This window comes from Pinus tabuliformis, chromosome 2_2 (genome assembly GCF_031772625.1).
Source record: "Pinus tabuliformis cultivar Carrire ecotype Pingquan chromosome 2_2, CPIR1, whole genome shotgun sequence".
NCBI lineage: Eukaryota > Viridiplantae > Streptophyta > Pinopsida > Pinales > Pinaceae > Pinus > Pinus tabuliformis.
Genome location: NC_142300.1, coordinates 963525793 through 963597881, shown reverse-complemented (window position 1 = coordinate 963597881; position 72089 = coordinate 963525793).

Genomic DNA, 72089 nt, shown 5'->3' with positions numbered 1-72089 from the left:
GTTATCAACCACCATTATATCCATGACCAAAATCTTGTTTGGTATTTGGGTAAGGGAAACCACCAAGTCTTTGATGAGGCTGAGACATTTTACTCTCCTAGAATCAAATGAGTTAAGGTCTTGGTAAGGTTTGGTAATGTCTAGCCCCAACTCTACCATAATCAACTTGGGCATGAGGTTATGGGATGCCCTTGAATCTAACATGTTGTGAATGTTTAGGGAAATGTAGGAGGGAGGAATTTCTTCATCTTGTTCTTATACATGAGCTCCACAATCCACATGTGGATGGTCTTCTTGTAGGTTCATATTGTCATTGTGAGTGATATGTTTAGGTGGTACTGTGGTCTTCTGTATTAGCGGTTGGTAAGTCAGGTTTTGTGCTAATTTCAATAAAGGAACGAGGACTTTGATTTTGCATAGCTCTTGCTCAAGGCTAAAAAGAGGGACTAAGTTTTGATTTTCCTCCTTTGATGGTTGACTCTGTGGTGGAGGAGGAAAAGGATCCTTAGGCGATTATGGTTCTTGCACAGAAGTTGGGCTTTGGTATTGGGTATTCTTTCTCTTCTTTAGTGGGATTTCGTGCACTCTTGTTAAGGGCTCGAGAGGTGGGAGGATGTCAATTTGGTTTAGGTTTTGGTGAAGACACCACTAGCTTGTTTGGTTTATTCTATAGATTCATACCAATGGGTCTTCTTGACCTGGGGCATAGATCATAAGTCCTTCTGATCTCTTCCATAACAAAATCTATTATTTTATGGCATCGAGAGGGAGGGATTTTGTAGTCTGCATACCCTTCACAATCATATGGTATACGATTTTTAGGTGTCACAAGGGAGTGTGCGTAATCATTCTTGGTAATGTAGAAAGTGGGATTTTAATCTCCTACACAATTTATGTCTTTTTCCTAAGTCTACTCATCGGTATATTCTTCAATTTGCAGGTTGAGATCACTCCTTATGGGGGATTGTATAGGATTCTCCTTAGGTCTTTTATCCCTATTCATTTGAAGTAGATAGAATGGCTTATGGAAGAAAGGGGGATTATGAGGAGGTTGGTTAGGGGTCTTGTTCGACCCTTGAGCTTCGAGATTGGAAATCTTACTTGATAAGTTCTTGATTAATCGATTCATTTTTTATCTTTTCTTTGGATGAGTCCTTTTGATAGGTGGGATGGTTAGGTTCCTCTTTGATTGTATTCTTACCTTCCTCAGTTTCTTCCCCTATCTCTTTCTAGATCCCAATTTTCATCTATTGTATCCACCCTTCTTAATTTCCCTACTACAATTAGATTTTATTCTATCTCAACTACATTAGATTGCATGGAGGATAAGTTTTAGGGATTCCTCTCTTTAAGTATGAAAGAGAAGTCTGGCTTGAAAGAAGCTGCATAGTTCACCATGGAAGCAACAGGAGTAGGTTTGATTTCATTAAGTATTTGGTTGTAGATATGATTAAACCTCTTCATGAACTCTACAGTTTTGGATGACCTTTTGTTTAATGTCAAAAACTCTGTGAGATAATACTGAAAGACCTCCTTCATACCCCATTAGGCTCAAAATGTTCTTTCCAAATCATCTAAGGAGTGCAATGAGTTAACAGGAAGAGTGTGGAACCATTTATGTATGTCTCCTTCAATGTTTTGTATAAATAATCTCATGAAGATATCTTTGTCCTCGACCTTGAAGTTGTTGGTAAAATCTTGGAACATGTTGATGTGTTCTTCAATGGTACCCCTCTTTTCACCACTAAACTGGGGTAGTAGTTTTAAGTGATTTTCATGCATGTCATGTAGCACTCGAGAAAAATCTAATGGGGCATATCATGCTTCCACCCAAGCCAATGGTTGATTTGGTTGATTAGCCTAGTTATGAGGTTGATCTTGTCTGGCCATGATGTGTTGTAAGATCATGTCCCTAGCGGAAGACGAGATAGGGGTTCTAGTTTTCTCAGTTGTTTGTGGATTCAAATTTTGGGGTTTGTGCTTAGGACTGAGTGACTCAATATTCCCATACATTGCCTTTGAAGGTGCGGTGTTTGTATGACTAGCCCTAGAGCACGACAATTGAGCGATCATTGTTGTTGATGGAAGAGGGAGAGCTCTGGTTACTTGGGTTCTTGAGGGCTTGATGAATAAGGTTTTATATCATTGGGTCAAGGTGTAATTGAGATGATTACGGTTGGAAATAATAGGTACTAGGTCCTGATCGAGATCACTCAAGGTATGTATTCTTGATGAAGCCAGAGTATAATGGTGTGTAGTAGGGAGAAGATGTTAAAATGATAGAAGAGTGGTTAATACATAATATGGTAAGTGGAATATGTACAATGAAAATGTGTGATGTGTTTGGTCATTGTAGCCTAGTGGTGAGTAAGATGGATAGATGGGCATGGATGAATGGTGTTACAAGAAAAGTTTGAAAAGTTGAGTCACTGGGTGGACGACACAACTAGTAATTCCAGACTCTGTCCACCACAAAGGTTTGAAATAGATGTCGTCTTTCCCAGTGAATGAAATCAAATTGTCCTTGACAATGGCATCAAGAGATGTTGGCTCCCCCAAGTCACACTATGTTGTACTGTAATGAAGAGCCTAGGAAAATCTAAATGTGATCCTAACTGCTGTTAGCTTTATGGAAATATTTGACATTGGATCTTGTTTATGATCATCTTACAATTATGGATGTCTTTTCTACGTTCAAGAACCTTTGACTATGTTAGTTTGGTTCGTGTTCTTCAATTTAAATGATAGTTAAAGTAAGATGATTTTTTAAACAAGAAGATAAATTCATGTATTAATTGATTTTTGTAAATTTGATGTATAAATGACTCTGTAGTTCAGACCTGGATCAACTAATATAGAAAAATTATATTCCACATTCAAGATACATGCATTTCATTTTCGCCTTTAAGTGAAGAAAAGGAAATCACATGGAGACTTTCATCACATCCATTGAATCCAATCTTTATGTAGGCATAATATTCTCAATAGTCAAATGTAAGTGAGTAAGACAAAAAAATAAAAATTACAAATAATGCAGAAAATTATTCATTTCTCACATTCAATCTTTATTAAGTGTTCTTCATATCAACATGTCACATGCACTAAAAATCCTCTACATTTTATTCAAATGTTGACTGAAATTGTTGTTTGTTAGAAAATTGTTTGGGAATCAAGATTAGGAGAAAACACTGTACATTAATTTCTTTTACTGAGTTGCATTTCTGTTGATTTTGAGCAGGAGCATTCATAACCCTTGGGTTTGACATAAAATTTCTAAAATATAAAATATGGATGAATGATGGAGAATCAAGTTTCACCCAACTTAAAGGAGCAATTAAGAATTCATTTAAACCAAGTAAAACTGGGTGGATGACTAAGAAATTAAGAAATCAACTATTAGAAACACATAATCTTGAAATTTACCATTTTGTTTCAAAACCCTTGCAAGAAATATCAAGAAATTCAAGATACTCTTCAAACTAACTTGATATATCTTGAAAAACTAAAACAAACCATCATACTGATGCCAAAATTCATTTCAGCCTAGAATATTCATACAATTCTACACAATTCACTTAATAGATTAGCTTCACAGCTCAAAATTCCACGAAAACTACATAAAATTGTATTTCATTAGTAGAAAAATTCAAAACATAAGGTGGTATGGAACATACATGATAAGAAAAACAGACAACCCAAGAGTTACTTCATAATTCTTTCCCAAAATTGCTTCAAGACCTCCCAACAATTCACCAAAAAAATTGGCAGAGCCCTTTTACATTTCAAAATGAGGCCTATATATAGACATTCAAGAAGCTTGGCCCTACTATAAACCACTAGTGGTATTTGGAAAACCACTCAAAATTTGTTACAAAATTTCTAGTTTTATTGTAACTAACTTCTACTAGAAGTTTCTTGAAATATCTGCTAATTGTAGAGTGGGCCCCTGCAAATTTAGCTTTCATAGTTCTTCTCTATTGGTTGTTGACTGGGTAAGGTGCTACAATAAATGTGTTGCTGGTGATGTTGATGATGTCACTGATGGTGTTGATTATTACAATTGTTGCTTATGTGTTGTATGTGTAGGTGGCCTTGAACTTGAGCCTGCCTCCATTGGAGTTGATCGTGATAATGATGAAATTCCTTCTGGAGAGATAACTTGTAATCCCAAAAAGTTCTTCCATTTTTTTACCATGGGCACCTCATATGTCCAAGCCTCCAAAACAAGTTGATCCAAAATTGTTTGTTAGGTCCCTATAATACTAGTGTATGCCCTTATTGTTATTGTTAGTGTAGTCCCCTTATTGTTATTGTTTTTCCCATGTAGTCCCCATATTGTCATTATTGTTCCCCATAGAAGCCCACTATTTTTATTGATGTTCACTTACATTATTATTGTTATGCAGGCTCTGATTATATTGTGACCCCTTAGATTCATATATATAGAAAGAAGGTCTTGTAATTTGTATCATTAAATCATTATTCATTTATGTGATGTAAAAGAGGTTCCCCCCTCGAAGAGGCTAATTTTGAAGTCATTGATCTATCTCTTTTTTGATTTGGTTACATAACATTTGGTATCAGAGCCTTGGATTCTAGGGTTTTGCTATTGCAAACAGGTCATATTGGAATTTTCTCTATAAAGTTTTTTCTATGAAGGTTCAAAAGCTGAATTTTTACCACGTGGAGCCAAAATCCTTATGAACATCCTAGGAAAATTTCAGATCTTGGTTTTCTATATTTTCGGAGATATGGTCCGAAGAAGTTAGGGTTTTTGTAGGCTATAGGATTAAATCTCAAATAGATGACCTAGGGAAAATACTCATAACTTTCTCTCCGAGCATCGGATTTGAATTATTAAAACGTGACTAAAAGTACACAGACTCTAGTTTCTTTTGTATCGTTTTTAGGGCTGATGGTCAAAATAGGGACACATGGCACTCTGCACAATTTCTCTCTACTGAACGATTCCATAATTAGGTCATCATGGGAGATTGGGAATAACTTTATTTTGAAGAATCCAAATTTGGTCTGACTTTTGGCATTGGAAAGAAGACTCATAGGACTGCCAAAGGAACAAATTTCAAATCTTGGAGAGCTCAAATTACAGAGATACAATAGTTCCAATATCTATTTCCAAAAAAAAGCAAAAAATGTGTGTATAATTTTTTAATTTGCATAACTTTTTGTTTGAAAAATCATTATGAAGTGATTCAAGGGGCATAGTGAAGCAAAAAAATCATTGTTTGATTCCAAAATTACTCAAAACAAAAAAATGGACACACCTAGTAAGAAACCATAAAGCTATTCTATGATGCATGAAGAAGAGGAAGAAATGCAACATGATATATCAAATTTATGAAACCAAGTGCAACAAATTTCGCTCTCATAAGTAACAAAAAATGAATTGGAAGCCATGATGAATGTTAATATAGATGGTATAAAAATGGACATATGAGTTTTCAATGATGGTTTAAAAGCAGACATGGAAGCAATGATGAATGTAAATATAGAGAGGTTGAAGGGAGTTTGGAAAAGTTGATAGAAGAAAGTCTTCCCAGTAGTGACAAGGTAATCTAGGAAAATCATGATGAGGACAAAAGGAATATGAATTATTATTTTAGAGACTCCAATGTTGGTTTTAAGAACCACCACATCCCAAATATTGATATGGGGAAGTTTGATGGCAAGGATCCGGTAATATGGATACTACAGATGGAACAATATTTTGATTTCCATGATGTGAAACACACACAAAAGTTACCCATTGCAACTTTATATTTAGAACCCAATCAATTTGTATGGTATCAATGTCTTTATTCTCATAAATCACTTGTCACTTGGTCAATTTTTACATAGGAAATGATATCACATTATGAGGATACCAAGAGTAACACATTCTTTAGCCAATTGATAAATCTCAAACAAAAGGGTTCAATGACGGAGCACATTGAGGACTTCCAAAAATTGAATATCTCGGTAACTGATATTCCAGAGGAGCATAGGATTGATGTCTTCATAGGGAATTTTAAGGATAACATCCAACATGAGGTTCACCTTTGGGAACTTGATTGATTGGAGAAGGCATTCAGGGTGGCAAGAAAAGTTGAAAGAAAAATTATGGCAACAAGGAAGTCTATCGCTAACACTATAAAGATGGAAGTGTTGTTGCTACTAACCTTCCACAACCTACAAGGTTGACACCACAATAATTGGAAGAAAAAAGAGAAAAATGGCTTTGTTACAGTTTTAATAGAAAATAAACTAAAGGTCATAAGTATGTTGAGAATAAATTATTCTACATAGATTATGAAGAGGAGGAAGAAAAAGAACAAGAAACATCAAAAGAGGAGGATATACACCAAGAACCAACCCTAGAGAAAGAAGAAATGAATCCGACCATATCTTGTAATGCATTGGTAGGAATTACCACTCCTCAAACTCTCAAGATAGAAGAAAAATCAAGAAGAAAAAGGTAATAGCGCTGATTGATTCGGGTAGTATCCATAATTTTATTCATTGTAATATAACCAAGGAATTGAATTTCTTCCTATATCCAACACCAGAGTGTCAAGTGATGGTTGCAAATGGAGGAACTATAAATTTCTTTGGAAAGTGCTAGAATATCAAGCTAACCATGGGGGAATATGTATTGAATAGTACAATGGTTTCCATTCCAATGGGTGGTGTTGATGTTGTATTAGTAGTCCAATGATTACAATCTTTGGGTACGATAACTTTTAATTTTCAAGAACTTTTATTGAATTTTTTTAGGTAGGAAAGGCAGTTTAATTAAGGGGTATCACAGGGAAATCAGGAAAGATAATAAAATCTAATAGCATGACAAAGCTTATAAATAAAGAAAAATGGGGTGTAATGCACTATCATGCTCACTAGAGGTTCAAACATTGAAATAATATATTTCTCCAGATCTCCAAAAAGTCTTGGGCAATCATTCCAAGGTATTTGAGACTCCCAAAGGCCTCCTACCTATTCTGATCATGATCATGTTATTCATTTGGTTCCAAGAAGTGTTCCTCCAAACATCAGGCCTTACAGATATCCCTGTGCCCAAAAGACTGAAATTGAACGTATGGTTGTAGAAAGGCTAGAGGTTAGTATAATTCAACCTAGTCAAGGTTATTTCTTTGCTCCAGTAATATTGGTGCACAAGAAGGATGGACCATGGCACACATGTTCAGATTATAGGGAGCTCAACAAGCTCACTGTTAAAGATGAATTTCCCATTCCTATCATTGTGGAATTGTCTACATGGAGAAATTTACTTCACCAAGTTGGATCTTCGTTCAGGATATCATCAAGTTAGAATGAAGAATGAAGACATTCTGAAAATAGCATTTAGAACTCATGAGGATCATTATGAATTTTTGGTCATGCCTTTTGGCCTTACCAATGCACCTTCCACATTTCAAGGTTTGATGAATTCCATTTTCAAACACTTCCTTAGAAATTTTGTGTTAGTATTTTTTGATGATATACTAATCTACAACAAGTCTTGGAAGGATCATGTTCAACATGTTGACAGGGTGCTCAAACTATTGGAGGAGAAAAAATTATATGAAAAAACCTCCAAATGTTTCTTTGGAGTATAAGAGGTGGAATATATGGGTCATATTGTATCTCATGAGGGTGTTAAGGTAGACCCTAACAATTTTAAAGCCATTAAGGAATGGAAAATCCATACAACCATAAAGCATCTTCGAGGGATTATCAAGTCGATAGGGTATTATCCCAAGTTTGTTAATAATTATGGGAGAATAGAGACACCACTAAGAACATTACTGAAGAAAGATGCATTTTCTTGGACTCCAGAAGAAACTAAGGCCTTTTAACATCTTAAAGAGGCAATGTGCCAAGCACCAGACTTAGCTATTATAGACTTCACAAAACATTTATTATGGAATGTGATGCCTCAAGAAATAAAATTGGTGTTGTTTAAATGCAATAAGGAAGACACATTTCTTTTGAAAGTCATCCAATCAAAGGAAAGTATTTACACAAACCTATTTATGAGAAGGAAATGTTGGCAATACTACATGCAATAAAGAAATGGCAAACTTACCTAATGGGAAGACACTTCAAGGTAAAAACAAATCATGATAGTTTTAAATACTTTTTGGAACAAAGACTATCTTTAGAAGAACAACAAAAATGGGTCACAAAGATGTTGGGTTATGACTTTGAAATAATCTACGAAAAAGGAAAGCAAAATGTTGTTGTAGATGTACTCTCAAGAAAGGATGAGGATGTGGAAGCATTGCTTGGTTCCATTTCTATTATCCAACCATATTGGATAACCGAAGAAAGGGATGAATAGAAGAAATATGAAGAAGTGTGGACACTCATTCAAAAGTTGCAACAAAATCCCAGTGCATCCGATAAATTTAGCTAGAAAAATGATTTGTTATGGTACAAAGATCGCTTATATCTTTGTAAGAATTCCCAACTCAAACAAAATATTATTTTGGAATTGGACACCTCTCCCTTAGGAGGGCACTTAGGATTCTTAAAAACTTACCATAGGATCAAGAAGGATTTTTTTTGGGATGGCCTTAAATCTGATATTCAAAATTTTGTGGCAGAATGTTGTAGGAATTTACAGGGTAAGTTCCTCAGACAAAACACCAAAGGACACCGCTCACAAGCAGATCACAGATCAATACACCAACACTTTTGACGTGGTTAAAACCCTCAAAGAGGGAAACAATCCACGGCCTGAGCCAACGCGGCCACTTCAGGCAATTTATTAATAAAAGAATGAAAATTTACATATGCTTCTCTCATAGACAGATTACCCTACAAATGACCCTCCATGCTCTTTAAATAGAGATCATGGACCAATCAGGTGTTAAGCCACGGATCAAGTGTTGGTAATACCGAGGAGAGAATGAACCGTTGGATCACTACATATTGTGATCGTCGGATTGTAAGTTACAAAATGTACATAGTAAAGAAACACACTTTACCTAACTCTATACCTAAATCTATACTAGACCAAGTTGTACTTAACTATTTCCTATGTGTCGGAATATCCTAACATCCCCCCTTAAGAACAACTTGGGATAGGATTGAAGGATATACAAATATGATACAATAGGAGAAGGAAGGAGGCACTAGAGCCTATCCCCCCTTAGTGACAACTTCCTGAACTCCAACCATAAATCGAAGTTTAGTGAACTTCGCCTCTGTGAGAGCCTTTGTAAAGATGTTTGCAACTTGATCATCTGTTGAACAATATTGCACTTCAAGAACATGGTCGTGAATGAGCTTTCTGATGAAGTGCATGTGCAGTTCAATGTGTTTGCTGCACTGATGTTGGACTGGATCTTTGCATAGCTGAATGGAACTTTGATTATCACACCAAAGTGCAGTCGGATGCTGCTGCTGAAAGCCAAACTCTGACAGGATCTGACCAAGCCACAAGGCTTCCTTACTAGCTTCTACGGCACCACGATACTCTGCTTCTGCTGAAGAAAGAGAAATGGCACCTTGCTTCTTGCAAGCCCATGTAATAGGTCCTGAACCAAGAGTGAACACATAACCTACAGTAGACTTCCGATCATCAGGGTCACCAGCCCAATCGGAATCAGTGAAACCAACCAATAGAGGAGTTGCTTCGGCACTGTAATGAATCACAAAATGAATTGTACCTCGAACATAACGAAGTATTCTTTTAGCTGCTTTCCAATGATTTTCATGTGGGTTTTTCATAAACCGAGCAACAAGGCCAACGACAAAGGAAAGGTCAGGACGAGTATGGGTTAGATACAAAAGTTTTCCTACAAGTTGACGGTATAAGGTAGCATCAACTTCAGGAGAAGTACAAGTGACTGGAAGTTTGACTCCAGACTGAAAGGGAGAAGGGGCTGGCTTACAGTCTTCCATGTGAAAATGGCGTAGAATATCACATGCATACTTGGACTGAGAAAGGGAAATACCTTCCTTGGATCGCAAGACTTGAAGACCGAGAAAATAATGTAAGTGTCCTAAGTCTGTCATTTCAAACTTCCTTTTAAGGCTAGACTTCACATGGTTTATAAGGTTGGGATCACTACCAGTCAGGATAAGACCATCAACATAAATAACAAGAATGATAAGAGACTTGCCCACTTTCTTGGTGTAGACAGTATTGTCAGAATGACACCTAGAGAAGCCAGATTCTAAAAGAAAGTTATCCATTTTGGCATACCAAGCTCGAGGAGCTTGCTTGAGACCATAAAGGGATTTCTTAAGCTGACATACAAGGCTGGAGTCTGTTTGTATAAAGCCAATAGGTTGTTCCATATAGATTTCTTCATGCAAGTCCCCATGCAAGAAGGCGGATTTAACATCCATCTGATGGACTTCCCATTTGAAAGAAGCAGCAAGGGAAAGAACAAGGCGGATAGAGTTCATTTTGGCAACAGGGGAGAAGGTTTCAGTGTAGTCAATGCCTTCAACTTGTGAAAAACCCTTAGCAACAAGACAAGCTTTATGTTTATAAACTTTCCCATCTGGTCCATACTTGGTTCTGTAAACCCATTTGCATCTAACAAGTTTTCGTCCCTTTGGTAGAGGAACAAGATCCCATGTATCATTTGCCAATAATGAATGATATTCTTCATTCATAGCTGCTTCCCAATCTGGATGGCCTGAAGCTTCTGCAAAGGTGTCAGGATCATAATTCACTGAAGCTTGAGCTAGTAAAGAAGAGGCTCTCTCGAACTGAGAACGTGTACGTCGCTGATCTGTAGGATCACCGGAAAGATCACCTGCCGCATCCCGAGTAGCACGGACCCATTTTGGAAGCTGAGGAGCTGAAGGAGGATCCTGAGAAGGTGGGGGAGGATTTTAATCCTCGCTTTCATCATCTGAAGAAGAAATATTTTCAAAAGTAGAAGAGATAGGGAGAGGTGGCACATCCGCCGAACTAGGCTCGCAGGCCGATATATTTTCAGCAAACTTTACATCTCTTCTAATGATAACATTTTTGGACTTAAGTGGAATAAGTCTATATCCTTTGACATCTTCAGAATATCCAACAAAAATACATTTTTCACTCTTAGGTTCTATAGCTTTATGTTTCTCATCTGGAATATGGGCCCATGCTTCACTTCCAAAAACACGAAAGTGACATACATTTGGTTTGATTGAGCTCTGTGCTTCTTCTGGAGTGATATTCTTTAAAACCTTAGTAGGAGTGCGATTTATTATGTAATTTGCATAGTTAATTGCTTCTGCCCAATAATTAAGACTAAGTCCTTTAGATTGAAGCATACAATTAGCCATTTCCTTTAAGGTGCGATTCTTCCTTTCAGCTACACCATTTTGTTGTGGAGTATAGGGAACAGTATGTTGCATCTGAATTCCATTCTCAGTGCAAAAGTTGATGAATGTGTTTTTAACATATTCTCCGCCATTATCAGATATTAGCTTAAGAATTTGATGTCCAGATTGTTTTTCAACAAAGGCCTTAAAGGCCAAGAACATGTTAAATACTTCACTCTTGAGTTTTAAGAAGTATATCCAAGTGTGTCTGGAGAAATCATCAATGAAAGTTAAGAAATACTTGTAGCTAGAGAATGAAGCAACTGGAAGTGGACCACATAAATCACTATGCACGAGCTGTAAAGGGGCTGAGGCGTGCCAAGAGGCACGTTTTTCAAAACTGTCCCGATGATGTTTTCCGAGTACACATCCGGAAAAAACACCATCTCTGCAAGATACCATTGGAAGACTTGTCACCATATTTTCTTTACATAGATTATGAAGAGAGCGATAGTTTAAGTGACCAAATCACTCATGCCAAAGTTTGTTTGCTTCATCAGTATGAGCAAAAAATACTGAGGGAAGATTTGATGACCCAAAGTTGTGAAACTTATACAACCTTATAGAATCATCAGCAATGCCAGTAGCTAAAATCTGTCTAGGATCTCTTAGGTCCTTAATTACAACATCGTGAGGTGAAAATTCAACTATTTTACCTTCACCTGAATGGGTTATCTGATATACAGATAGAAGGTTGCAAGATAAGATTGGAACACATATTACATCATTAAACTGACCATTGTCTAGATGAACAGTTCCAATCCTTACAACACTAAGAGATCTATCATCACCAACATATATATTTTTGGTGTTACAATCATTTAAAGAAGAAAACATGGCTTTGTTTTTGGCCATGTGATAAGAAGCTCCAGAATCAATGAGCCACTCATGAGAATGAGAAGAAGAAGATACATTTAGTGCATAGCTAGACCAAGATGCTTGACAACCACATGCAGAAAGTGCCATTCCTGAAGATGAAGTTGAAGTTGAAGATTGCTCCAAATGGATGTTATGCTTCTTCATTGCTGCTTCTAAGGCTTCCATCTTCTTAAAGCATTTGGATTCTAAGTGGCCATATCGATTACAAAAGTTGCAATGTCTATTAGTCTTCTTCCCTTTGTTTTTATTTGTCTTATCATTTTGTTGAAATGATTTTTCATTTTGAGGCTGAAATTGCTTAGGACCCTTGTTTGGTTTAGGACCATTCTTTTTAGGATACAACTTCTTAGGATTCTTTGGATTTGGTTGCTGCTGGGTGGCTAATGCTTTCTTAGAAGAGTTTCCAAGATGAATAAGACCAAGGTGTAAGAGTTTTTCTTGTTCTCTTATTAAAGAATCACAAAAGGAATCAAAGGAAGGGGACTTGTAGGTTTGTCCTTGAGAAATGAAGGCTTCTCTTGTAGAATGGAAGGTGGAAACAAACACAGAATAGGCTAGTCCCAACTTAGTAAGAATGGAGTAGATAAGGCTACTATCTTCTTTCTTAACCTTAACACCTTCCAAGAGAAGTCTAAGGGTCTTGAACTTGGACAAAAAATCTTCAATGCAAGAAAAATTATTGGGGTCCAATGTAAGCAATTCATTTTCGAGTTGATGCCAGCATGGAAAATTTTAGGGGCTATTTTTCGCCCAGTGGGCTAATTTTCCATGATTTTTCCACAAAAAAGATTTGCCAATTTCCAATTTTATAAAAGATGATTCGCCCAAATTTTAGAATATAAAATTATTTTACCTTAAAAATCGCCAACATTATATAGAGACTATATATAAAATAATTATAAATTTGATTAATTTTACAAATATATCAATAAACATTTATAATTTGCATATTAGGGATTAGTGAGATTCGCCAATGTTTTAAACTTCAAGAAAATTTTCCATCCTTAAAATTTTCCTTGGTTGATGGGCTTTAAGTTCATTTTTAATTCCAAAGAATTTAGTAATCTGTTTCATTGCTTCATTAGGAGTATTAAGTTCCGCAATATGGAATCTAAGATCTAGAGAAATAGACATCCCTATCAACCCACGTGCTTGGTCTTGCCTATTTTCCCATTTAGCTGCATTGTCTTCATCTTTCGGTTTGGTCTCTTGGCCTGTGGCTATTCTGTAAAGACCTTTACTTCTAAGTAAATCCACAATGTAGGACCACCATTGGAAGTAGTTGGTGCTGTTAAGAATAACTTGGCATGGCCTTTCCATTAAAAAAAAAATGAAGCTATAGATGCTGAAACTAAGTGTTTCAATGGAAAAATATCAAAAAATTAGGCTATTTCAAAAAAAAAGGTTCTAAAAACGGCTTCCGGATGAAGAAGTTATGGCGTTTTGAAGAAAATTTGATGAAGTCGCCGACGAAGTGCGGGAATGAAAAATCCGCCCCCACAAAATGGAGACTTGAACCCAAGACCTCTACTCTCATAAATTAGCTTTGCACCAAGTGAGCTATACAAAAAGTGAGAGAGAGAGAGAGAGAGAGAGAGAGAGAGAGAGAGAGAGGGTTGATGCTTTGGGTTGCGTGCTTGCTTTGAGAAAGCTCTTTTTCCTTACAAAACAAAAAACACAAAACCCAACACGGACATACAAAAAAAACGAACCTTGCGGCTCGAAGTTAGCTTTAGCCGGAAACTAGATATTTTCAAAAACGAACCTTGCGGCTCAAAGTTAGCTTTAGCCGGAAACTAAATATTTTCCTCAATGTTTCTGATTTTCCGAGATCACACTAAGGCGCAGCGGAAAAGAGCATACGCATGAGAAAAATCCTTCCTTTCTGTTTCTGATTTGCCCAGATCGCACAGAGTCGCAGGGGAAAGAGCATACGCAGAAATGAAAGGTATAGATTCGGTAATAAAAAAGGCTAAATAAACCGAAATCGAAATAAAGAGAGAGAAAATGACTGTAAACTGCAAATAAACACTGTATACCTCCAGATCTTAAAAATGACGCAGCTAGGGCTACTGGAAACCTTTTCGCGTGAAACGAAAGGGGTTCCTCACTGGAACAGATGCTCCAAACACAACATAGCAGTCCTCTCGACCTGAAAGCAGTTAGAAATAGTAGATCTAGGAAACGGTTGTCGGATGCAGTTCTACCGGCTTCAGATTTGGATCACCAACGGACGGGGCCCTCAAATAGCTCTGATACCATGTAGGAATTTACAGGGTAAGTTCCTCAGATAGAACACCAAAGGACACCACTCACAAACAGATCACGGATCAATACACCAGTACTTTTGACGTGGTTAAAACCCTCAGAGAGGGAAACAGTCCACGGCCTGAGCCAACGCGGCCACTTCAGGCAATTTATTAATAAAAGAATGAAAATTTACATATGCTTCTCTCATAAACGGATTACCCTACAAATGACCCTCCATGCTCTTTAAATAGAGATCATGGAACAATCGGGTGTTAAGCCACAGATCAAGTGTTGGTAATACCGAGGAGAGAATGAACCGTCGGATCACTACATATCGTGACCGTCGGATTGTAAGTTACAAAATGTACATAGTAAAGAAACACACTTTAGCTAACTCTATACCTAACTCTATACTAGACCAAGTTGTACTTAACTATTTCCTATGTGTCGGAATATCCTAACAAATGTTTGGTTTGCCAACAAATAAAGTTGAGACAATTAAGACCCTGGGTTTGTTACAACCTTTATCCATTCCAAGTCAATGTTGGGAGGAAGTCTCAATGGATTTTATCACATGTTTATGCAAGTCTGAAGGAAAGAGTGTGATGATGGTGGTAGTTGATAGACTTACCCAGTGTGCACACTTTTGTGCATTATCTCATCCATTTATAGCCAATATAGTTGCTATTGAATTTATGGAAACAATTCAAAAGCTACATGGAAACCCAAAGATTATTGTAAGCGACATAGATCTTATTTTCACTCGAAATTTTTGGACGAAATTATTTTCTTGTTTGGGTACTCAATTAGCTCATGGCTCGTCTTATCATCCTTAATATAATGTGAAAATTGAGATAGTGAACAAATGTTTGGAATGATATATTCGTTTCTTTGTATCTGATAAACAAACACAATGGGTCAAGTGGTTACCTCTCTCTGAATGGTAGTATAACACTTTGTCGGGCGGATAAATCGTTCTTGTGGACAAGACCGATCTCCCTAGTATCTATGGATATCTAGCGACAAGCAAGACAAACAAATTCTATCTTTCTCTAAATATTGCGATTTGTAAATAAAATCCAAGAGATGTTTCAGACCCTACCTCAAGTCCAATGCCAGTTTGTGGAAGCCATGCTTCGTTCATCCAAATGAGCTCCCTTTTAAAGAACCCGCAAACACAAACAAGCACACATCAAATAACACCTGCATAGCCAATATAATAAACCATATCTGTCATGATGATCAAGGAATTCATGAAATAAACCATAGAAGACACTTTATTGAGAAAAATGAATCAGATTGTATTAATTTTAAACAAAGAAGAACTTTACAACCTTGGTGCCTTGATGCTGTACAAGCTCCTCCTAGGGTCTAGCAAGAATCTCCTCTACTTTGAAAAGCTTCACTCTCTTCCCAATGAAGCCAAAAGGTATGTAATCTCTCCTCTCAAGCTCAATTAGGAAGTCTAAATTCCAACAGTATTTACCCTCAAAAATATTCAGCTTTCAACCTCCTTAGCAACCAGCCCAATGCCTCATTTTATAGTGCAGAGGAAAGAAGTTACCAGGTCCACCTTCAAAGGGATAGAGTCCTCCTTCAAAGGGATAAGCTCCTCTCATCAAGGGGTTAGCTCCTTTAGTTATGGGATGCATGAACCACCTAGGAGCGAACTTGCCACCTCAAGATTCCTTCTAGAAGCGTCTAGAATTAATCCAAAGTGAGTTTTTAATAATAAACTTGCGCCTTTTTGACTTTTACAGGGGTACGCACCCATTCCTTTAGAGACAGAGCGGGTAGGTCTGTAGGTGACATGACCAAGAGGTGTGGGACCGCAGGTAATGCTAAGAGAAAGTGCAGAACCAGAGTTTTAGAGATTTTCAAGGACTTTCTCTCATTTTTAAGGCTTGACATGAAGAGCTGAGGTTTGAGACTTGCAAAGGAGGACAGTATGAGTGGTGATAGACTCACACCGACTGCAGAAAGTCATGGTGACAATATTTTGTGTAACACACTTCATTCCATACTTCATAAAAAATGACCCCATTTATGGCATTTTATGGATATCATCCACCGTCCGTCACACCATCTTTAAGAGAAAATTCTACGGTTCAAGCAATGGAGATCACATCAAGAATCAATAAGAAGCTCTCCAACTCTTAAAGGATTACCTCACTTTGGCACATAATCAAATGAAACAACAAGATCAACATCACAGCGAAATAAGTTTCGATGTAGGTTACTGGGTATTTAACGTCTACAACCATACAAACATATGTCCCTCAAGCAAGCTAAGAAGGATAATAAATCATCACCAAAGTACAATGGTCCTTATAAGGTGTTACAAAAGATTGGTACTATGGCATACAAATTGGATCTTCCTAAATCTTCCCGAGTGCACTCATTTTTCCACATTTCATGCTTAAAGAAGGTTATAGGTGGCAAGCTCCTAGTTCAAACAATATTGCCATAACTTGATGAGGAAGGAAAAATCATATTGGAACCTGAAGCAGTCACAGAAAAAAGAACCTGACAACTACAAAATTATTAAATTTCATAGGATCTCATCAAGTGGAAGAACTTACTCGCGGAAGATTCCACATTGGAGGATGAGAATTTTATATAGAAGCATCCAAAACTACTCAAGCGTTGAGGAAAACACTTTTTTTAAGGAGAGGGTCATGTTAGGTTGCTTTAATACTAGTGTAGCCCCTTATTGTGATTGTTAGTGTAGCCTCCTTATTGTTATTGTTGTGCCTATGTAGTCCCCATATTATTATTATTGTGCCCCATAGAAGCCCACTATTATTATTGTTGTGCACTTACATTATTATTGTTACGTAGGATTTGATTATATTTTGATCCCTTAGACTCCTATATAAAGAAATGAGGTATTTTCATTTGTATCATTCAAGAATTATTTATTTATGTGTTGTAAAGGAGGTGCCCCCTCGAAGAGGCTAATTTTTAAGTCATTGATCTATTTCTTTTGTGATTTGGTTACATAACATTGTTACTAGCCTGATGTCTACCTTTCCTAGTTCTTTGAACATATTCCTTAGCATGAACATTAGCTCAAACTGATGTTCATATAGGTCGATGATGTCTTTCCCTTGTAGTAGGAGATCTTCCTCTCTGAATTTCTTTTGGTCTTCCTTGAGGGAATTTAGGTTTTTCATCAAGAAATCCTTCTAGTATGAGTCATCATTTCTATTGAAAAGGTGAGGAAACTTCATATCATAAAGCACCTCACACTTCTCCTTGAATCTCTTAACTTCTTCCACCATGTATTCTGCTTTTTCTTCCACTAGCTCTATTAATCCCCGTTTCTTCTTTATTTGGTTACCCTTGTTTACCAAATAAGTTCTACTCATATTTTCTTTCTCAACCTCTATCTTGGTAATTTGATTAAAATATTTGACAATTCTATCTACTTTCTTTGGATTTTCCCTGAGAGCCCCCTTGAGCATTTTCATTTCCCTGCAAGCTGATCTGGTCATTTCTATTTTCTCCAGGATCAGTTCCAGGTGCACCCATTGCTTTTGTACTAAAGTATAATTTTATCCTAGATAGTCCTCCTCGCTACTTTGAAGGCTGACTTGGTAGGATGTTTCCTTCTTAAAATGTTCAATTCAAATTCAATCTTGTCGCCACTCTCTTGGGTCTGGTATAGTTCCATATTAACTCTATCTAGTTCCTACTCTTTGTCTTTCAATTCTATGTCTCAAGATGTTAGCAAGACCAGTAGTGGACTTACCTCCTCAGATATTGTCAAATATTCTACCTACCCTATCAAAATGTTTGGGGCTTGTTGTATGCTCTCATCCATCCTCTCCTTCATACTTTTTAATTGTGCTTCTAACAGTGCAAAACAATCTTGCAATTTCCTATTCTTCGTGAGGGCACAATGTAGTTTAAGCTTTAACTCATCGCTCTCCTTCTTTGTCACAACCAATTCTATTGTTTGCACAAAATGTGTGTCTAACATCTTGAGTTGTCCTTTTAGTGAAGCAATCTCCCTGTTCTCCTCCTCCAAAAACTCTTGATATTTTTTAAAATCTCAGGGATGAGTGGCTAAATGCACAATTTTGTCTTCCAGGTACTTCACCTTTTTCTTGTTACCCATGCCAATGCTCTTTCAATATTTTAATTGAGCGTTGGATTTAGTATACATATCTTGTAATTTTTGAGTTGTGGCATTTGTCCTATGCATCCACCAATGTATCAAGTGTGTGGCTTGCATATCCAGGTCTAGGAGATCAGTATATGGGACATTATATACCTGCAAGGATAGCTGGTGCACTTGGTAGTCTACTATGGGCATTTCATTTTTCACCTTGGTTCCAACACTGCCATTTTGAGAATCCCTCCTCTCCTTGGATGATTGTTTAAAAATTTATGTAAATTAGTCAATAATTGAGACTAGCCCCAACTCGGGCACTTTTCCTGACTCTGTGGATACATGCTCTGTCTTGGCAGAAGGAAACGTTTCCATCGTGAATGTTTGCTTTGAGGCATCATCCAGTTGGTTATTATACAATTCTAGAGCTTGAGACTTTGTATCTTGGTCATCCTCCTCTTCCCCTTCAGGGTCTCCATCTAGCCTAGTACTCTTTGATCTTTTGTATTCCTCCCTATCAAAATCCATGGGCTTAGCAACATTTTGTTTCTGCCCTGAGAGCTATCCTTATTAGCACATTCCTTGATCTGAGGATTTAGGTCATGTTTATGATTCTCTCGATCCTTATATTTTCTCAAATTATAAATGATTTTGTGTGGATCATACCTCCAATCCCTGACCTTGGGGAAATTGAAGCTTTCAAGGATTTGCTCCACTGTGCCCAAGGAATTTCTTGAGACCACACTGTAAGGTCCTACATTATGTGTGAGATGTGTTAGAGTCGGTCTGGTCAGCCCTCCGTCAGATATCAAAACTCTTTGTGCATTTCAATTTTAGGTGTCCCGCTCCATTCACTTAGCTACATTTCACTAGGGGCATGCCATGATCTGACGGAGAAAGTCATGCTAATCATTTTCCCTCATGTCTGGCTCATGCTGGCTCAGGTCTTTTGTCAACAATCACCAAAGTCCATGACAGTCAAGGTCTGGTCCTTTACAAGACAGAGTCATTTTCTATGTTTGGGTCTAGGAATTCATCAATTTGGTCTTTGAAACATGTCCAGTAAAGCCATGCAGGCCAGAGGGAGGCCCTTACACAACTATGGTTCAGAGAGCTTCATCGTCACGTGGATAGACTTCGACTCTTCTTCAAAACTCTGTTTTGAAGAAAAGTCAAACAAGGTCATTTATGTTATGCTTAGTGGAAAAACCTGTGAACCATTTATGAAACCAACGTTTCAGACTAGCTAGGTGAGTCCATCATCAGAGCAATGAGATCTGTATTTATGATAAAATTTTCTAAAAAAATCACCAGTTGACTTTTTAGATGCAGTTATGGTTTCCATGGCCAAATGCTCTGTCATACAGTCCCTGCAAAGATGTGCTGAAAATTTCATCATTTGAGCCAAAAGGTCAAAGGGAAAGTGAAAATCAGTGTGTTTAAAAAATCAGTGAAAAAGTGCAAAACACAACATTAGAAAAATGGGTTTTCAAGGAAGAAAAAATTAAACCCATCTCCTCCAAGGCTATAAATACATGTTTTGACCCAAATCAAAGGCATTGTGCTGCTACAAGACTTGGAGAAGACATTGCAAAGGCGTGAGTGTGAGATTGGAGCATTGGAAGTGAGTGGGAGCAGGTTTTAGAGGGTGCGGCGCACATACCCAGGAGCGCGGCGCACTAACCGAGCGCAGCGCACATGCAGCCAACCCGTAGTTGAAGATTTACACGGGTGCGACGCATACCCAATGCACGGTGCACTGGGAATTGCGCGAGGCGCACACAGTCCAGTGGCCGAGAAACAGTGCCAAACCACTCCAAATTTTGGTGAAGGCTATCAATTCAAGAGGTAGGCCTTATGACATCACCGGTTCATCAATTTTGTCAATGATATGGTGTTCATAAGATGTTTGAATGTCACCCAAAAGCATAAGGTCAACCATAAGAAAATCACTAATAAAACGATGGCTGGGGTTGCAAAATTGTGTTGTTAGTGCCATGGTTTCACTCCACTCACCTTTTTGCCCCCACCTCTCATTTTTCCCGTCTTCCCTTGATCATTTTTCCTAAAACCCCACCCTAAATCACTATCATAACCCTCTCCCTATTCCTCCACTATTTGGTCAACTCAAAGTCACCACAAGATCAGCTCATTGTGCAAGCCAAGTTGTGGGAGAGGGGTGCATAGTCTAAAGAGTTGAAGAGTCAAACAATTAGGAGAAAATTTGGGTGATTTCAGAGCGCGCGGCACACACACCAAGGAGTGCGACGCACTCATTGGGCGTGGCGCACACAGGGCCCGTACACTTTGTAAATCCAACACCGGCGCGGCGCATACCCAGCGCGCAGCGCACTGGGCATTGCGCGCGGCGCACAGAGATATAAAGCCCAGAAACCAATCAATTTTCCTAAAATTTTTTGGATGATCACCAAATTTGAAAGGTAGGCAACCTACCTCCATTCTTGCATTAAACTTGAAAGGAATAGCATGGTTGTAGGGGTATAAATCAAATGCAAACATTTTTATAAAGCCAACAAAAGAAGACACAAAGAAAACATAATCCTAGGGTGTATGCTACAGTGACAGTGCTACCAAAGTGTTTCAAACCCTACCCCATCAACACTATACCCAAACTACTCCCAAATCCCTGACAAATCTCTCCCTTTAAACCCATATTCCCCTTTCATCATTCCCCTCCTAATACTCCAGGCTGTTTTATTGTCCCTTTGGTGGTAGATTTTCAGAGCAACTACCAGCTTCATTGGAATCAAAGGGTAGCATAAAACTCAGGGTACAAACAACAGTAATGGCATCTGAAGTTTCATCAGAATATGAGGAGGAGACCCACAGTGACACAGCTTCGGGAGAAAGGGACCAAAGGAGACATCACCGGAGTGGCAGACATCTTAGAGATGAGCCAAACACCCTCACTGAGTTGCAGGCGTGCCCTCTTGCTATGTCTTGTTTCTAGCACTTAGCATGTTTTGAGTTTTGTCAGAGGGTGGAAAATGTCAGAGTTCATCATGAGTTGGCCCGTCTTTTTTTGCTTCACCTACATGGAGGACAGTCTATCTTGGCTGGGGTCACTTTCACATTGACACCCGAAACCATATCAGTGGCAACATGCATACCAAACATTGGAGAGCAGTGGCACAAGAAGAAGAAGGTAGAAAGGCATCATTATGAGCCTTACATCAAAGACAGCTTTTTGAGCCACCTCATGAGAGTTTTTCCATTCATATTTCTGAAAGATGAGTATGCCCCGCTCATGAAATTGATCATGAAATACTTCAGTTGTGAGGGGAGGTTTTCTCGCCTTTATGCATACCACATCAGGTTGCTCATACACTTTACCAGGGTTTGGATGATGAACCTCCCATTTTTCATCTGTGGGAACATAGAGAAGATGAGAAATTTCATGCAGCACAAGACCCCTCGACAACAACTTAACAATGTGTATCACTTTGCCCTTATCCAGATTTTGGTAGACCATCAGTTGGGATTGCAGGGTATTGATTCGAAGGACTTCATCTCCCGTGACTTCTTCAGCACTCCACATGTGGTTTCAGAGGCAAAGCATGAGGTAGGGGGCCCATCTCATCAGTATGAGTGACATGAGACTGCCACTATGCCAGTATACATCACCTATCAGAAAGGCAGTAGACCCTTATTTGCAGCAGCAAAGCGAGTGTTATCTCCACCCGGGGTGGAAGGGGCCTCGCTTTCGACATCAGCATCACAGGAGCAGGGTAAGGGTAAGGAGCCAGTGCAGGAGGAAGGGCCATCAGGTGAGCGAGAGACCAAGTTTGTTCTCCTCCAGGATGATGAGACAGATGCAGAACCAACAAATGAGGAGCTCACAGAGATCATCCAGGAGCAGCAGTCAGTGATTGAGTCCTTGTCCCTTGACTTGGAGAGGGCCAAGTGGAACATGAAATACCTGGAGCAGAGAAACAAACAGCTTGAGGACCAACAGACGATCATAGAGCTGCAAAATATTCGTGAGCATGCCAAGTTGCTCAAAGAAGAAGGGTTGCGCTCACATCTTTAGAGCAAGCAATCAATGAGGATCGGGAGGCCAACCTTGAGAGGGTCAACATGCATTTGGAGAGGCTGCTGGACAAAGCCGACTAGGACCTTGCTCTATTGAGACATATGGCTTTCCGTTACAGGGTGCGAAACATGAGTGCACAGGCCCGGATAAGGAACTTGAAGGCAAAATTAAGGAAAGTAACAAGAAGGGCAAAGAGGGCAAAAGAGCAAGATCGGCTTCGAATCTTGGCTGAGGCTTCCTTGGCCCATCATAGCACCCCATAGAGGTCCTCCAGCCCAAATTTCAAAAAATTTGGGGAAATTTTGGTCACTTGGTAATTTTTTGGGTAAAAAACAGGGATTTTCTCCCTGTGCGCCGCGCCACTGGCGCAACACTAAAATTATAGGGCTCCAATTGAGAAATGGCTTGCAGATTTGGATTCAGCATGGAAAATTATGACTACTAGTGTCTGGGCAAGATATTTGGGCAAGATCTGGGTCTCCTAAAGGTCAAAAAACACCCAAAAATGGCCTCTCTGCCACTTTTTTGACACACAGAAAGCAGTCTTGGGAGAATGGAGATTTGGAGGGGCAAATGAGCACCAAATTTAAAAATTCTAGTTGGGTTAGAAAGTAGATAGGACAGGCTTTCTAGAAAGCCCACTTGGGCACATTTTGGACACCTGAAAGTGCCCCAAAACAGGTCCCAAAGTAGCATGACGCACATAAAAAATGGCGCGGTGCACAGAGGAAAAAATTGCCAATTTGCTTCTGTTTCGCGAAATTTCGGTTCGCGACTTCTCCAAGTGGGCCCGCTCATATACACTTCGGTTTTTTGGCACCAAAGGCGGAATTTAAAGATTTTTTTCTCCAGATTGGCTTCTATCCAAGTGGCGAAGGAAGGCAAACGGTCACCCCAAGCCAAATGTCATGTTTGCAGCGCTACACCTGTAGCTGATGGTTGGCTCTCCATCTCCATTTTGTAATGATTTGAGTAACTCCCCAACCCTTGGGCGTTCTATCTCTTCCTCACACATTCTATATATTGTATGCAAGTTATTTGCAAAGGGTGGGTTGGCTTGTAACTTCTGGGAGACTGTGGGAAAGAAACTTTGTTTCTTCACTGTGTATTTTTGACAGAGAATTAATGAAAGGCAACGGCTCTGTTTCATGAGATTCTTGTGGTTGTGAGTGTACAAAATGTGTCTCTTATGTTTTCATATGTATTTCGTTATGTTTCATAATTCGATTCATGTTCATTTCCAGTGAAATTTTCTGAGTGAGATTAGGTAGAATTCAATTTTATTGCTTTGCCTGTGGGAAAATTTCATGTTCAATGTTATTCTTCTGCTGAAAAGGATTCATGTCACTATGCCCTTTTGACTTTCTTCAGCAATCTATTCATGCTGTGGTACCTCAAACTAAATTGTTACATTTTCCACCTACCTTGCCTCACGGAATAATCTGTGCCTTTGTATTAAATTATCTGTTCTTTTAGATATCATTTTTGGGATTCAACTGCGTTAAGTAAGTCATTCAAACGTATGACCATTTCCATGAGAGGTAGTTGTAACTGACTAATTTCTCATGATTTTTGAATAGTTCACTTAGCACTCATTGCATCGGGTGATGCTCACAGGGGTGAAGAAGTGGGATTGAAACTAGTGAAATGTGGAGAACGAATCACATAGCATCAATCATCACTTCCGGGGCTTGCACCCGGTAACCAGGACTTCCCAGGAGGTCACCCATCCCAGAACTCCTCTGGCTCAAGCGCGCTTAACTGTGGAGTTTTTCCCCACAATCAAGCCCACTTAACTTGCTACCCCATTTGAAAAACCTTAGCAAGTATTGTGCCTCATGAACCATTCAAGTAGAGATCCCTTGACTCTTTTTGAATTTAAGTATGGGGGATTTACGCAGTGCATTATATTAGATATCATTTTTGGGATTCAACTGCGTTAAGTAACTCCCCATAACATCCCAGAAGCTCGGTCATTCATAAAATTGTTTCCAGAATCCCTATTCACTTACTAGCCTAAGGTAAATATTGCATTGTAAGTCATCTTAGACCATTTTCGATCATCTATTCACTGAGCGTGACTCAGAGAGAGCCCTCTCCTGTTCTGGTAGGGCTAGCTACCAGACTGAGTGTGGTTTGTGGTTACCCTAATTTTGCCTTCCTTCAGCCTGACGCAGATTTAGGTGCTAACAAGATGAAATGTAATTTTTGCCTTCTTTGAAACGAAGTGTACTCAGTCACTGATAAACCTTTGCTACATATAGTCCATTACAAAGATGCAGTGAGTAGGGAAGGTTGGAAACTGATATGGCTAATATTCAAAACCATAAATTATGAGGACGATGTAATATTTGAACAAGTACCAGTCAACCACATAGCTGTATGGAGTGAGTTGCAATGTTTCTATGAGGAAATAAGGGATTCTTGGCAATGATTGACCATGCAAATGGGTATACATGACTGGCATGAAGGAATAAATGTAATCAAAGAGGTCCAAATTATTTTCGAGTTTCTGGACTATAGGTAACTATTCATAGGTTGGAAAAAAATTCTTGTGCTCATTAACTATCCCAAGATTGATATGTTCCAAGTACAAGTATTTTTGATGAATAAACAGGTGAACTAGACAAGTTTGGTAGCAAAAATCATTTTCCTCTTCAAATTCCAGCATTTGGGAGTGAATTTTGTCAGAAAAGAATTTAGGGACATAGAAATGAATACATGCTTTGGTGGATGGTTGACGTAAAGACACTAAAATACCTAAGGCAGCCGCAATTACGAATATATCAGAGTCTAGGACTATGATATGAGCCATCATAGAAAACAACACTCTTTACGAGGGTTCGAAGACTGAGATATGGTAAGGGATTTGATAAGGAAGAGGTGTTATTCCCTTCTTGAGACAAGAATTTAGTACTTGTTGTTGAACTTCGGGCGCCAAATGGACCATTTCCTTTCAACTTCATCCTTTTCCAGCTTATGCAACTCCATCCAGCTTGGAAATGCCAACATGTCAGCAATGGCCTTTGGAATTGTTTTAATTATTTTCGAGCCACCATGAGATGGTAAAATTACTCTTCTTTCTGGTATATACTTATTGGTGCATGAGGTCACCGTCTTTGGGAATTTGAACACCTGTGGGGGGATGACATGGACGAATCCCAATGCATACATGTTGATATCATCTTTCAACATGCCACTGGTTTCCAGAATTACCTGAATATCATACCTCATGTCGTGCATGGTTAGCAGCGGATCCCAAATATTGGCAAGCTCATCCAAAATATATGGTTCCTTCCCCTTGCCTTTGGTTGGGGCCTTAGTGGTACTCTTAGTCGAGGAGGTAGCCATTGGAGAAGTGTGTACTTTAGTAGGTGGTCAGATAGTTGAAAACCCTAGTGAATGTGAGCGAAGGCTAAGGTGGCTTAAGGGCCTAGGTGTACGTGTGCCACATGTAAACTCAGAGGAAAATATAGGGAATTAGAGGCGTAGTTTGAGATATGCGGCACTGATGAAAAGGTAATGCATGAAAGGGACAAAGTTTTAGGGTTTATAAGAAAAATTGAACTCGCTCCTTGGACATTTTGTAAAATTGGGCTAACGATGACATAGGACTAGTGAATTGCATGCGTGTCTTGGGAGCTAAACTTCCATGGCAACTAGACTGGACGAGAAAGAAAAATTTCATGGTGCACATGCCTTAGAGTTACAAACCCACATGTAAGAACCATTTTCACTTAAGAATGAGGTGTAGAGTTAGAATTGACTGGGAGTAGAGGAGATGACTAGATTCTCTAGTTAAATTTAGCTAGGAAATGGAGCAATAAAAGGAGTATACAATGAGTAATTTCAACAAGAATGGTGTGGATCCCAACCTTGTTGACCTTTATTTAGACATTTATTGAAGCACATGCAGATTGGGACAAGTTTTCGACTCTTATTGGCTAACAGACCATGGTAGGAGCCACGTGGGAAAAAATTGCATCATCAAGCTCTCGGTCATTGAAGGCCTCGAGGTGGTGTGAGGGTGACAATAATTTGCAATGTGTATAACTCCAAACCTCTTTTCTGATTATCCATCATGCACATTTCCAATGTGAGGCTTGCTACAACCATTGGGTGGATTGCCTCCTTCGTCGTTTGATTTGTGTGCCATTACTTTCACTAAGGCCTCCTTGATGTCGGGGTGATGCGTTAACATGGTGGGACCAGGACACATGGGAGGTGATGAGTGAGGAAATAATGACATGGTTGCTAATGTGGTTAGGATGCGGTGAATGAGGCAAACATTGAGGTGAGGGGTATGGAGGATCCACTTGGAGGGTAACAGGGGGTAGAATAATGATGACAGGGTGATGTGACATGGGCGTGAGCCATGTGTGAAAGGACATGGTTACACGATGGGTGTGATTTGGCATAGCGGGAAAACATGGGCAATACACATGTCAATATTTCAGAACTAGTGGGAGGTGAAATTTGTTGCTTAAGAGGTCATGTGAGAGGCATGTGATGCCAACACGTGGCCTCCTCCACATGACCTTCCTGTGTTAACACTCGTACAACTTGAGGGCGCAAAGTGATGAGGGTCGTTCGATATATGAGTGCCTCAATTGTCAGATATGGGTGGTATGGACCATCAGTCAGTGCTCTTCTTCCTACTGGTCTTATCTATTGTGGCTCGATAAGCTCATGCTCATGCTTGCTCGTCGGTGCTCGGTGCTCAGGGCTACAGTGCAACGCAACCTGTGTAGGTGCAACTGCATCAAAATGACTGTCAACACCCAAGAATGACCATGTGATCATGCTTGGAGCTAAACCATTGTATGATCTCCCTTATCCTTGGATCTTACAGTGTGTTGCAATTTGACACCAACAAAACTTATGAAAGTACGGAGCTGATTTTACCATCTTTTCATGCTCGTAAAACATACATGAAAATGTTGAGTTCTTTCCATCCTTTCCTGCTCATTATGTAAATTTATAGTTAATGAGAGATATCTTTTCCATTCTCAAAGCTCGTTAAACTATGAGAAGGGTATGATTTTAATTTTATCTCTTTTTCGGCCTTATTAAAATTTACGAAAAAGGAACCTATTAAGCATACTTATCTTTTTTTTTGTGCTCATTAAATCATGAAGGAGACAAAAAAGAGAAAATGGGAAGGGAACCTTTATTTCTATTAGCCCTCAAAATGGAAGCGTAAGTCACATCACCCTTGAGCATGGAACCTGTCTGCATCATTATCTTACAATTGGGTTTTATCTTTCCTAGGAGCCATACCATACATGTGAGTTTGTTTACACCTCCAACTAGTTACTCTTGCAGACACTATGGAGCATGCTTCAATGCCTTCTGTGTTGTTGTGTGATATCACTTGGTGCTCATTAGTCATGATTCCAAGTCACTTTTTTTTTTTTTTTTTTTTTTTTCTGTCTTGATGAGTTCAAGGGAAGTCTCAACCTGTGTCGGCCATTTTTAGTTGCTTGTTGACCTTTTCGATTCGACCATCTCTGTGTGAGTCATATTTCATTGATTCATGGCTTCATCCATGCAATACATCATATCAGCATGTTCCATGTCAATTGATGGGGGATACGTTAAGTCCCTCCTTCAACAAACCTTTTCCTATCAATTTCATCTCATTATCCAAGAGTTTGATCTAGGAACTGGTAGTACCTTGGAGCTTGCAGACCTCAGTGGGAGGTTTTCACTCTTATATGGGACCCTTCCCAGGTTGTGTAGAGTTATGTATCATTTATGTACTTTGAGGACCATTCTGGGGCACTTCCTATATATTATGTGTCCTAGTCCCATTGATGTCTATTGTGACATAGATCCACACTATATTTGTTGGTGGTTATGATCTGTTTCATGTATCACATGGATCCATTGCATATTTTTCATGGCCATATCCTAGCATTTCATGTCATGGATCCACAGTGTATGTTTGGCAACCATTTTTAGTTTCTCTTTATGAGTGAACATGGGTATGCCCACCTCAGGGATATTATTAGCACATACGAGACTTCAACATTTGGGTTCTTCTAATATGATTCCTTGGCTTTGTCTCCTTCCTCCCATTTCGACCTTTGAGCTTTATTATAATACATTTCACCCATCAGTTACTCATTTTACCTCATGCATTAGGGGGCATCTATTATCAACCTATTTTTCTCCCTAAGTTAGTACTCCTCAGTCCTTTTATAGTTGACCACTTGCTTGAGCTTTAACCCTTCTTTTGACATAGTTTTGTCCACAAATGTTGGGACCTAGTGTCTGATAGAGCGGTTCTAGCTCTTTCGCTGCAGGGAGTATCCTTCTTCATAGTGGTTGGAGCCAAACTTTTCTAGTTCAATCCCTGTGACCCTAGATTATGTTCTAGAGGCTTATTTTCCCTAAGAGATCAATTCAAACCCATATATTATCTTATCTCTCCGAGTTGGATTAGGGTAATTATTATAGAAGCTTCCTAACTTCTCTTCACCCTAAGTGTCTACATTAACGCTGCTTGGGAGGTCTATGAGTATTTATATATTGGTCCATCCTTGAGGGTCAAGCTGGAGAGTTTTGGAGAATTATAGAGTCATGATGTTATTAATTTGATTCTCTGAGAGGTTTGAGCCATTTTTTTCTCAAGGTCACACTGCTTGGAGAAGGGGAGACTCCGTTGGAATCCAGAGGAGAAGATCCATTTGATGGTATAATACATTTTGTGCTCATTTTATTTCACGATTAATAGAATTGAGGGTTCCTTTCAATTAGATATGTGTTTATGATCAGTTATTCATGTTCATGTTTGGTTGTTTAAGCTGATGGTCCTCCAAAAAAGGCTATTTGTGTGCATTGTTTGGTGGTGCTCATGTGTAGGATTTATATCTATTATAGAGGACAAGATATTTTAGCTGGAGTAAGAATTCTTTGCATTTGATCCAACACTCGCCATAAACCTGCATGGATATCATGTATCGAACTCAAACCATAGATAGGGAACTCTATGCATGAATAATTGATTTGATTCTATGGTTTGGGGGTATGTTGTTTTGTTCAATTCTTGTCATATACGTATCGATATGGTAGTCTTTTCAGGGCTAAGACTATGGAGCGACAACTCCCAGTGGTTGTTTGTGTAAAATAGATGGATCAACTTCACAAAAATGGAAAGATTAGATATGATATGTTTCACAATTGAAAACAACAATAGTGACACAAATCCAGATTGCTAAAAATAGTTCATAGAGAAAGGAATTGAAATTGAAACCAAATCAGACAATCGTGAAACCGTAGAAAGATAAAATGATTCAGATTCTCTCAACTACCAGAATTAACTAAGATCTTTGAGCTATGTGATGTTAGTAGAATTGCATGTGAAAGAGTATGAAAAACCACATGTGAATACTTTAAACAGGAGGAAACATAATGAAAACCATCAAATCAAAGAACACAAACAAGTTGATAACAAAGTTCACCTAGTGTGGGTTATGTCTCTAGGCCTAGTGTCAAGAGTGGAGAGGCAACTTCATTAAATGCTGCAATACAATGATGATGTACATGGGGTATTCTTTGTCATTTCCAAGGATATACTTCCTCAACTAGAGTGCCATGTCTCTCCACGAGACGTTCTCCTATAGGAACTCTCACCCATATGGGCCCTCCTTCAGCATGACAAGATAATAAATTATCACATGACGTGGCATACAAGTATCCTTCAACATAATGGTAACAAGGATATCAACAACAAAATCATCATCTCAACAAATCAAAAGAAATACATGGCATCACTACATCATATACCTCCAATTTCGGGGATGTACTAAAAATGTATAACTTTGCTAAAGGATTGGAATGCACAGTTGAATTCGTGGTGCGAAATCATGTCGAATGACTGTAAAATCGACCCCTTTCTGACACCGTCAAAATATGGGCCCTCGGGAATCTCAAAGATTCTATAAAGATTCCTTCTCGATGATCAACTGGAGTTTTGTTACTCAGATCAAAGAGCTGATCACACCATTAGACTCTCGCAGAAATTCTGGTTTGTTTGCATATAAAGTTGGCATGATTATGTCACGGTGAAAATTTGGCCCCAAGGGAATCTCCAAGATTTTTCAAGGAATATGCATAAAGAATATACTACAGAATATTCAGACTTGTTTTCCGTCCCCAAGGTAGACCCCCTCTGGCCTATGTCGGGTTCCCAACTCAATGTACCATTGTTCTTCTCTCGACATCCGTTGAGTTGGGTGAATGTTAATAAGTGTTGGCTTATAAAAAAAATTACAACATTAATTTCAAAGCATTGCCCAGTGGGAAATTGGTTGGCCGATTTGATGTTGTCCCAATGGTTATGGGTTCAAACCTACCATACTTAATGAATTTTGTTTATGGTTCATTGTTATGACATTTTTTTGTGCATTAACTTATTTGTTTGATTGTTTGCGTTGAGTGGACGGTGATGGGGCCACCCCACCGGCGGGTGCAGGTTCGACACTTGCCGACCCCCCAATATAACATGGTCATATGGCCATCGGTTGGGTAGGGTTCGGGTCACCTGTGGCCCTGAACCATTTAAATTTGTTTTTTTATATATAATATAATACAAGGTTTGGGGCCTGGTTGGTCAAATTTGACCGCTGGTCATTTGAACCCTTTTTTTAATATATATATTTTTTGTTTTATAATAAAACAAATTAGTCAAAAAATTTCGACTGTATTTTTGGGTTTACCAGAAAAATTAAAGAGGTTGTAAAAATTTCCCTTTTTGGCTGCCAGAATCCATGTGCCGATAAGTGCCAAATTGGTGCCTTGTTAGTGGCTGTCACTGGGCCTAATTTGACCAAAAATTTGACTGGCCATAACTTTCACATACGAACTCGGTTTGAGTTTTCATTCATTTTGTTGGAAATATTAGAATGAGATATTTGATCTAAACCTAGTTTCACTTCAATCCAACAACTTTTATTTTTGAGCTTTTCCAAAGCCACTTCTAACTTCGGAGTGTTTTTGGAGCCATCTAGATCATTCATCCCCACCGAGGATATTTTGGTCCTCCAAAAGCATGAACATAATCTGCAGTTGTTTTGTTATATTTTCTGCACAACAAGTGTCCTTCTAGGTCACACTTCCTTCTCCTTCACCCTTGTTCTTTTGAGCCATAAGTGATGAAGCGACACCTGCATCCTCTGCAAACATGTAGTACAATATTTACAAACTACATGTCTAATTACATGACTAATCATGACCTAAGCATCCTCATATTTGCCAAGGGTTTATAAGACACACTCTTTGGTCAAGTTTGCATCATAATAGAAACCAATGATCTAGCTATCAACAAAAGGCAAAAAACATCATCGTTGCTTCAATAAGCGATGAAAAACACATCATCAGTTATACAATTATATCACAACATATTATTTACAAAATGCGGCCATGAAAAGCTAATATATTTAGTAAAACCATCTCTCACTCATCAAGGTTAATGGGTCATCTCCCTGTGGTGGATTTTCTTGTTGAACATCTTCACTAGGTGGTTCCTGCATGGGTGCTTTGTCCTTGAGACGCCGCTCTAGATGGATCCTCCAACATGTGGCTCTTTTATTTCCACCTCTGTTGCAATGATTGCAAAAGGTATTCTTCCTCCAAACCTGCTTAACCTTCTTCCTTCTCTAATGTGGGTAAGGTATTTCACATCTCGTCCTCTTTCTTGCTGCCATTCTCTTCCAACACTCGGCAACCACGTGGTTATGCAAGCCACAAAAACTACATGGTTTTCTACGCCATGATTTCTTCTCATCATTAACAATATGATTGTAATCAAAATGAACTTTAGAATACTAAGACTTTTTATACCTCTCTTGGCTATCTCTGGTGCAATCCTGGCAATGAGAGCTTGCCTTAGCTCTTCCTCTGTAATGTGCACTATCATGGGAGGATTGTGATGTGTTCCAATCATCCTCTTTCCTCGATGGCTTCAACAATGTCTTGGAAACCTTTGCTACCTTTGAGCACTCTCCTTTAGTGTATCCCATCTTAGTAAGGAGTCTTAGGCTAGTTCCGGAAATGGGTGCCTCAAGGTTTCCAATAGAGATAACGTCATGTGAAAATGAAATTGAATAACTACCAACACTGTTTACCTTAGTTGTTGATTTTGACGTAGGTGATGATGGCTTCACTAAGCCTTTGTTGCACTTCAACTCTTTCAAGGCTTCTTCCGTGGCTCCTAATTGAAGCTACAATCTCTGCTTCTCCTCTTTTTATTTTTGTAGAAGTCTCCTCAATTCGACATTCTCTGCTTGAAGGCTTTGATTGATCTCCTCATTTGAATTATGAGAAGATGACGAAGATGAAGAATGTTCACTTGAGGGGGTAGATGGAGCATCATCCTCTACTCTTTCTTTCTCCCATTCCTCTCTTGCCATTTTCTCCTCATAATATGCATACATTAAATTTACCATGTTGGCCAATGTCCTGTATAATTCCTCCTAGAGATCTCTGTAATCCTCCATTTTATTTCTAGTTGCACGTTCAATCATTCACACTTGCAATTCACATCAGCAAGAAGACTGCTCTGATACCAAACTTGATCTAGATTCTCTCAGCTACTAGAATTAAGATCTTTTAATTCTATGATGTTAGCATAATTGCATGTGAAAGAGTATGAAAAACCCCATGTGCATACTTTAAAGAGGAGGAAACATAATGACAACCATCAAATCAAAGAACACAAACAAGTTGATAACGAAGTTCACCTAGTGTGGGTTACATCTTCGAGCTCGGTGTCAAGTGTGGGGAGGTCGCTTCATTAAATGTTGGAATATGATGATGATGTACGTGGGGTATTCTTTGTCATTTACAAGGATAGACTCCCTCAATTAGAGTGGCATGTCTCTCCAGGACATTCTCCTATAGGAACTCTCATTCATATGGGCCCTCCTTCAGTATGTCAAGATAATAAATTCTCACATGATGTGGCATATACGTATCCTTCAATATAATGGTAACAAGGATCTCAACAACAAAATCATCATCTCAGCAAATCAAAAGAAAGACATGGCATCACTGCATCATATACCTCCACTTTCGGGGATGGCCTGAAAATTCATAGCTTTGCTGATGAAATGGACTGCACCATTGAATTTGTGGCATGAAATTGTGTCAAATGACTGTAAACTTGACCCCTTTTTGACACTATTAAAATCTGGGCCCTCGATAATGTCAAAGATTTCCCATAGATTCTTTCTCGCTAGTTGACTAGATTTTTGCTGCTTAGATCAGAAATTTGGTCACGCCATTAGACTCTTGGTAAATTCTGGTTCGTTTGATTATAAAGTTGGCATTATTTTGTCACGGTGAAAATTTGGCCCCAAGGGAATCTCCAAGATTCCTCAAGAACTCTGCATAAAGAATATACTACAGAATATTTTGCCTCATTTCACATGCCCAAGGTGGATCCCCTCCTGCCTGTGTCAGGGTTCCAGGATTAGCGCTCCATTGTTCTGCTCTTGGCATCCATTGAGTTGGGTGAAGGACAATAAGTGTTGGCTTATAAAAAAAATTTACAACATTAATTTCAAAGCATTGCCCAACGAGAAATTGGTTAGACGATTTGATGTTGCCCTGACGATTATGAGTTCAAACCTTCCACACTTAATGAATTCTATTTATGGTGAATTGTTATAACATTTTTTTTGGTACCTTAACATAATTGTTTGGCAGTTTTCTTTGAGTGGTCGGTGACGGGGTTGTCGGCTGTAGGTCGACCCACCAGTAGGCACGAGTTCGACACCCGCCGACTCCTCAATATAATATGGCCATATGGTCGTTGGTTGGGCGGGGTCTGGGTCACCCGCGGCCCTGACCCATTTAACTTTGTTTTTTTATATATAATATAATAGGGGTTGGGGGCCCGGTTGGCCGGATTTCACCATCAGTCAACAAACCCCTTTTTTTAATATTTTTTTGTTTTATAATAAAAAAAATTAGTCAAAAAACCTCAACTGGATTTTTGGGTTTACCAGACAATTAAAGAAGCGACAAATTCTCCCATTCCAGTCATCAGAATCCTTGCACCGATAAGTGCCAAATTGTTGCCTCGTTAGTGGTTGTCATTGGGCCCAATTTGACCAAAACTTTGAATGACCATAACTTTCACATACGAACTTGATTTTAGGTTTCATCATGTTGTTGGATATCTAGCAATGATATCCTCGATCTGACCCTGGTTTCATTTCAATCCATCAACTTTTATTTTTAAGATTTTCCAAAGCCACTTTTGAATTCAGAGCATTTCTGGAGCCATTTGGATAACACAAGGAAAATATAATCCAAAAGATAGGGATGGATCAGATCTGTAGCAAATCCAGACTCAGATAAGAATCTAAAGAACAAAGTTGGTCAAATAGACAAGGTCTTGTAGGATTTCTCATAATATTTTAGGGTTCTAAGCATAACCACAGGGATAAAATCCTGGACAATGCGAGTACAACCACAAGAATCTAATGGTCAACCCATTGGTTCTAAGGTGGAGCCACCCTATAGCCTGTTTTGTGCCTGCGACTTAGGAATTAATTTTGTTTTTTCAAAGATGTGTGAGAAAAAGGATGAAATTAAGGTCGAAATACAATATCTATAACTAAGAATGGCTCACAATTGCTCAAACAATTTCGGGAAGACACCAAGAACTAGATCTAAAGTGAAAGAGATGATATATTAAGACAAATAGGGTAGAATCTCCATTGAATTCACCGGTTCTATTATGGAGATTCACACACAACCACTAAGAGTTATTGCTCCGTAGTATTGGCACTGAAAAGACTACCAGATCGAGGAGTATATGACAAGAAGTGAAAAAAAAATTGTAGTGTTGTTTTAATCAATCCTAATTGACTGAGACTGCAACATTTAATTGTCAACCCAAGTAGGCCTTGCTATTTCAATGGAGTTCGCATTGTCTGTGCCGATAAACTACATGCAAGAATAAAAAAATGGATAAAATAATAAAAGATGTTGCTAAACCAAATTGCTGAATCAAATCATTCATGTAGACATTAAAACACTCCACAAAATTGAATCACACTTTGAAACTATCAAAGGGCAGGCGCACCACATAGTGACTGATATCTACTCTAGCTGGTTACTACCATTATGTTGATTAACTCAATGCAACAACATAATGCAAATAGGAACAACAACAAATGTAATCCACAATTTGTACAGAAATAGAAAGAAACCATAAATAAATTAGCTAAACTAGAATGTACACTACTTCTATCACTATAGTCCCTGAGGGCCCTTCCTCCTCAACAGGGCGCAAGAATAACACAAAAGTAATTAACAAATCAACTAAAGAGCAATAACAACATCATAGTGCTGATTAATATTAAAAATAATTTAGAGTTACAGAAGCAGAGTAACAATACTTTTCTATATGTCGTATCCTTGTACATGGAAAATCGAGTTCCTTTATAGTTATTACATACCCAAAATTAGAAACAGACCAGTCATGAGAATCTCACGATTCTCATGCTGATAAAAAATAAGAGTAGTTACAACCTATTTCTAAATACAAATATACATTAGTTAGGATTGCAACCGCTTGGGTCTGTTGCTTCCAAAATAAACAATTCCTACTGTTGATAGCTGTTATGTGGAATAATACCCACATTTTCCAACTTTGGTGCAACAACATCCTGCGAGTGAATAATGGTTCAGGATGTTACGACAATCACTGGCGACAACACCCTTGGTGTAACAACGGACCTTTGTATCAGCGCGTAGTGTAACAACAACCTATAACAACATCTAATGTGTAACAACAACTTGTAACAACATACAGGGTGTAACAACGAATTGTTCTACCCTTCTCTGTAGTTAATCAGCACTGCCTGTCTACTCCATAACCTTGTTCTTGCGAGAAACACCTGAAAAGGAGAAGAGCTTACCAAAATACTTCTTCAATGCCCCCCTAGTTAGCCACAAAAAAGGAATAAAGCATTGTATTATTCAGTAAAATACGGAAAAATAACATGACAGTAGAATAGGTTATAAAGGTGAGAAAAATGGGAATTAATCATGTAAAGTTCATAGGCCTGGAGGATAAAAGGATCAAAATTGGGGAATGAAGGTGTAAGAAATAGGTAAAAAGTCACACCCAACATCTCCCCCCTACTAAAGCAACTGCATGTCCCCATGCAAAATCTCAGCTTCTCCTACTATACCCCCAGTGCAAGTCTATGAAATTGTAGGCACCAGCAGTGTCTTCACTCGGAGCTCTGTACCCTTGAATGGACATCAATGGGCGTGGCCAGGATTCTTTTTCAAAATCAAATATGTGGTAGTTCGACTAATACTCCTCTACTGGCAATCAAATCAAAGGAAATTTAAATCTGAGCCCATTCTAGAATGCCCCCAATGTCTACACGATCTGAGCATACTCAGGCACCCATGTAACAACAACCTAAATGTTTCTATACTCAAAAGTATCCCCTTCTTGTAACTCAGCGCTATAGGCCTCTGTGCATTTAATACATCCTGCTAGTGCTCAAATTTTCATTTGTAAATATAGGTTGAGGCAGATCCTCACAATCCTTTTCCTATAGATGACCGATTATTCCCTGATCTCTGGAGTGCTCAGGAATAGCTTAAACTCACACCTGAGTTCATAAACCATCCCTGGTTCGGCTCTGACCCATAATGTTGTTCTTTCTTCGTTAGCTTCTTCTGATTTCATGGCTAGATGCCACTCAATCTGGTTCCTCATAAATGAAAGGAAGTCCCGCAATTGCAAATATCCCATATATGGGAAGACACTTGCTACCATCTTCGTGCTGACATACTCACACATGATATTATGCAAAAATAGCTCGCAAAGCAAGCTCTGTTCATCAAAGTCGCAAGAGCAAAAAATATCAAGAAAAGTACAGGTTGAAGAACCCAAATAAGACCTATTCTCAAAAAATGCTTTTAATTGAAATGAATAATATCGTTCCCAAAGGAACACTTGATACGACGGGGACGGTCGTCTGCATGCTTGCAGGTTTAGGGCAAGGTCACATAGCTTGGTCTTTTCATCCATTAGGTCCGAGACCTATCGATGTAGCTGATACATCTATTCATCCTTCTTCTTCATAGCTTCCTTGTGCCTCCATGCTTCCCATTCTCTCTTCCATTCTTCCTTTATCCATTTCTCCCTAAGGGAATCCATGATCCTTTTGTGTGCGTTGAGCGAGATCAACCCCTATTGTAGAGAGAGTCGTCGCTGCTTCCATTTCTGTAGCTCTGGTAACAACAACATCTTTTCAGAACACCATCCTTCATTAGGACCCGATGTTATCCCGTATGCACTATCAATTGAGGGTGTAACAGCCTCCTGAGGCTGAAACTAATCCACTTCGGCTGCTGGTTCTTGTGTAACAATAGCTTCGTCAATGGATTCTGTTACATTTTCCTTATCTCCATGATCAACTTCCATTCCCACTTTTGGTTCTTGTGTAACAACAGTGTCATCCACAAACTTTTGTATATTGTTTTTCCTTAGGTAGGCTTCTATCTCCACTGCTAGTTCTTGTGTAATAGCAGTGTTAACCATAAGCTCATGGATGTTAACTTCTCCTTCATTTCCTTGGCTGACTTCTGCCTTGACTGTTGGTTCTTGTGTAACAGTAGTGTCAGCCAAGGGATCCTCTGTATCTGCTACCCGATCACTTTATGTGGACTGTGCCATCTCAATTTCTGGTTCTTGTGTGACAACAATGTCCTTAATGGGTTCTGGTGTGTCAGCTTCCTAGATTTTATTTTTTGTTTCCCTCGAGGTGGTGTCTGATGCACAGACTTTAAACCATGCTGCCACTAGTTCCTCAGCACAGGACGTGCACACAGTTCCTGGGACATCTCCCCATATGGCCTTGTCCACAGCCTCAACCAAAGTGTCTAGCCCTGGGGCTCTTGCTTCTACCTTTCCCTTTGCTAGTTGTTCCCTTAACTATCTATTTTCTTTTTCTAAATTTTCAATTCTTAACAACAAGGATTGAGTTTTTCTCTTACTAGGTGAAGAAGGTTCCTTTGGCTGAGCCTGCTCCTCTTCCTTCTGCTCTGCTACCTCTTTTTTCTTCTTTGACATGGATGGGGACTATGGGTGCCCGCTAATGCTTATCCTCTGCTTTGGTTGCCTATCACCAATTGGTTTTTCAAATGGCCTCTTACCAACCCTTATTGTCGAAGGCCGGGGATAATCCTTTGTCATGGTTGGAGCTTCCTCAGATGTCCCGGTTTGCCTCTTGCGGGTGTTCCTATCCTTTTTCCTCATGAATTCTTCCCGATTCCTACCCAGGCGGCTTAAGGTATCCAACACAATGAGCTGGATGAGGCCATGGTTGGTGATGTATGTTTTTGGATGCGTAGCTGTTTTCATGGCCGCGACCATATGCATAATGTTTCCCAGCAAGAAGTAGGGAAGATTGATCAGTTGCTGATGCCGAAGGTGGTTTAGAAATGGAAAGTGGTAACTAAACACAATTGTTTCCCTTCACTCACAATTAATGTACTTGATGAGGTAGAGGGCAACATCAGCCCATGGCTAGGGAAGTGACAACCTGTCAATCCCCCTCCCTTTCTTTACCAATGACTCTTCTTCTTGGAGGAAATCCCCCTTCAGGGAGGGGTCATTAACCTTCCTATTAAACCACCTCTTTCCTTCCACTGGTAATCCCATCACTCGAGCAATCACCTCTTCTGTAACCTCTAGCTTCAACCCTCTAATGTCTGTCTGGTTTCTCTCCAAATTCTTTGCAAATTCCATGGAAACACCACTGTATGATCCCTCCAACCTCTGGAAGAACTCAAACCAGCCCGCGTCCTTGAAAATATGGCATGCTTCGAGGCAATTCTCCAAGGCTTCTGTGGACCCTGGCTCATGCCGAATTGTTGCTCCACCCATTTCTATGAAAATTCAATGTTGTTTCTCTTCCTTCTCCTTTCCTTTAGATGTTTCGAGGAAGTCGGCACACTACTTAGCTGTTTCAACTTGCATTGTTTCTTCCCCACCTCTCTGAGCACTATGAATAGGGATGCAGTGCTCTAGCAGAGGTAAATGGTAGGGTGGTAGGGTGGCCTAGGTGAGCATTTCAAATTAGGATTTTGCAATCATGGTTCGTACTGCACAGTAAATTTTCCTTATTAATGTTGGGTTATGGGAGGTCTCGTCGAAGGTACACTTCCCCTTTTTGGTATGATCGGGCATTAAGTAACAATAACTACCAGGTCACCATGCCTTAATTTCAGGTTTTTTTGAATAATCACAAGTCATGTGACAGTCATGTCGCAATATGATTCTTCCCCCCCCTCCAGCGGCTTAAATGTGACAACTGTCCTCGGTTGTCAAAAGTCATGTTAAGTTGCCATAATTACCAAATAAAGCGAATACAATATTACCTTTGTATGACGTACCTGGGTGACATGGGGAGAAGTCATGGGTGGCGCGACGCGCGAACCGAGCTCCGGTGGCGAGGCGCGTGAAATTAACTCTGATGACAAGGATCACGATGATGCCTGCTGTTGTTTACAATAAAATAACTCACTAATATATATTTCTTAATTTTTACAAAAATAGAGAAGAAAAGATCATGTAACAACACTTATCATAAGGTATGATTTGAAACAACAGATGTTGTTATAGAGTGTGTAACGACCGCCACAAGGTGGTTTTCAACTACTACAAAAATTCTCTATCTGTGCCTGGGAAAGGTTTTCACAGCCAGATTATTATTATTATTATTTTTGAAGAGTTTGAAGGTGTAACAGCCGCCAACCGTAGTTGATTTTCAGCTGTTACACTTATTGGAAAAATTAGAATTTTTGCAGCACAGGGGGGCTTTCCCCTGTTCCTGTAATATGTAGATCTGAATTTGTGACAATGTTGATGAATGAATACGTTGAATCAAGTTTGTGATATAACCGAAGAAGGTGCCCATTTGCAAGCAATGGTGTCCTCACACTATCAATGGTCACCAAATTTATAGCCCCATTGTCAAAGACTACATCTACCTCATAGGGACCTAGCCATCTAGTCCAAAGCTTACCCTTGAAGTGTTTAAATCTTGAGTCGTATAAGATAGCCCAATCTCCTTTCTAGAAATTCTTCTTCTTGATGAATCTGTCATGCCACTTAGCTCTATACTGCTGGATAATCTCTGTTTGTTGGATAACAGCTAACTGTTTCTCCTCAAATTCATCGAGTTGGTTTAATCTCTTCTTTTGTGTTGTAGCCAGATCCAAATTGACCTGCAATGTTGTTCTTAGTGTCTTGATTTCGAACTCAATAGGAAATCAGGGGTTTTTACCATACACATGTTCATATTGTGAGAACCTAGTGGTATTCCTCCATGTAGTCCTGTATGCCCACAATACTTCTGGAAGTTTATTAGCCCAATTTCTTTGGTGAGTGGCCATAGTCTTAGTAAGGATCCCCTCAATGAATTTGTTAGTGCTTTCCACTTGGTCATTTTCTTGTGGATGATAAGGTGTTGTGATTCTAAGATGGATTTTATATTTTTCAACCAACTCTCGAATCCTATAAGATGTGAACTGGGGCCCTTCGTCTGTGACTATCTCCCTGGGTATGCCAAATCAGACAAAGATGTCTTCAAACAGAAAGTCTGAGACAACCTGCTCTATGGCTCTGGTTATTGCCTTTACCTCAACCCATTTTGTGACATAGTCGGTGCAGACCAAGATGTAAGATTTCTGTCTAGATGAAGGATTAATTGGTCCCACAAAACCTAGGGCCCATTTCTCAAAAGGTTCTAAGACGATTTGGGGCTGTAATGACATCTCAAATGATTGCAGTGGTTGGACCATCCTTTGGCAACTATCACATCCCTTCACAAACTTCTTGGCATCTTGAAATATTGTTGGCCAATAATACCCTATTGAAAGGACTTTGTATCCTGTCTGTTTTTCTGTGAAGTGCCCTCCACAAGGTTCTTCGTGACAAGATTTAAGGATGTCAAAGACCTCATCTTCTATAACACAATGTATGATTTGGAAATCTGGTCCAACGTGATGGAAGTTCCCATCTATCCAGGTATATGTAGCACTTTGCTCTATGATCTTTCTTTTCTCCTTGGAGGAAAAATATCGTGGAAACTTCCCTGCAGTAAGATAATTGGCTATATTTGCATACCAAGGTGAGTAAGTAGAAATAACAAAGAGATATTCATCAGGAAAAGAATCCTTAGTAGGAATGAAATTGTCATGAATAGTTAACCTAGAAAGAAAATCAGCTAGTACATTATCTTTTCCAGGTTTATCGACAATTGTGATATCAAATTCTTGTAACAACAATAAACAGCGTGCAATCCTACCATTGGTAATTGGCTTATTCATTAAAAAATGAATGGCAGAATGGTCAGTGTGTACAAATACTTGATACCCAGTGATATAATGTCAGAATTTATTGATGGTGTGCACGACTGCTAAGAGATCCTTCTCGGTCACTGTATAGTTGAGCTCAATCGGGGTTAGGCTTTTTCTTATGTAGTAAATAGCATAAGGTTTCTTATCCTCCAATTGGCCCAAAATAACACCTACATCAATATCAGATGCATCTATAGCTATGTGAAATGACAGTTCCCAATTAGGTCCTCACAAGACCAGGGCTGCTGATACACAACATTTCAATTTTAAAAAGGCCTGCTCACACTTCCCTATCCACAAAAAGTCGACATCCTTCGTGAGCAAGGAAAATAATGGTGATGCAATTTTTGAATTTTTTTACTATAAGTCTTCGGTAACACCCTACATGCCCCAAGAAACTATGTACCTCTTTTTGCATTTTGGGGGTTGGAATTTTTAGAATTACCTCTATTTTTGTAGGTTCTACCTTGATTCCTTTAGCAGAAATGTAGTGTCGAAGCATGATCCCTTCAGTCATCATCATGTGACATTTTTCAGTGCTCAAAGCAACATTAGTTTCTACACAAAATTCCAACACTTTTTCCAGATTAACTAATGCTGTTTCAAAAGCATCTCCATAAGGTGTAAAATCGTCCATGAAGATTTCAAGGCAGTCATTCAACAAGTCAGAAAAAATTCCCAGTATTTCCCTTTGAAAGGTTGCTGGTGCATTATAGAGTCCAAAAGGAAGTACTCTGTATGCGAAGGTTCCCCAAGGGAAAGTAAAGGTTGTTTTATCCTGATCCTCCGAGGAAATTTGTATCTGATTGTAGCCACTAATTAATCTATCCAAGAATGAAAATAATTTATTTTCGGAAAGGGTATCAAGGACCTAACCTATAAATGGTAAGGGAAAATGGTCCCTTTGAGTGGCCTTGTTGATTGCTTTGTAATCTACACAGACTCTCCACTTGCCATTCTTTTTAGGAACGATGACAAATGGTGACACCCACTGACTGTCAGATTTTAGATAAATAAAATTAACACTCAGAAGTTTTTGTAATTCTTCCTTCACCACCTCCTTCAATGCAACATTCATGCGACACTATGGTTGTTTGACTGGTTTGCAGCCATCCTTCAAATAAATACGGTGAGCACATAGGTTAGGGTGGATCCCTTTCATATTCATATAATCCCATGCAAATGCCTTTTTGTATTTCTATAATAGCTATAACAATAGTTGGTTTTCCTCAACAGTCAAGTTGGGGTTGATATTCAAAAATTTTCCAGGTTCTATCTCAATTGGATGCTGTCAATATTCAGAGTGGTTCTCATTTGTTCAAAATCTATATCTTCCACCTCTTCTTCCTTTTTTCGTATTTTTAACAAAGGAAACAAAAAGCGAGTTACTAATAAAACCATTAATGACATCATTTTCTGTCTCATCCTTGAAATACTGGGCTTTCCCCAGAGTGAGGAGTGGCAGGGAAAGATATGAATCTAGCTCAAACTCATCCCACCAAGGGTTGTATACATCGACATTTGGTTTTTGGGGGTAAAGGCTAAGGTTCTTTATTGCTCGACCATCCGAGATCACCATAGATCCGATTTGTAGCCTATAAATGCATTCGCAGTGGCCCACCCAAGTCTCCCTAGGATCAAAGGATTCCCCCCCAAAATTGGATTTGGGCTGTAAGATAAGAAAATCAACCAGATACCTCCAGGAAGCTATTGTAATCACTATATCCTCTAACACTCCCTCAGGTTTAACACGAGACCTGTCCGCTAATTCAAGTATAGTAGGAGTATGTCTAAGTCCATATAGCTCGAGAGTGGTAAAGAGGTCCTTTGTCATTACATTAATGGAAACCTCGAGATTGATCAACGTGTTAGGTATGGGCTGATCATTAATGTAGACAATAAATGTAGGATTTACTAGATCATTATACTTAGTTAGGAGAGGTTGAGCAGACATTAATTCAGATAATTTCCCCATCACATATATGGTGGCAGGGTCTTTAGGCTTCCTCCCAGGTTTATTGATGCACAAATCTCTCACTGTTTTAGCATATATAGGTACTTCTTTAAGGGCTTGTAGCAGAGGAATCCGTACATGCAAATTTTTCAACTTACTAAGAAAATCATATTTGAGCTATGAAGTCATCCCAGGTTCAGCCAATCTCTAAGGATGCAGAGGGTCCTGAGTTACAACAGTCGAATCAGATGTTACAGGTGTATCAACCTTTCCCGAGTTGGTTGTTACAATAGTAATAGTCCTTTGCAGGTTGGCTGTTATAGATGTAACAACTTCCTCTATATCAATTGTTGTAAGCATAGTAGCTACCTCAGAGCCTTTGGCATCTCTTCTGGATGGTTCACATTCCTCCTCTGTAGTGATAGGGGAGTGACTTGGTTTAATTACCTTACCCGATCGCTATTGTATTTCATTAAGCTCCAAAGTGGTAATAAGGTAGGCGTGGAAGGTAGTCTGAGCCTCTATGCCCTGACTGCTTTATTGTTCGGGTTTGGGTTAGGTTGCACAAGTAGTTGGGGTCACATAGGCAGTGGAGGAGTAGGAGTTTGGAAAGGAGGTAATTGCAGTTGTTGTTGCATGGGTAATCCAGGTAAAGTTGAGCTCTGGGCATTTCCTCTCCAGTTTTGATTCCAAGGATATGGTTGAGATTGAGGATATTGGATGGAGGGAGATGGAGACCATTGGTTCTAGGGTGAAAGGAAATTGCGTTGAAGGAGGAGTAGGATATTTCCATGGATATTGCTGAGTATTATATGCATTGTTCCACAAATTGAAAGAGGAAAATTTTTGACACATACCTGGAGGTCATGGTTGCCATGGCCTCCTTGGTGCGATGAAATAAGAAGATTGCACTTCTTCGCTTGGCTCTATAAGTACTGCCTTCAATCTAGGGAGCTCCGAACATTTCATTTTCGAATGTTCCAACTCGCAAATATTACACAAGTTGATGCTATTCAATTCGCATTCCCTCAAAGGATATTTCTTCCGGCAATTCGGACAGAACATAGCTATAGGTGTGCCAGCTTCTACTTGTGCATTCTTGATCCACGTTGTTGTTATCTGGGCAAAGAGAGTATAGAGGATATCGGTATTGAAATTTTCAAACAAATTCCCAATCTCTACTCTGGTTTCTCCTCCTCCTATAGATATTTGTATTCAGGCAGAGGCATCTCGAATTGTGCTCCTCCCCTTAGATGATTCTCTAGAGCATCTTAAACAGAGCTTTACAATTTCAGCGAATGGTTCTTGTGATATATCCCCCTTCCCTAATAGGTTCAGGGTTTCAAGGCAGTCGTCCCTCATTCCTTTGATAAATATAGTCTTCAAGATTTCCTGGTCTAAATTGCTATGTATAGACCTTTGCAGATTATAGTGGAACTACTCCACATAATCTTCCAGGCTTTCATCCTCCTTCTGTGTCATTCTAAATAACTCCCCCCTTATGTCCCTGGTTCTACAATAGTCTTGGTACTTTGATAAGAACGTCTCCTTCATATCATTCCATGTTCAAATATAAGCGAAGCCCAATCCTATGAACCATCTCAAGGCTGTCGCTTTTAAAATAGCAAGAAATAATTTTAGTTTTTTTGCATCTGAGGTGTAATCATAACCTCTGCATAAGACATCAAACTCAAATAGAAAGGTGTCTGAATCTTCCACAGTCATCCCTTGGAAGGATGGTAAGGATGATAGAGGAATATTTTTCATAGGAGTTGCACCTCTGATATCCCTGATTGGGAACTCAAAAGTGGTGATAGTAGCATATGTTTTAGCATTGTTGTCATTGTTGTCCCCCATGACTAATCCTTCTAACCCTTGCTGTAACAGATGTCCTTCAAAATTTTCTTGTGATGGTCTTGTAGGTGTGATTAGTGCCTCAAATGTCCTTGGGTTGGTTGTTTCATCGCACTAACTGTATTTGGGTATTGATAAACCAATAAGTGTTCTTCTGTCTTAGGTGTTCAATGTTCCCCCTCAGTTTCCCCTTGCCCCTTGGTCCTCAAGTTCTGGCTACTAGCTTCCCACTCCTGCCCCTGAAGTGGATTCTTGATCTTGGGGGTATGGGCGCTAGCTTTAAAATGATATGGTCCTGAGATAGAGGAATTAGAGGTTTCTGCTTTTGCTATGGGAGTAACAAATTTCTGCAACCTTGTTTTCCTTGCATCCCTTTGAGAGCTGGACTATTCTTTTTTTGCCTTAGAGATTAGTTCTTGGATAAATGTTTTCCATCCCAAATCTACACTCTTCCTTTCCTTTTTATGACCCATTTTTCCTGTGACTAATTAGAGTGGGGGTAGTTTTGATATCTCTATAATTCCTACAGTTTCACACATGGACCCTATGTGTATTAATTTACACCCTAAGTGTCTCAGTCTTTGACAATGGTGAGCCTGCCTAGGTATGTTAGAGCGATGCGCAGGTTCTTGCCTCTCCTCTTACCGCCTAGTGACTAAAGAGCTGAAGACACGCTAAACAAAACACCAAAATTCCCTAAGTACCTTAGTGATCATAATGGTGAGCCCACCTAGGTATGTTAGAGCGATACACAGGTTCTTACCTCTCATCTTACCACCCAACAATTGTGGACTAGGAACACTCTATCATCAAATAAACAACTTGCCTGATTGTATCGTCAATTGCCATTCTTGACAACGATGCCAAAATGTAGTGCTTTTTTAATCAATCCTAATTGACTGAGACTGCAACATTTAATTGTCAACCCATAGTAGGTCTTACTGTTTCAGTGGAGTTTGCACTGTCTGTGCCGATACACTACAACCAAGAATAAGAAAATTGTGAAAACAATAAAAGATGTCGTTGAACCAAATTGTTGAATCAAATCATTCATGTAGACATAAAAAACACTCCATAGAATTGAATCACACTTCGCCAACTATCAAAGTAAGGGCACGCCACAGAGTGACTAATATCTACTCCAACTCGTTACTACCATTCTGTTGATTAACTCAATGTAATAGCATAATGTAAATTGGAATAACAATGAATGTAATCCATAATTTGTACAACAACAACAAGAAACCATAAATCAATTAGCTAAACTAGAATGTACACTACCTCTATCATTGCAGTCCCTGCCAAAGAGGAGGGCCCTTCCTCCTCAATCAGGCGCATGAATAACACAAAAGTAATTAACGAATTAGTTGAAGAGAAGTAACAACTTCACCATGCCGATTGATATTAAAAATAATTCAGAGTTACAGAAGAAGAGTAACAATACTTTTCTATATGTCGTATCATTGTACATGGAAAATCTAGTTCCTTTATAGTTATTACATACCTGAAATTAGAAATAGATCAGTCAAGTGAATCTCACGATTCTCATGCTCATAAAAAATAGAAGTAGTTACAACCTATTTCTAAATACAATTATATATTAGTTATGATTTCAACTGCTTGGGTCTGTTGCTTCTAAAATAAACAATTGCTACTGCGGACAACTGTTATGTGGAATAGTACCCACATTTGCTAGCTCCGACGCAACAACATCCTACGAGTGAATAACGGTTCGGGATGTTACGTTAATCACTGGGGACAACACCCTTGGTGTAACAATAGAACTTTGTATCAGCGCATAGTGTAATAACATCCAATGTGTAACAACAACCTATAACAACATCCAATGTGTAACAACAACCTGTAACAGCATACAAGGTGTAACAACGAAATGTTCTACCCTTCTCTGTAGTTAATTAGTGTTGTCTGTCTACTCCATAACCTTGTTCTCATGAGAAACACCTGAAAAGGAGAATATCTTTCCAAAATACTTCTTCAATGCTCCCCCAGTTAGCCACAAAAAAAGGAATAAAGCATTTGATATTATTTATTAAAATACGACAAAATAACATGATAGTAGAATAGGTTATAAAGGTGAGAAAAAGGGGAATTAATCATGTAAAGTTCATAGGCTTGAAGGATAAAAGGTTCGAAACTGGGGAAAGAAGGTGTAGGAAATAAGTAAAAAGTCACACTCAACACAAACAAACCTCAAAACCATACAATCAAATCAATTGTTCATGCATAGATTTCCCTATATAAGGTTTGAGTTTGGTACCTGAGATCCATGCGGGTTGATGGTGATTGTTGGATATGATGTAGAGAATCCCTATTCAAGCCAAGAGATCATGTCCTCTACAATAGAATTGAATCTTGCACATAAGAACCACCAAAAAATGCACACAAATGGATTTCCACATAGGATCGTCAACTCAAACAACGAAACATTAATGTGAATAACTGATCATAAACATAAATCTGATGGAAAGGAACCTTCACTTCTTTTAATCATGAAATAAAATGAGTAAAAAATGTATTATACAATCAAATGGATCTTCTCCTCTAGATTTCAGTAGAGTCTCCCCTTCTTCAAGTAATGTGAACCTGAGAACAAAATGGCTAAAAACCTCTCATAGAATCAAAATAGTAACATGACTCTATAATTCTCCAAACTCTCTAGCTCGACCCTCAAGGATGGAGTAGTATATAAATACTCAAAGAGCTCCCAAGGAGGATGAATGTAGACACTAAGGGTGAAGATAAGTTAGGAAGCTTCTCTAATATGACCTTAATAAAACTCAAAGAGATAAGATAAGATGTGGCTTTGAATTAATCTCCTTGGGAAAATATGCCTCTATAACATAAGCTAGGGTCATAGGGATTGAACTAGGAAATTTTAGCTCCAACAACTATGAAGAAGGCTTCTCCATGTGGTTGGAGATCTAGAACCACTCTGTCAGACACTAGGTCCCACTGGGTGTGGACAAAAATAGGTCAAAGGAAGGGTGAAAGCTCAAGCAAGTGGTCAATCGTAAAAGGACTGATGAGTACTAACTCTAGGGAGTAGAATAGGCTAATAACATCATGTATAAGAAACGATCTTACTTATGTTTGTCTCTCAAATTGTTTCTCTATAGTCATTAGAATAGTATTGTAATGAACTATTCATTTTCAAACTTTTCTAGTATGCATCTAGTTACTTAATTTTTTTTCTTATTTACATAGTAACTTTTCTTGAAATTAAATAAATTAAATAAATGGTATATCATGTGTTATATTCATCCATCTAACTCTATAAGTTTAACTTGGTCATAATTCTATATTTTTTTTTATATTGTATTAGCTACATTTCATTTATTACCTTATTTACATGGTAATTTATTTATTTTTTAAATGGTATATTAGGTGTTATATTAATTTCTCTAATTCCACTAGGTTAAATTGGGCATAATTCTAAAATTCTATAATATATTAGCTACACTTCATTTATTACATCTTGGAAAACCCTAAATTGTGAACTAAACAACAATTCTTAAAACCCCAAATATATAATGGTTTTCTGGATAGAATCCAAATGGGTTCCTTATACCAAATAGTGAGGACTATCATAGAGACTTATCACTAGGGATAACCTCTGCAATTGATGTTGGACATTTCAGTATATCAATAATTTTAGTAGTAGAAGGAGGGCATGGTAAGTTTTCCTATGTAGTGCTTTCTTTTTGTATGAATCTTTTATGGTTATGGCCCAAATCCCTACATGGGAGGCTAACATGACATTAGAGTTGCAAGGGATTTTGCATTACTTTCTAAGAAAGGCAATAAAATCCATGTCAAAAACCAATGGTGAAGAAAATATAATAGAATTTGATAATTTAGGAAGTACAGTTGCATTTTACATCTACTTACAATTTTTCATGAGGATATAGTTTGCATGTTATTTTCATTTGTCAATTTTTTTTTTATTTTTTTTTTCTCGGTAAAGACAATTCTATTAAAAAAGTGAAAAATATGTACAAAGTTCAGAGATTCCAAGGAGGCCGAGGCCATTCCTCGAACACAAACTCAGGGATTTTACAGTTGATCATGTTCACAGGATTTACAATGCAGGCCTTGAGAAGTTGATTACTATCCCTGACATTCTGACAAAAAATATCCAGATTATGATACTCCGACCCTTCAGTAATTTCAAAAATACATTGATTTCTGTCAAGGCTGACTTTATAACAGAAGAAGAAGTCTGAATTATCTAAGACGACCACTATCATCTGAAGGCTAAGACTAAAACAGACACAAGACTTAAACTGTAAGACCATAGACACAGAGTCAAAAAACATATCGTGCACCCGGAGGAGAATCAATCTGCTTGGCTTGGAGAGGCGTGCTTTTCCTCCTTCACTGGGCTTGGAGAGGCTACCCAGGTGACATATCCCTCTTCATCTAGCAACGGCTCTCCAGTTGAATCCGTGACCAAGTGTAAATTTCCAGAATGGAAATGAGCTGGTTCGCTGCCTTTGTCGTCTTCCTTGGCAGGAGATGGTTGCTGAAGAACATTCGGAGCAGGGGCTCCCTCGTTGATGCAGTCCGGGTGATAAACCAGCCCTGTCATATCTCCGAGCAGAACGCCTTCATCCTGGGAACTGGAGGAAACCAGAGGTGTCGAGCTGGGATGGTGGGTTTCCTCCTCAGAGACAAACACAGAAAAATTCACTGTAACCGTCGGTCTATTGAGCCGACTCTGAAAAACAAATCTCGAAGACTGGTAGGAGCTGTTTGGATTGGCTCTCTCCTGGTCAGATTGCGGAGAAGAGGGCTGGACCAAGGTAATTGGGGTTATTTGCTGGGCCTCTGAAGGCGAGGGGCTTACTCTGATGCCAGATCGACCCCCCCTTCGGGGAATGCCTCGACTGCAAGGCATTGAAGCAGTGCCGAAGAAACTGAGATGACTGTTAAAACAGAGGAGACCCGACGAGGCAGGGAGGTTATTGAAGCCCGAACTATTGCAGAGCCAATCCACTGAGGCAACAGGAGATATAGGATAAACTAACTGAGACCACATGGTAATATAAAGAGCCAAAGCAAAAACCGCAGCGGGAGAATGGAGGCGCGCCATGCTGATGAGCTTGAACCAGGACGGAGGAGCCATGTGCGCATTGAATTGCAGCGCAATTCAAGACTGAACCAGCATTAAATCACTTGCCTTGAACCTTAAAATGGCCTCGATCATGCGTACCGGATGATCGCCTTCCTGCTTGCTGTCAAGCCAGATGTCTGGACGACAGGCCATATCATTGATTGCCAAGGTTAACACCCGCATCCGGGTTCATTTGTCAAATTTTTAACATGTCTTACCCATTTGAATTATTTCAAACAAGTTTCAATTTAAAAATATAGTTGAAAATTCTTGTGGTGGAGATTATTGTTTGCATGAAATGCAATAGGAACTCAATAATATGACCATGAAGATATGATAATACATCGAATGCTTCAACATGGTATTCAAATAAACCTACTATCATCTTCATGACAATCACAACCTTTTCTTGCAATTTTTTTTGTGTGGTATGTTCATCCCCTTTCTAAAACTTCCTATGTTGATTTATGGAAGGAATCAATGATTTTAAGGAAGCATGTGAGGAGGCTCAAATCCTTGCAAGATATTTCAAACAACATCATATGACTATATTTCCTTATTTTGATTCCACTAATACATAGAACACTAAAGTTTAAAAACACTGAGTCAGAACCTATTGAATCATAGAATCAAGTGAAAATCAATGGTTACAAGATTGTTGTCATTGAACGATTTTAACCATAAAAGGTAATGCAAAAGAAAATATTGAATTATCCCTATAGATCACAAACTAGTTTAAAAGTGAAAGGAGGAAATATTATAAAGTTGATTAATGAAACTTATAATGATCTTCAATATTCAAGCATCCCTATTTATGTTAAATGCCATTTTTCATGTTTTATTTTTCCTAGTTGTAATTTTAGTATTATGGAAAGGGGTGATAGTTTAGATCAAAATAGCATATTTAACGATCTCCCTTATATGGGTTCTAAAGTGTTCTTAAATCTATACACTCAAGCCTCAAATGATTCCAAAATTATGGACAACAAACTTAATCCTAGTAACAATATACCAACAATAATAGAAGAGGAGAATAAAAAAGACCCCATAATTTCTATTTTCAAAGAAGCCAATAAATACTTAAATACCATAAACTTTCATCACCTATTAACATATTATTTTAGAGATGATAAATTGAGGAAATGTTTACATGATAAACCTTATGTTTTTAGCATTGTCATGAGTATGCACATGCATCACATAATAAAGTCAATTCCCTAGAATTGGAACGGGAGGATGTTGGATATCAAGATAAGAATATTTTTTCAGAGTTATAGGCTTTGTGTAAGAAGAACAAATTCAATTAGGAAAGATTGTGCGACAAGAATATCAATGATCCTATAAATTCCAACCATTAACTAATTTGAAAAGGGAAATGAAATTTAGTACAAATATGACTAAAAATGTCTCTAACAATATACTTCTCTAAGGCATGCATTTATGTTATCGAGAAACTCTCCTTCCTTAAATAATGAAGCCTAGAGATGTTAATTATACACATTTTACATTCAATGAGAGAGAAGAGTATCTCATTGTGTATCATGCGTAAGAAGATAAAGGAGATCCTATGGAGGTTACATTAATCAATGTTGACCATATTTTCACTAAATGTCAATTTTCACTTAATTCCAAGAATTGTGAATACACATTCATGAATTCATGGAGTTCCAGATGGAATCGCCATGGTCTTCAGTTAACACCTTTCATTCTTCAATATGAATGAAATCCTTATTGATGTAACACCTTTCATTAATCATCATTTAGAAACTTCACATAATCCCTAATATTTTGACTAGTATCACAATCCTTTTAGGCGTTACTGGATCTATGATGTTACATAATGTTGAATTTATGAATGTAGGTTAGGGTGGGATTAGAATCAATACATGTTATTTACTTTCCTCGTGCTTTATTTATTGGATCAATTTTCTTTATCATCTTAAAAATTGATTTCAGTAAATGGTCCTTGGACCCACTAGCTTATACATATTAGTTTTTTATTTTTATTTTTTATAATTTCATATATTAACATAGTCATTGCTCATAAGATATAAGATAGATTAATGTTTTATTTTTATTTTGATTCTACATTCTTTTGACTCATGTAGATCCTATCTCATAAATGCTCCAATATTTCTGGTTGGTTATTTTTTCATTTTCTAATGTGTGAAGACCATGTAGAATTTCATTTCCTCATGGAGAATTATATATGGTTTGTTCTAGTTGTCTAACCTAATAGATCGATTCTTTATCCAACATTAGGTTCCTTTCCAACCGCAACCAATGTTATCAAAGTGCGTTATTTTTAAAGTTGTATAATTATTGTTTAAATTGATTATAAATCTAAGAATTGACATGTGAGGAAATATATAAAAAAGGTTACCCCAGAAGTTCAAGCTATCAATATGACTCCTTATTACATAATAATGTGTTAATTTCAAAGTTTATTGCTTGTAATTCCAATGTATTAATGATTTCAACTCAATTATAAAAGGTACACTGTGATCATATGTTTCTTATGTAAATAGTGTTTTTAGCTCTTTATAAAATAAAGCTAGTTTTTAAAACATTTCTCATTCAAAACTCAAATTTTTGAAAGGAGGAATGTGTTATGCCATTGAATATTTTACATTGCACTCACATATGGGAATGATTCATTTAGATAAAAAAAGTTCTAAGGCTCAAGGCAAGAAACACAAATGACCAATTTTGGAGAGAAAACAAACCAAATGTAGTTTGGAAGATTTAGGGATCCAATTGGCTTAAGATCAACATCAGGAAGGATGTATAGTTAAGAAAGTTTTGGGTAGGGGTCCCCTAGGTCCAAGTTTTGTAAAGTCATTTAAAGTCTCTGCATTTTGAGGAGCGGAGTGCGATTCGCGTAGAGTTCTACGAGTCAAAGGGGCTTTAAGGTGGGGTCAAAGCCCCTTATTTTGTAAAGGGATGGGATAAATTTGACTATTTTGAGCTCCGCCCATGGTTTGCGAACCATGGTATTGTAAAATAAAAAGGATATATAAAGGGATGTCTTAGTGAGTCAAAGGAAACAATTCATGTTATGATATGATTTTGAGTTTGTAACTGTGATATCTATCTGTATTCAGGCCAAGGGGAAGGCTCCCGTAATTGTATGTGCAGAGACCTTGGTAAGTCTACAGTTGTGTGCGCAGGCCCCTGCAGCTACATGTGCGGGGTTAGAAAGATTGTATCAGTGAAGAATTGGAATAATAAAGAAGAATTTGGAACAGATCTGTGTATTTTTATATGTTCACGTAGTTTTTGTGTTTTTGCCTGATTATGGTTCGCTTTTGTATATTTCTTTTGTAATTGCATTGTGAAGGTTCCAACTTTGAACCTGGGTCTAAGCCCCTGAAGCCAACAAATGGTTTCGTTGCTTGGATTGAGATCTATCTGAGGGATGTGTGAGGTGGCGACCGACTAAAAATGAGATCCAAGATTGGGTAGATCTGAAGTTGTGGAAATTTTCAGCATAGGAAAATAGAAATTTGTGCCAATCGACAGAAAGGTGGTTACAAAGGTATATATATATATACAAAACAAAACGATATATTTTTGCCATCGATTTCTAATGAGCTACACGAGTGGCTTTCAAAACTAGCCACAAACGAACCCTATTGGAAACACGATGATCCTACTGTGTGGACCCCAGAGCTGATTAAGCGAATTAAGGAGATTGAAAATAAGGTCACAAGAGTTGTTGACTACTGGATCGATAGTATTCTCGGAGGCTTTATCATTGAATTCACGATTGACACATCAATATCCTATAGTGAGGCTGAGCGCCATTTTTCACAGGTCCATGAGGTAAGTATCTGAATTCTTTAAAGCTCTGGATTAAGATGATGTTATGTGAAAATGGTGTATTGCCTATGAATTGATGTTTAAAAGAAGCCAGAATGGATCTACGCGAAGCAGAAAAAGGTCAGACTTTGATAAATTCGTTGAGGGTGAGTACAATCCATTATTAGGTGGATCAGAAAGCAAAGAATAAAGGAGAAACCCTAGTACGCCTAGAGGTGCATCACAGTAAGATAATCAAGGCACTTTTGAGATTCCCCATCCGACCCCTTCACCTCCACCTCATACACCTACACCTCCACCTACACCTCCACCTCCATCATTTGACATGGCTAATGTAGTGAAGATGCCTATTTTTAAGGGTCAGGGATCAGAGGATCCTGATCAATTTTGGTTTGTTGCAGAAGTTGTGTGGAAAGCACAACAAGTCAATGATGACGATATGAAGAAAGCGCAGTTGGTAATAGCGTTGCAGGAAAGAGCGATGTCATGGTATATCAAGTACAACACAACAAATCCAGCTGCTTGACTAGCAACAACAAAGAACGCATTGAATGGAGAGTTTAAGAAGCCCAAGTCGTAGTCGCAGTGCATTACATAAATAAAAGAAATTAAGCGAGCAGTCAATGAGACTGCATAGGATGTAAATTAAAGGTTAAAATTATTACTGGGACAAGTAAACTTCCAGATCTTCGAAGAACAACAAAAATAGTGGTATATAGCTATGTTATTGCCACATCTCAGATTACCATTATCGTAGCAAAACATTGGAACTCAAGCAAAAGAATTGGAAATCATGATGAAGTTGGAAGCTTCGCAGGTACAAGATACTCACATAGGGGTTCAATAGATACTGTCCTAATTATCAAGCTTACATATGGAGCTACAATATTTGAAGAAAGGAAAGGAAGCTCGGTCTGAGATGTGCTCAGAAGTTTGGTGTAAAAAGTGTAAAGTGGAAGGACACTATAAGGACCAGTGCCCTATTTATCACGATTATGTGGCTACCAAAGATCCTAATCCTTTGAAACCAGAGCCTAGTGCTGGACCAATTACCGGACCGAGTGTCTGGTGTAGTATTTACTGAGTTGCAAGCCAACACCAAATTGATCACTGTTTTTTGCTAAATAAATATGTGCAGTCGCCAAGGTAATTATTTTGTAAATTTTGTCGATCAGTAAAACATGACGAGAAGGATTGTCACAGCTATGATTTGATGATGGATCGAACTTTGACATATAGGATGCAAGTTGAAGGCCGCGTGCAAGAAGATCATGGTTCACCTGTGGCACATGAAGGATTTCAAGGTTGAGGACATGGTCAAGAAGGGGGCGCTGGACGAGTTTGAGGTCAGATCATATGATATAGCTTTGGTGAAGCTGGAAATTTTGTGCGGGATTGTCAGAACCTCACTCACCCTTCTTGTCAGTATTGTCGACAGTTTGACCATGTGATAGAATATTCCGTTTTTTTAATTGCTAAGATGCAGGAAAATAAGAATCAATAACCTTCGCAGAATTTACAAATTATGAAATCTGAACCACGTGAGGATGACCCAAGCTTTAATATAGTGACATGAATTGGTGTGCTACAGGAGAAGATAAAGCAGATGGTAAAATGCCTGTGGTAGATGCATTGGTTAGGAAGGCAGGATAGAAGAAAACTGGGTTCAATATGCAGAGGGAGAAAGAAACTTTCATGGAAGCAAAGAAGAGTTTCATGGACCCAGGAGCTTCAACATCAAGGACACAGATGCAAATAGTGCCACGAAAGAATAATTATGAAGTTGCTACCACAATAGAGAATTGTGATCCATCTGTTATGAAATCATTTCTTCAGACATGTATGAAGTTTCTCAGAAATCAAAAAGTAATAGAAGGATTGCAAGAGCTAATTCATAATTACACTAGTAAAGAAAATCTGCAACCTGAACAACACAAAGTGAACAAGGTAAACATAAATAAGAAAAGAACTGGCTGAGATATGTGATTGACTACGTAGATGAGTGAGTTCGAAATGGATAAGGTAATTATTGACTTGGGATCTAATTCAAATGTATTGCCGAAGAAAACTTGGGAGAGAATGGGGCAACCCAAGTTGCAATGGTCACCGATTCAGCTGTGCATGGCCAATCAACAGAAAATCATCTCGATGGGTCGATTGCATGGAGTTGTTGTGGATATTGAAGGGGAAAGCGTAGTAGCAGACTTTGAAGCAATTGAGATTGTGGATGGCAACAACCCGTATCTAGTGTTACTTGGACTTGATTGGGCTTTCAATATGGATGCAATAATCAATTTGAAGAGAATGAGTATGGTGTTTGAAAAGAACGGTACCAAGGCCTTTGTTCCTTTAGATCCCTCTGAAGAAGCGCGATATACAAAACCCATCCGCGAAGAATACAATGATGAAGATATTGACTACATCTATAAGTTAACTGCGCGAGATGAGGATTGGATCAACACTACCATAGATGGGAGGATAAGCTGAGAAAAAGATAGTTTAAGTATGGGGGATTTACGCAGTGCATTATATTAGATATCATTTTTGGGATTCAACTGCGTTAAGTAAGTCATTCAAACGTATGACCATTTCCATGAGAGGTAGTCGTAACTGACTAATTTCTCATGATTTTTGAATAGTTCACTTAGCACTCATTGCATCGGGTGATGCTCACAGGGGTGAAGAAGTGGGATTGAAACTAGTGAAATGTGGAGAACGAATCACATAGCATCAATCATCACTTCCGGGGCTTGCACCCGGTAACCAGGACTTCCCAGGAGGTCACCCATCCCAGAACTCCTCTGGCTTAAGCGCGCTTAACTGTGGAGTTTTTCCCCACAATCAAGCCCACTTAGCTTGCTACCCCATTTGTAAAACCTTAGCAAGTATTGTGCCTCATGAACCATTCAAGTAGAGATCCCTTGACTCTTTTTGAATTTAAGTATGGGGGATTTACGCAGTGCATTATATTAGATATCATTTTTGGGATTCAACTACGTTAAGTAAGTCATTCAAACGTATGACCATTTCCATGAGAGGTAGTCGTAACTGACTAATTTCTCATGATTTTTGAATAGTTCACTTAGCACTCATTGCATCGGGTGATGCTCACAGGGGTGAAGAAGTGGGATTGAAACTAGTGAAATGTGGAGAACGAATCACATAGCATCAATCATCACTTCTGGGGCTTGCACCCGGTAACCAGGACTTCCCAGGAGGTCACCCATCCCAGAACTCCTCTGGCTCAAGCGCGCTTAACTGTGGAGTTTTTCCCCACAATCAAGCCCACTTAGCTTGCTACCCCATTTGCAAAACCTTAGCAAGTATTGTGCCTCATGAACCATTCAAGTAGAGATCCCTTGACTCTTTTTGAATTTAAGTATGGGGGATTTACGCAGTGCATTATATTAGATATCATTTTTGGGATTCAACTGCGTTAAGTAAGTCATTCAAACGTATGACCATTTCCATGAGAGGTAGTCGTAACTGACTAATTTCTCATGATTTTTGAATAGTTCACTTAGCACTCATTGCATCGGGTGATGCTCACAGGGGTGAAGAAGTGGGATTGAAACTAGTGAAATGTGGAGAACGAATCACATAGCATCAATCATCACTTCCGGGGCTTGCACCCGGTAACCAGGACTTCCCAGGAGGTCACCCATCCCAGAACTCCTCTGGCTCAAGCGCGCTTAACTGTGGAGTTTTTCCCCACAATCAAGCCCACTTAGCTTGCTACCCCATTTGCAAAACCTTAGCAAGTATTGTGCCTCATGAACCATTCAAGTAGAGATCCCTTGACTCTTTTTGAATTTAAGTATGGGGGATTTACGCAGTGCATTATATTAGATATCATTTTTGGGATTCAACTGCGTTAAGTAAGTCATTCAAACGTATGACCATTTCCATGAGAGGTAGTCGTAACTGACTAATTTCTCATGATTTTTGAATAGTTCACTTAGCACTCATTGCATCGGGTGATGCTCACAGGGGTGAAGAAGTGGGATTGAAACTAGTGAAATGTGGAGAACGAATCACATAGCATCAATCATCACTTCCGGGGCTTGCACCCGGTAACCAGGACTTCCCAGGAGGTCACCCATCCCAGAACTCCTCTGGCTCAAGCGCGCTTAACTGTGGAGTTTTTCCCCACAATCAAGCCCACTTAGCTTGCTACCCCATTTGCAAAACCTTAGCAAGTATTGTGCCTCATGAACCATTCAAGTAGAGATCCCTTGACTCTTTTTGAATTTAAGTATGGGGGATTTACGCAGTGCATTATATTAGATATCATTTTTGGGATTCAACTGCGTTAAGTAAGTCATTCAAACGTATGACCATTTCCATGAGAGGTAGTCGTAACTGACTAATTTCTCATGATTTTTGAATAGTTCACTTAGCACTCATTGCATCGGGTGATGCTCACAGGGGTGAAGAAGTGGGATTGAAACTAGTGAAATGTGGAGAACGAATCACATAGCATCAATCATCACTTCCGGGGCTTGCACCCGGTAACCAGGACTTCCCAGGAGGTCACCCATCCCAGAACTCCTCTGGCTCAAGCGCGCTTAACTGTGGAGTTTTTCCCCACAATCAAGCCCACTTAGCTTGCTACCCCATTTGCAAAACCTTAGCAAGTATTGTGCCTCATGAACCATTCAAGTAGAGATCCCTTGACTCTTTTTGAATTTAAGTATGGGGGATTTACGCAGTGCATTATATTAGATATCATTTTTGGGATTCAACTGCGTTAAGTAAGTCATTCAAACGTATGACCATTTCCATGAGAGGTAGTCGTAACTGACTAATTTCTCATGATTTTTGAATAGTTCACTTAGCACTCATTGCATCGGGTGATGCTCACAGGGGTGAAGAAGTGGGATTGAAACTAGTGAAATGTGGAGAACGAATCACATAGCATCAATCATCACTTCCGGGGCTTGCACCCGGTAACCAGGACTTCCCAGGAGGTCACCCATCCTAGAACTCCTCTGGCTCAAGCGCGCTTAACTGTGGAGTTTTTCCCCACAATCAAGCCCACTTAGCTTGCTACCCCATTTGCAAAACCTTAGCAAGTATTGTGCCTCATGAACCATTCAAGTAGAGATCCCTTGACTCTTTTTGAATTTAAGTATGGGGGATTTACGCAGTGCATTATATTAGATATCATTTTTGGGATTCAACTGCGTTAAGTAAGTCATTCAAACGTATGACCATTTCCATGAGAGGTAGTCGTAACTGACTAATTTCTCATGATTTTTGAATAGTTCACTTAGCACTCATTGCATCGGGTGATGCTCACAAGGGTGAAGAAGTGGGATTGAAACTAGTGAAATGTGGAGAACGAATCACATAGCATCAATCATCACTTCCGGGGCTTGCACCCGGTAACCAGGACTTCCCAGGAGGTCGCCCATCCCAGAACTCCTCTGGCTCAAGCGCGCTTAACTGTGGAGTTTTTCCCCACAATCAAGCCCACTTAGCTTGCTACCCCATTTGCAAAACCTTAGCAAATGGGGTCACAAGAAGAATTGGAGAACTCGCAGAACGGTTGCACGAAGTTTCTACTATGTGCTGTAATATATTGACAAAATCTCTTCTCTAAATATCCACCAAGGTACGTAACTTTCCATATTATGATGGGATAGGTGATGTAAGTTTATTTCTTGATAAGTTTTAAAGAGATGTACCAGAAGAACAATGATTCTAGGCCTTGGATGTTTCTTTAAGGGCTATGCCTACACGATGGTGGGGCACACATAAAGATAATATAGGAGACTGGAGGGACTATCGCCGATTGATGAGGCTGATGTTTGGTTATGCAAACACAAGGTTCACAGAGAAATATAATGGTAGGGATGATCCTCGAGAACATTTGTCTCGTTGGGCTAAAGCGTGGGGTGAAAAACCTCAACCAGAGTGGGTACACATATTTTATCATACTTTGGATGTAATACCAATGAATTGGTATCTAGAAATGGAGTTGTGCCATGGAACCGCTGATTGGTATGATATGAAGGAAATCTTCCTACTAACTTTTAGTTTCGAAGATGGGTTTCAGTGTATATATGATGCACTATAGGAGATCAAAGCAACAATTTTTCGGACCCTGAAAGGGGCCATGACTTGGGTGCAGCCTGACTGGAACACATAGTTGCAACATGCTCTAGAATGCTATAATATAACCGCGAAATAAGGCAAGGAGGATGCGTGCAACATCAACATCCCTGAATCAGAAGGATAGCACGAGGTTGCGGGACCAAATATTGAGATACCTGACATATTGCATCTTGTTAAGATGAAGCAAGTCAATATAGGCTCAGAGGTGGAGCCCAAGTTTGCATGTATCGATGATCGTCGGGATGAGGATACAGTGGGAAAGGTTGCCAAATTACTGCATGAGTACCAAGATCTGTTTCCGACAAAGCTTTCTGAGTTGAAAGGCGTTGTAGGCGATTTGGGCATAATGAAGTTCACTTTGAAGCTAGATGCAAAGCTAGTAAAAAAATGACTGTATAGGCTAAACCAAAAATACAAGGAAAATATGAAGCAGGAACATGATAAGATGCTCGCCGCCAAAATAATTGAACCTAGGGAAGAATCTGAATGGGTAACCTCAATGGAGTATAGGAGAAAAATACTAAGGGAGAAATAAGGATTTGTGTTGATTTAAGAAAGTTGAACGATGCATCCGTGCATGACCCATTCCCAACACGATTTACTAATGAAGTTTTAGAGAATGTTGGAGGACATGAGGCCTACTCCTTAACAGATGGGTTTTCAGGGTACCATCAGATCAAGATCGCACTGAAGGATAGTGTTAACAGGAAAAGTATCTATTCAGAACGACCCTATCCCACTAAGGTGTGACAGTGACCTTAGAAACTAGAAACAAGCAGGGAAAACTACTTTCGTATTCTTCTTTATGAACAATAAACGAAGAGGAATAGGATGAACCAACCTGTGTCTTGCGCTAGTCCTTTGATCCAATCTCTCTCCTCTTTGACAGCTTCCAGCTACCTGCTCCCTTACTTGCCCAGCTTCACCAAGTTCCTGTAAGATCACAGAAGAACAAAACTACACAAAGACATGGATTTATATTCATAAATAGCTTAGGATCAGATTTAAGCTAAACATACAAATGTAACAAACATCAATGATACACAAGCATGTAGGAGAAACTCAAATAGTTTTATTGATATAACAAGAAGATCCAGGAGGAGTTACAACTGATGATTCCTGATCTAGCATCAACCTCCCAGCATAGAATCCCCTCTTCACCTCCAACAAAGCATAAATCACCCAATACTCTGATATCTTTCTCTAAACCAACAACAATTCTCTGCAATGTACAAAATTCCAGCCTCCGGATCTCTGGGATGAGGGATCCATATATAGATGTATGCAAAGAGGATGAGTTAGCTTATGATTTGACAAGTGGCTTCTCTCTGTCAGTTCTTGTTTCCACTTGGAGACTGAGACCCTCTTACTCATCCTTGGTCGAACTCAGTGAGGCAAGTGTCATTGGGGAAGATTCTGGAAGCTTCCATTGTCTGTCCACCTCGTGGAATGACACTGCCATTTGTCATTTCCCGCTCAACGCACCCTGGTAGTCCATTTAGGTGCGTTGTAACGCACCTAGCTAGTGTACTTGGGTGCTATGCAATGCAGCTAGCTAGTGGAGTAGCTGAAATGATCCTGATTTGACTGATTCTGAGTAGTTTCTGGTGGAGAACTTCTGGGAGAAGCTGTAATTTGTTGACCTTGTTCCTTTAGGGGCCGGAACAACACTTTTAGGGACTTAGGATCCCTTGGTTTATGGACATTTCATGCTTAGAGCTGTAAGGCACAAAAATGTCTATAAAAAATAGGAGTAAGACCACTTTTCTACTAAATGGGGATCGTTTCAGTATACAGTCATGTTGTTTGGGCTGAAGAATGCCCCTGCAATATTTTCCAGGGTGGTCATTGCAATGTTTAAGGAATTCATCCATAAATTTTTGGAGGTTTACTTTGACAACTGGATAGTATTTGGACTGGTAAAGGAGCATGTTTTGAGTCTGTGCTTGATGTTAGATACCTGCAGAAAATATCAGATTTCGTTGAACCTAAAGAAGTGCATTTTTTGTGTACCATATGGGATATTATTGGGACATGTTGTTTGCAAACAAGGGTTGATGGTGGACCCTACCAAAATTGTTCTTATTATCAATTTGGATCCATCGAGGAATGTAAAATAGTTATGCATGACTCTAGACATACTAGTTACTATCGAAAATTCATAAAGTCTTACGCGCAGATCATTGCGCTGTTGGAAAATTTAGTAAAGAAATATTCTACCTTTTGTTGGAATGATGAATTTCAGGAGAGCCTCAAAATCTTAAAGGACAAAATGGTTACTGCGCCGATTCTGGTGTTTCCAGATTGGAAGAAGGAATTTCACGTCCATGTAGATGCATCGTGCATAGCTTTGGGGGTTGTCTTAGCGCAACCAGGAGAAGGGGATCTTAATCACCCCATCACATTTGTGAGTCGAAAGTTATCTAAGGTGAAAACAAATTACTCCACAACAAAGTGAGAAGTCTTGGCTATGCTGTACACGCTGCAAAAATGCAGACATTACTTATTAGACGTGCACTTCAAGATGTTCACGAACCATTCTGCGCCAAAAGTACTTGGTGAAAAAGCCTGTGTTGTGGGGGAAGATCTGCAGGTGGCTAATGTTGTTCCAAGAATACAACTTCGAGGTAATAGTTAAGCCAAGATGATTGAATGCTAGGCTAGATCACTTGTCTAGAATTGAGAACGATGAAGAACCAACCAACATTGAAGAAGGATAGCCTAATGCGCAACTTTTTGCAGTTAGAGTTGTTTATGATAATTTTGCTGATATCATCTACTTTTTATCTACCGAAGTAGCCCCTGCAGAGTATAAAACTCAATAAAAGAAAGAACTTGTATGCCGTGTTGCCGATTTTTATTTGATTGCTAAACATTTGTATAAAATGGGCCCTGACAAAATATTGCGTAGGTATGTTCCTGAGCATGAACAACAAAATATTTTGGCAGAATCACATGGTGGTGTTGTGGGAGAACACTATGCAGGAAAGGTCACTGCGTAGAAGATTTTAAGAGCGGGAATATGGTGGCCCATGGTGCACAAGGATTCCAAAGAATATTGTGGTGCTTGCGATCTTTTCCAAAGGACTGGAAGATCATCGAGAAGAGATGAATTACCCTTGGATCCACAAGTCACCTTGAAGGCCTTTGATAAGTGGGCGTTTGACTTTGTTGGGCCGATCAATCCGCCAAGCAAGAATACTGGTGCACAATACATTATTACTGTGATGGATTATCTGACTGGGTGGGCTAAAGTGCAACTGGTAAAGGATTGCAGCGCAGACACTACTATGCACTTCAAATTTGAGTATATATTGTTGCGGTTTGGGTGCCCAAAGATCTTGATGAGTGACATAGGTTCAAATTTCTTGCACAACACTATTGAAGCACTAATAAAGGAGTTTTAGGTGCATCATCAGAAGAGCACACCTTATCATCCTCAGGTGAATGGAGCAGTCGAGGCATTTAATAATATTTTGGAGAATGCTTTAACTAAAATATGCAATGTGTACATGAATGATTGGACTGTGTGCATACCAATAGTCTTATGGGCATACAAGACTACTTGCAAGAAGTTGATAGGACAAACTCCGTTTAGACTGGTGTATGGATAAGAAGTTGTAATGCCTATGCAATACATAGTACCTAGCCTTTAGATTGTGTCCATTACAGATATGGCAGACAATGATATTATGGAGGAGAGGTTGGAGAAAATGCTCGTGCTGGACGAAGATTGTTTTCTTGCAAGATTTCACTAACAAGTACAGAAAGCTCGGGAAAAGGCATGGCATGATCGAAATATTAAGCAGAGAACTTTTAAAAGTGGAGACTTGGTTCTATTGTATGATAGTAAGTTCGCGAAGTTCCCTGATAAGTTAAGAATGCATTGGCTAGGACCATATGTTATCAGGGATATCTTAGATGGTGGCTTATTTCATCTCACGAAGATGAATGAAGAATTATTTGTTGGACGAGTAAATGGTAGTAGGTTAAAGCTCTACATGGACAATTGCATCCCTGGGAATGCACAATGACTATATGGACGAAGGAAGGTATTAGTGCTACAAGTAGTTGGAAGGAAGCATGGGACTATACAATACTCTGCCAAAGAATGATTTTGTCGAAGAGGGAGGGTTCTGTGGTATTCTATAGGATGGAGTAGATGGAGGAAGCTGCGATGAAGAAGGGGTAACTGCGCTGTAGAGAGGGGTTTGACGCAGTTCGTCCATAATATGACCGTTGGGGTTGCTACAGTTGATTTGACAGGGAAATTTCTGTTAAAAGGAGTGGGAGAAAAACATTTAAGGAGCATATCTGGGCAAATATGCCACAAAATTAACATTTATGATGAGGATTTGAGGGATATCTAGGATTTTGAATTTGAAAAAGGTTATAAATATGGCACCCCACTCCACATTCAGACACTTTGCTTGTTGAGAATTCGAAGTGTGATTTTTCACCTAAGTGTTAGTCGAGTGTTTTTCTGCATGTCTGGTTGGAGTTGGAAGGAGAATAAGCAAGAGTTTCTTAGGAAAGGGCTAGGATCCATTATAAATGTTGTTGGGATGGGGTCCCCTAGGTCAGTTTTGGGGTTAAAAACCCAAGTGTTCATGTAAAGTTTGGTAAAAGATGAAGAGTCTCTACAATTTGTGGATGCGGAGCACATAGATAGTTAGGAGTTAAAAGGGGTTTTATCCCCTTTTCTATGTAAACTCGAGTCGGTTTTGAGATCCACCCATGGTCCATGGACCATGGGATTGTATGTAAAAGGTTATAAATAGGTGTGTCTCAGAGAGTCTAAGGAATGTCTATGTCTGAGATAGGAAGAAAGGGAAAGTAAGCAGTAGGTATATAGAAGGGAAATGGCTCCAAAACTGAGTGCATGGAGGCCTAGAGTAGAGTCCACAGCTGAGTGCATGGACACCTGCAGATGAGTGCGCAGGGCAGTTTTGAGTCTGTAATGTTATATTGAAGATCAATAAAGAAGATTGTTGAAGAATTTCCTGTGTTTTATGTTTACTTATGTTATTTATGTTTGCGATATATGTTGTGATGGAATAATGTCTTTATGAAATATTGATTTGTTGTTGCACAACTCTATTGGATAAGTCTTATTAACTGCACACAATGCCTGTTAAGTACATTTGTGAAAGATTATAATACATCATGTTATGTTTATTAAATACTTAAGTAGATCTGTGTGAACTTAGATCTAAGGTTATTTTATGATGTGCGTAAGTGGTTGATTCATCTGTTAAGTGTCTGCAAAGACCTATCGTAGATATTCACGAAGGTCTAGAGGCCATTTAAAGGAAGTTGCGGTACTAAGCCCTAGGGGATTATAGATCTATGCGAAGGCATATCTAGGGAAAACAAAGACATCACACTGATCTCTAGATGCGGAAACTTGGTTCCAACATCCCCCCATACTGCTTCGGGTGAGACTTCAGCCTGCACTACGCGAGTCGATGCTGAAAGGGCCAGTAGTATAGGGTTTTGTTTGGCGCAATTAACTCTGAACTTGGGTCAGGACCCACTAAGCCAACAAATGGTTCCTTTGCTGGGACCAGGATCTACTTAAAGAGATGTGTGATGTCACATCACTGGAATCCGACCAAGAAGGAAACTGAAAAGTGGTTGGAAAGAAAGATTCACGAATTCATGGCGCAAGAGAACAAGAATCCATGCCTGTTAAAGGAGAAGTGGTTGGAGAGCTACTTATATACAGAAATATATGAAATTTTCTTCTACACCTTCCTGATCGAACTATACGAGTGGATAGCTAAGTTGGCAAACGACCAAGGAAGGTGGAGGCTTGACAGTCCAATAGTGTGGACTCCATAACTAGTACGTCGATTAGAAGCCTCATAAGACAAGATCATGTGCACTTTTGACTATTGGCTCGATCAAATTATAGGAGGATTTGTTACAGAGTTCGCAGTTTATATCTCAGTCAATTCCAAAGAAGCATAGTGACACTTCTTCAAGGGACCACGAGGTAATTATCTGAAATCTCTGAATACCTGGATTAAGATGCTCTTGTGTGACAAACAGGTTATGCCATTGCCTTGATGATTGGATCTACGTGAAGTGGATGGATTTTTAGAAATAAAGAGAAAGTAGGTCTTAAATATAGCCCGTTGATTAGACCTCCTTCAAGCGACACCGAAGGAATGGTACAAGCCTCACCGCGGAGTGTTGTCTAGTTGATAAGATATGGTTTTTCATGGATACATCATCCATCCACTCCACCTCCACCTTCACCTCCATAGCATACACCTTTGCCCACACCTCTACTATCACCACCATCATTCAACATGTGGAAATCAATAAAGATGCCAATTTTCAAGGGTATAGGGAGTGAAGACACCAATTAGTTCTGGTTTGTTGTGAATGTTGTGTGGTTCGTGCAACAGATCACTGATGACAACATAAAGAAGGCATAGTTAGTTACTGCTCTGCAGGATCACACGCTGACATGGTATATTAAATACTATGTGGATCATCCTCTAGCGACGCTAGAAAAAAATAAGGATGCTTTAACCAAAGAATTTAGTAAGCCTAAGTCTGACTCATAGTCAGTGGTTGGATTTAAGGAAATCATGATGAGGGTTGATGAAACACCTTTGGAATTAGATCAAAGGTTGAAGTGTGTGATCCATGAAGCTAATATGCAACTCACAGATGGTTAGGACTGCGAATGATTTATAGCCTCGCTTCTACCCCACCTAAGGATTTCTTTGTCACGACAGAAGATAGGAACTCAGGCAGAAGCCATAGAAATCATGATGAGATTGCATGCAACACGTATTCAGGACGTGACTTTGGGAGTCCAACAAATTCACTCACAGTTGCAGAACCTCTGCTTGGAATTGCAAAGTTTGAAGAAAGAGAAGGATACTAAACCCAAGGTGCGCGAGGAAGTATGGTGCCTGAAATGTAAGAGCAAGGGGCATGATAAAGGCCACTGTCCCATATTTGTGAACTATATCATGGGAGGGGGACCAATTCCCTTGAGACTAGAAGCTTCAACAGGACCAAGTGCGGGGGTTGTCCTATGGTGCATTATTTGTTAGGTGGCTGGAAAACACGTAATAGATAATTGTCATTTACTTCAAAAGTTCGTTCAGATGCCGCAACAGTTGCTACAATTTATGAAAATCAATGGGCCATGATGAACACCACTGTTGCAGCAATGAAATAATGATGGAAAGAATGCCTACCTACCGAATGAAAGTAGAGACTCAGCCTCCAGATTAGGGTGCCATAGGAGCATGCGGAGGATATAAGGGATGAGGACGAAGCTGAGGATGAGGAGGAACTGGTAGAGGTTGCGGTCATGTTATTTTCTATAACTGTGGGACACTCTGGCACTACGCGTGGGAGTTTCAGAATCAAACATGCCCGTCATGTCAATACTGCAGCTAGTTTGAGCACACTATAGAAGAATGCCCTGTGTTGATAGCCAAGATGCAGGAGAAAAAGGCGCAGCCTTAGCAACCTACGCAAAACTTACAAATGATGAGATTTGAGCCCTGCGAAGAAGATTAGGATGTGAATATAGTGTTGAGGAGTGGCATAAATACTGACGATTACAAGGGAAAATAGCCTGAAGAGGATGGATGGGTTCGTAAGGCCCCGGAGAAGGAAGTTGGTTTTGATCTGGAACGCGCGAAGGAAACATTTATGGAAGCCAAGAAAAGCTTCGCTAAAGCATCTACCTTAGGAAGTTAGAACAAAGTACTAGAAACCGACGCACTTAGAGAGGTTGATCCCTCTGTACTTACCACATTCTTGGAAACCTGCATGAAACTTATGCGCGATAGAAAGGTTGTGAAAGGCATGCAGGAATTGATAAACAACTGTGTTGGTAAAGAAAACACCCTTGATGGACACCACGTGGTTAGAAATATTGGAAAACATAAGGAAAGAACAGGACGCGAGATGAGGCTCACCGCCCAGATAGGAGATTATGAGATAGACCAGGTCGTTTTGGATTTGGGGTCTGATGTTGATCCAGGTGGATATTGGTGGCCACCTGCCAAGTCCACCTGGACCCCCACCATTGTCTTTCTCAGCATTTTCAGTTTCCTTAATTGTAGCACAACTTACTATTTTTAGCAGTTTTTCGGGTCCTGAACTTCCGGAGCCGTTTTGAGGCCCTAAACGACGTTTTTTGGGAAATCTAACGCTAGCGATTTTTCTAATAAAAATCGTCTTTTCTGTCGTAGTCCTCGGAGAGATCTTTCCAACGGGCTATCATGCACGTCAAACGGAGATAGTATGACCAATTCGCGACCCCGGGAAGTTGATGTACCAACTTACCCAAAAACGGGGCCCACAATTTGGCGTTTCATCTTCTAGGGTTAGGTTTTGGAATGTGAAGGGTTTTCTATTGTTTCTCAACCACAAATAGGCCTCCGAGCCTCATTGTAAGACAGTTCAGAGGCATGTAGCCATCACATCTCTTCTCAGAGATAAGCTACCATCGCCCTAGCTAGTCTATTTCCATTTCTGTTGTAAGCATATTTGAGTATTTTCCATTAATGAAATGAAGTATTATTTCCGATGCATCTTTGTGTATATGGTTATCTCTGTAATTTGTTGCGTTCCTGTTTAAATCCGGATCAGTGGTATCAGAGCGGTCTGCTTTTTCTCTGTTTTTCTTTGCATGTCCCCAACAAGGTCGGGATATAAGGAGTTAGGGCTTGAACTGGTTGAACCTTTGCAAGACCAGCCTCGCAAATCCCGACGGCCTCCCATGGCGGACGAGAAGAAAGACGAGGGGGCAGGAGATCCCATCAAAATCTTGCTCGAAGAAGCCCTCGAGCGACAACGGAACGCGATGATGGACAGTTTTGCCCAGATCCTTTAGCGGCTACCGAGAAGCAACGCATCTGCTTCCAGCAGCTACTCTGGAAACGCCACACCCTTTAAGGTACAAGTTAATTTTGAAATCCCCATATTCGAAGGTCAGATAGACGCAGATGCCGTAGATAAATGGTTAAATCTGCTAGAGGGTTATTTTTCTGTTCATGAATTTTCGAGTCGGGAAAAGATTGTTTTTGCTCTCCTCAAAGCAGCCCCCCACGTCAAGGACTGGTGGGAAACCTACTGCGAGCAGAAGGATGAAAGTACTGGCTCACTATTTTCAGCCGCACCCACCTGGGATTCGTTCCAGGATGCTATCAAGGAGCAGTACTACCCTGTCGGGAGCTATGAGGATGAATACATAAAGTGGACCACGCTGCGGCAGGGAAGGGACCAAGACGTGCCGGAGTTCACCAATCTTTTCCATACCCTTCGCACAAAGTTGGGTATCAAGGATTCGGAGCAACATTTGATACTCAAATACCGTGGCTGCCTGCACAAGTACATCCAGGAAGAAATACAATTCCTAAACATCCCCTCGCTCGGCGCAGCATACCGGTATGTCGTCAAGGTCGAGCAGAAGTTTAAACAAAAGAAGCGAGACTTTGGATCTGCGAATCCAAAGCAGGGGAAAGGTGCCCCTAAACCACAGAACAAAGGACAAATCCAAGGCGGGACAGCCCAAGACAACCAGCCGAAGCTGCAAGCAAAGAACAGCGCCGCGAAGCCGAGAAAGGACACTGGAAAATGGTGCGAGTTCCATAAGAGCTCCACTCACAACACAAGTGCGTGTCGGGCCAAGCAGTCACTGGTGGCTGAGCTAAAGGTTTCAGAATCAGATGCATGTTCCGACACGGAGTCAGAACCCGATAAGGGGTATGAAAAAGGGAAGAAGATCATTGATGCGGACCCCAGCGCCACTGTTGCTACTGCAAAGATCCAGAAAAATGAACCCGAAGATCCAGAGGAGGAGGAGCGTCTCTTCCACTCCTAGATGTGGGTAAAGGGCTCCCCGATACAGTTCATTGTTGACAGTGGGAGTCAAAATAACCTCATTTCGGCAGAGGTCGTGAAGCGGTTGGGCTTACCGACCACATCACATCCACAACCATACACCATTGGGTGGCTTCACCAAGGACGAGATCTTCGCGTGAGCCAGCAGTGTCGCCTTCCATACAACATCAAGCCCTTCACGGATGAGGTATTGTGTGACATTGCTCCCCTTGAAGTTTGTGATGTATTACTAGGACAACCATACTTGTGGAAGCGACATGCTGTGTATGAATCGAGGCCCCGTGCAGTTATTATTACATTGGGAAATAAGTTGTTCAGGATACCAGAGGTAGCACCACCTACCGCCCTCTCTTTGATTACTGCAAAACAATGCAGTAAGATCATTTCCAAAACCAGGAAATTTGTTTTCCTGATGATACGCCCTCAAGGAAAGAAGAAGACAGTGGCCGCGGCCTCCAAACGGGGCCCCTCTGCACGACAACTACAGATGGACAAGATTGTGGAGGAGTACGAGGACATCTTCACCTCCCCGGCAGGGGTTCCTCTGCACTGTCAAGTCAAGCACTCCATCGATCTGACCCCAGGTGCACCGCTACCCAATGGACCAATTTATCGGCGCTCCGTTCTGGAGAACGATGAAATCAAGAGGCAGATTCAGGAGCTCCTGCAGAAAGGTCACATCCGTCCGAGTTCATCGCCCTGTGGGAGCCCGATCGTGTTGGTACAGAAGAAGGATGGGACGTGGAGACTCTGTATTGACTATCGGGCGCTGAACAAGATCACTGTCCGTAATAGGTACCCGATCCCATGGATTGATGACCTCCTAGACCAACTAAAGGGGGCGAAATATTTCAGCAAGATCGATCTGAAGTCATGATATCACCAGGTACCAATCGAACCCTCAGATGTGTGGAAGACTGCCTTCAAATCCAAGGAGGGCCTCTTCGAATGGTTGGTCATGCCTTTCGGATTGACGAATGCTCCTGCAACCTTTATGAGGCTAATGGATGACATCTTGCGGCCATTCACCAACTCCTTTGTAGTAGTATACTTGGATGACATTCTGATCTTCAGCCAGAGTTGGGAAGAGCACCTCCACCACATCCGACAGGTTCTCCAAACACTGCGGCAACACAAGCTATGTGCCAATTTGGAGAAATGCACTTTTGGCATGACCGAGGTTCAGTATCTGGGATACATCATTGATGAACAGGGGGTGCATGTCGATCCAGCCAAGGTCCAAGTCATTCGGGATTGGCCCTCTCCAACCACTCTAATAGAGCTA